General features: G+C 42.2%; 1 protein-coding gene across 2 annotated transcripts; it reads left to right on the top strand.

Moving 5' to 3' along the window:
- Positions 1–14227: 14227 nt before the first annotated feature.
- Positions 14228–36981, top strand: LOC147898959 (alpha/beta-Hydrolases superfamily protein). 2 transcript variants are annotated; one of them, XM_087378229.1, is made up of 3 exons: positions 14228–14663; positions 14847–15185; positions 36265–36981. In XM_087378229.1, the coding sequence occupies exons 1-2, from the start codon at positions 14318–14320 to the stop codon at positions 15167–15169; spliced, it is 669 nt and encodes a 222-aa protein (XP_087234355.1). In that variant the 5' UTR covers positions 14228–14317; the 3' UTR covers positions 15170–15185; positions 36265–36981. The 2 variants fall into 2 exon arrangements, with proteins under 2 accessions (XP_087234355.1, XP_087234354.1); XM_087378228.1 differs by having other exon boundaries at positions 36213–36979.
- The last annotated feature ends 35108 nt before the right edge of the window (positions 36982–72089 follow it).

Below are 72089 nucleotides of genomic sequence, written 5' to 3'. Positions count from 1 at the left end.
AGAGGATTCACGGTCTTCAAATCCAAAGCCCTAGTTGTTGCAAAAGGGAAGTACATAGGTGGAGGAAATGGTTTGCCTTTGCTTGACATAGAGTAGGTTATAGATGTCATACCTCATAGGTTTGCCTTTGAGGGCAAATTTCTTGCCAAATATGGCCCATTCAAGGACCAAAATGCAAGGTATGCAACAAAACTACTAGCGGACTTCACCGACCATCATAATTACCAAAGCATAACCCTACTTATCCCCCATATACATTGGTGGATCAATCCAAAGACATCCTTCTTTTTGAGTCCTTCTACCGTGTGGAAAGTAGGAAATGGTTTGACTTTGCTTGACATAGAGTAGGTTACATATGTCATTCCTCATAGGTTTGCCTTTGAGGGTGTATTTCTTGACAAATATGGCCCATTCAAGGACCAAAATGCAAGATATGCAACAAAACTACTAGCGGACTTCACCGACCTTCATAACTACCAAAGAATAACCTTAAATATCCCCCATATACATTGGTGGATCAATCCAAAGACATCCTTTTTCCTGAGTCCTTCTACCGTGTGGAAAGTGCACTTGCGAGAAAAAGAGTTCCAAGTGAAGGTGGAAGCTCTCTTTTTTTATTGCATGTGGATGCAACTACCCTAATCTTGAAAGCATAACCATTTGGAGGTACTATTCAATTCATCAACCAGCACTCCATAGCAGAATTTGTGCCTAGTGCAATCAGGTTAGTGCTTGTTCACCCAAGGGTTTTCTCAACATTATGTCTTCTATGAGTAGGTGTTGTTCCTTTTTCAATCTATGTAGTTGGAGATGGTATTCTTGCTTAGGCATGAGACAATATGTGAAGTGTTGTGCAAGATTGAATGAAGAGGTCTTGGTGGCAAGCTCTCTTTTCATGTCAAACTCGGCGGGCCTTTTATAAGTTGCAGAACCAGTGGATTTTGTGGTAGAAGAACTAGGTGTAGTGTGCAATTGAGGGAGTGACAAGAAGTGCTTAGTGAACTTGGATTTGGTTTCATCGATGACATGCTAGTTCATTGTGTACAAATCATGCCAGGTGGGAATACTTTCTTGGAGACTGTGCTCATGACTTGCAATAGGCAAGTAAAGCAAACAAAGTTCACGAAAATGGTTCTCGGGGTCTCTTACCTTGCTATAGTTATTGAACCGAATGACTTTGGTGCACCTCCATTTCTTGGTTAGCGGGCCTTGGCTAGAGTATGTGCTTGCATATTTTGTCTTGAGTACTTAGCCATGACATCATCAAAGATGTCATGTGCTAGACAGCTCCATGTTTTCAAGCTATGTGCATCTTTTCAATAAGAGGGTGCATTCCTCGGGCGGGCTAGTGTTGATGTAACAAAATTTTCTTGTGCTACTTGTCAAAGGAAACAACAAACACAAGTACTACTTGTTGTGCACTTATGCGTTGAGTGTTCAATATGGTGTTTCCCACTTTGCACACGCACTCTGTTGGAGCATTTGTTTGCATGCATTGGTCAAAAACTTACTTCATAGCATCCACTATGGCCTTGTCTATTTTATCATGTACAACGTGCATATGCAGCAGCTCTACAAGCATTTAGGACAAATTGAATGTATGTGTTTCCTCCCCATAGTCTAGATAGTGCTGGGTTAAAATTGTTTGTCTAGATGTTCTTTGGATATCTTTCAAGAAAGAGTGTAGGCTGAGTGATGCTATAGCATAGGACAAGTAGGTACTCTTCTTCTATTAGTGCTAGAGTGTTGAGAAATGTGTCAAAATCCTCTAACTTGGTGCAGACATTTTCCAAAGCATGGCAAATTTTGTTGTAAGTACACTTGCTTGTTGCCTAAGGTCTGCCTCATCAATAGGTTCTAATATCTTCAGTCACTACATTGGAGGCCAAGGGAAATGAAAGCGGCAATATTTTTGTTTCGTCTTGCATGTACTTCTATGCTTATGCTATTAAATGTCCTTAGGAGTGCTTGTGAGCAATGAGATATCAATAGTGATGTAAGTGTCCACAAACTGCTCTATTGTTTCATTAGGCACCTCACTGTATTTTGGAGCACTTTCCACCCACAACAAACCATGTCATTCTAGCTACCATGATTTTGAAATTCTGTAACAAAGAAAAAAATCAAGAATTCTACCAAGGATTGATGCATCTCAATTTAGGAGATGTTTCAAGGATTGGAATTTGCATACATAATATCTTGCCATTGTAACTGGGTCAAGGTGCATGAGTTCACACACAGTAGCACTATCAAGTAGCAGTGGTAGAGCACTTGAGTTTGTAGATAGTTTGCATATGCATGAAACAAAAGGTCCCCACATCTTCTCAATGGTTGACAGTGTCAAGAAAAATCAAGGGGGCCCTAGTTGGCACAGCATTGTGAACATGTTTTTTGGTAGCTTGTGTTCATAGTCAACAAATGTTTGCATGCATGAGAAGTCACGATAGCCAATGTGTGATTGCAATGACGCTCTAGGTTTGTGTCATTGGCAACATCTTTGGCAAAGATTGTCTTCCCTTGCAACTTGCCTTTTCTCATGCGAACTCATATAGATGACAAAACTTGACCTTTAATTGTTTTTTAAAAAAAGTTATTGAACATGCAAAACATCGGTCTTTGTTTATAAGTTCCCATCATGCCATGTCGATATGATGTGCATTCAAGCAATGTATACTCTCTTGGGTGGCCATAAAAGATTTCAGGGAGTGTAAGCTCTTCACATTGCATGTCTTTAAAACTGCCAATGGGCATGAAGCCCTCATATGGTACAATAGATATTGTTTTGTCCTCAAAGTCGAGTACTTATTGTGCAGAGTAGATATTGTGCACAAGTGTGTCTATAGCAATAGGTTCTTTATCATTTGGAGTGTCGATGTGATTGTCAGCTGGTTGTTCGTTGCGTTGGGCAATGGCGTTGATATGGTTAGCCCATAAAGGATTGAGTGATACCCCTGACTTAGAATACAGAGGTGTTTGCATCAGTTCTTTCAAGGCTCTCAAAGTTAGAGTGTGTCAAACGAGGCCGCTCTTGTACTTGTGCATATATGAGAGCTTGTGTTTTTATGCCACCATGACCATTGCACTCCAGTGAAGAAAACCTAGGAGTACGCATTGTACTCTATTGGTACCAAGAGTACAACACCGAATGCCTTGTAATCTACACAATGTGCAACTCTTCTTACATGATATCGAAGCATACATTGGGTTTGTATGACTTCACTATTCTTGCAGACATACTAGTTGGAGAGGGTGTGATAAGTTCGAGGAGGCTTTCATGAGCCAAGGTTCTAATCTTGGCTACGGTTATAAGGTATTGTGTTGAAACTCTCTAGCTAGTAAATCCTCATTACTAATGAAATACGCACGTGGACTTATCTGTTGGGGATGAAACTTCACACGGCTCTTAGAATACCCTAGACGTACATCCACGCAAGATTTGGTCTCGAACTGATTTGGTATGCGCCACGTGGAAGGTATAATGTGTACATTTTTTCAATCCCTACTAGCATGACTACGTGTGAAAAATGGCACACGTACTAACGAAATATGCATGTGGACTTATCTGTTAGAGATTAAACTTTGCACGTCTCTTATACTACCCTAGACGTACATCAACTTGATTGATTGCAATGTCCAAGTCTTAGACGTGCTGCAATTCACATATGTCAACAGCCAATCAATGGATTACATGTGCACTATTTGTGGCAGAATGCATGTCAGCCACACCGCTGTGACCCAAGCAATCCATATTACTTTTCTTGCAAATCCCCTCAGCATGTTATCAAAGTCCCCCTCCTAAAAGGACGCATCATACTTCACGAGGGCCCAGACATTGAAATCCACATTCGAGGCTCGTAGGTGGACAAGTTGCTGAAGCTCGAGTCATCTTTCTTTGACTTGTACTCAGACAATGTACATCATGTGCAGTCCATGCTTTCCGTGATGTGACCTACTGGAAGCTTCAGCATTAATAGCTTGTGGGATTAAAGGTCACTGTGCCTTAACCCCAGTTATGTACAATACTCAAACACATATATAAATGAATGAAAAAGAAGATTAGGGTGGTTTTGCACCCACCAAAACTTGTGTGGCTCTCTATCTCTCTCTCTCCTTCTTCCGTTCTTGCTTCCGTTGAGAGCACTCTCAACTGGTATCAGAGCCCGAGTGATCTAGCTGAGCGTGCGTGAATGCTGGAAGCTCAGCAGCTCTGTGGGAGGAAGGAGAAGCTCTGTGGGAAGCTTTGTGGGTGACTTTACTTGCATCTGAGTGTGCAGAGACCTTGGAGGAACCTTTGGAAAAGTCACTTTGGCTTTGCGAAGTGGTTTTGAGAGCCTGTTAAGAGCTTTCAAAGAAAAAGTCGTTTTTTGAGCTTTTCCCTGTTCCGTTCGATGACAGAGACTCCATATTGACTTGTAGAGGCAACTATTGCTTGCTTTTGGTGTCCACTTCACTTCAGGAGCTTGGAAACACCTTCATTCTTGAATCTGGGATCATTTCATTGGATTTCTGACTCACTGTGTCAGTTCCTATGTTTTTTGCCCGAGTGTTGGAACTCAAGTTTGGAGCAACCATTTGCAGATCTGTCAATTCCAGTGGACTCAGGAGGTCCTAAAACTTCTATGTTGCTCATCATTCGCACTCCGGTGGAGTTTACAAACAGCTATGTTTCCAAAAACGTTTTTCAGTCCGTGTGTTGGACCCAGTGATTGAGACCACGGTTTCCAAAACCGTCTGTCCCATTGCGTTCCGGACGCCCAAAAACCCCTACCTGTCAGTTCTTGCGCGATTCGGTGAAGGATTTTCAGAGTTATAAATCTCTGTGTATTCGATTTCGTCTCTCTGTTATGCATTTTTCATACTAAGGTTTTGAAACCTTAGATTTATGCCACATGGCAGTGGATAAGTGTTGACTCCCATTTCTCACTCATCGGTTGGGATTTTGGAGTTCTGGCAGAAGAGAGATATTTGCAGATTTTCTTGTTGAGTCCGATTATGCAATGGCGCCCATGTTTTGAAGCATCTCAGGTTCTATTTTCAGTAGCGCTCATTACCGTGGGACAATGTTTTCTTGAGCATACCTTATGCAGATCACTCTGGTTGCAGTTTGAGCAGTGTGCGCTCATTCCTGGTATGCATTGGGTTGCAATGGATGATTTATAGGCCATTTGGATGTATTGCGGTCCTTGTTGGATGCGCTGATAGGCCCAAATTGCCTTGTGGGATGCTATTTTTTATGGACGCTTTACACATGGATGCTATTTTATGCTGAGGGACAGCTTTGACACATTGCAGGTGATGCACTGATAGTGCTATGCTCTCTTGGATGAGATATAATTGATGCATATGCTAGTGGACGGTGTTTATGCTTGAGTCATTTGGCACTTATTGGCATTTTCTTTCGGGCCAGATTTGCTCATATGGATGCATAGTATATGCACATGAGTCAGATGCTTTGAGCTTTGAGTTTTGGTGATATTTCACTCTATTGTGGCACACACATTTGGGTGCACTTGGTATTTGGTGTGATTCTCTCCCGATTCTCTCTTGCAGGCACTAGCATTTGGGATTTTGTTTCATTTGCATCATGGCATCCTCTTCCATGTCTGAAAAGGAGTTTTTCAACATTAAAAAGTTTGATGGGACAAACTTTTCTTTGTGGAAAGAACAAATAAGGGATGTGCTTATTCAAAAGAAGCAGATTAAACCCTTGGCAGGGATTGAAGCTAAGCCTGCAAATATGTCTGAGGATGATTGGAATGAGTTGGAGTCTACTATTAGACTTCATCTTGCAGAGTCAGTTTATTTCACAGTAGTGAATGAGCAGAATGAGCAGACTACGGAAGATTTGTGGAAGAAACTGTGTGCTACTTATGAGAAGGAAACTGCCTCTAATAAAGTTTACCTCATGAAGAGGTTGTTTGAGCTGCAGATGAAGGAAGGGGTCTCCATTGCTTCTCACTTGAATGAATTCAATATTATTTTCAGCCAGCTTCAGGCTCAGAAAATGAATTTTGATGCGGAGACTAAGGCAATATTTCTCTTATGTTCATTGCCATCCTCATGGGATACCTTCCGTACAGCTGTCAGTAACTCTACACCTGGTGGAGTACTGAAATTTGATGATGTTGTGGGTAGCTTGTTGGCCGAGGAGATTAGACGGAAGTCTATGGATGGCAACAAGCAGGATGCAGCCTTAAATGTGCAAAGGGGTAGATCATAGTTCAGGGGGAAGTCCCAAGAAACAGGGAAGTCTCGTAGCAAATCCAGGGCACGGAACATTGAGTGTTACCATTGTGGTAAGAAGGGCCATATGAAAAAGGATTGCTACAAGCTGAAAAGAGAGCAAAAGGATAAGAAAAAGAATGCAAATTGGGGTGCAAATCAAAAGAAAGAGAGTCCAAGGGAGGACAAAGGAAAAGTGAAGATCGAGGAGATCAATGCAGTCACACATGATAGTGACAATGACGTTCTCTTCATGTCTAGTTTATCTGCAGAGTTGCTTACCACTTCAGATGATGCATATTCCCAGGATTGGATTTTGGATTCTGGTGCTTCATTCCATGTTACTCCCCATAGGGAATGGTTCTCCACTTATGATAGTGGAAAGACAGGTTGTGTGCATCTTGGAAATGACTATGCATGTGACATAGTGGGAGCAGGTGACATAAAGTTTTCTTTTGCAAATGGGTCTGCATTTGTTTTGAAACATGTGAGACATGTGCCTAAGCTGACCAAGAGTCTTATTTCAGTGGGTCAGCTAGATGATGCTGGTTTTCACACCACTATTGGCTTTCAAAGTTGGAAAATTCAAAAGGGCTCTATGCTTTTGGCTAGGGGTGCCAAGTGTGGGACTTTGTATCCCTTACATGTATCAGGGGTATTTGATCATGTTGTTGCAATAACCGAGCAGCCAAGCACTTCTTTGTGGCATTGCAGGTTGGGGCACATGAGCTAGAATGGAATGAAACTCTTATGCCGTTTGGGTTATGTACCGCATTTGAGTTTCTCTGATTTTGAATTTTGTCTCTATGGGAAGAGACTAAATCAGCCCATAAAAGAAGGGGAAAGAAAGAGTTTGAAATGCTTGATTTGGTGCATTCAGACGTATGTGGTCCCATGCCTACACGGTCATTAGGTGGGGCTGAATACTATGTGACATTCATTGATGCTATAGCTCAGAAGAGTGATGTGTTCCAGGTATTTGAGAAATGGCTGGCCTTGGTTGAGAATCAGTCAGGTAGAACGCTTAGATGCCTACGGACTGACAATGGTGAAGAGTATCTCTCTCATGACTTTCAGCATTTCTGTGATACTCGTGGGATTAAGAGGGAGCTTACATCCCCTCGTACTCCAGAGCAAAATCCAGTTGCGGAAAAGATGAACCATACCATTCAAGAAAGGTTGCAATGCATGCTTTTCAATGAAAGTCTTTTTGGTGGTTTTTGGGTTGAGGCAATGAAGACTGCAGTGCATGTGATCAATAGATCACCTAGTAAGAGTTTGGATGGTGGTATTCCTGAAGAGGCATGGAGTGGCAAGAAGCCCTCTTACTCTCATTTAAGTATATTTGGGTGTGAGGCATATGCACATGTGCCAAAAGAGCTCCGAAAGAAGCTAGATCCTAAGTCTAGGAAATGCATCTTTCTGGGTTATGGTGAAAGTGGAGAGATGGGCTATCGTCTCTGGGATCCAGAAGCAAAGAAGATCATACGCAGCCATGATGTGGTCTTCAATGAGAAGAAGATGCATAAGGCACCCATGAGGGATGTGGAAATGAGGAGAATCACTTTCCAGGATGTGAATCCACCTACATATGTTGATAGATAGCAAGCTGTCCATGCACCAAATGTGCAAGAAATGGTACTACCAAGTACTCCCACAGGTATACAATCAAGGGTAGATGATGGATCATCTATTGGTGGAAATGATGAGCCAAATGTGGCTGATATATGCAAGTGGGACAGCAAGCTGAAATGCCCTTGAGAAGATCATCTAGAGTGTCTAGACCGCTTGATAGGTTTGTTCCAGGGGTAGACTATGTGATGCTTACTAATTGCGGGGAGCCTTCTTGCTACAGAGAAGCTATGATGCGTGAGGATCAACGCAAGTGGGAGTATGCTATGCAATCAGAGATGAGTTCACTTATGAAGAATAAGACTTGGGACTTGGTTTCTTTGCCACATGGAAAGAAAGCATTGCCATGTAAATGGGTCTACAAGATGAAGGTCACAGGTGATGATGTGCCTAGGTACAAGGCCCGTTTGGTTGCTAAAGGGTTCAAGCAAGAGAAGGGTGTAGACTTTGATGAGATATTCTCTCCGGTTGTGAAGATGACCACACTTAGATGCATGCTTGGACTAGTGGCAGTAGAGGATATGGAGCTTATGCAAATGGATGTCAAGACAGCTTTCTTGCATGGGGATTTGCATGAGGAAATTTACAAGGTGCAGCCGGAAGGCTTTGAAGAAAAGGGCAAAGAGCATTTAGTTTACAAGCTGAAGAAGAGTCTCTATGGTCTTAAGCAAGCGCCTAGAGAATGGTATCAGAAGTTTGATGCTTTCATTCGGTCCCAGGGTTTTAGAAGGAGTGAAATTGATCACTGCCTCTACACTAAAAGGGCTAAGGATAACAGCCTCATAATCCTGGCACTATATGTGGATGATATTCTATTGGCTAGCAAGAATACTTATGAGCTAGATGCATTAAAGGCCAAGTTGCATGAGGCCTTTGATATGAAGGATTTGGGACTTGCAGGTCATATTCTTGGTATGCGCATCACGCATGATCGGAGTAGGAAACTCCTTTGGCTTTCACAAAAAGAGTATGTTACAAAAGTATTGCAGCGTTTCAATATGGAGGGGGGGAAGGCAGTGAGTACTCCATTGCCTCCATATGTGAAACTGAGTCATACAGATAGTCCCAAATCAGATGAGGAAAGGGCCATGATGGCTAAGGTTCCTTATGCATCAGCAGTTGGGAGTCTTATGTATGCTATGATAGCTACTAGACCAGACATTGCATTTGTAGTGGGAGTTGTTAGCCGGTATATGGCTAATCCAAGAAAGAGGCATTGGGAGGCAGTTAAGTGCATCATGAGGTACATGAAGTGTACCAAGGAGATGTGCATTTGCTTTGGTAAAGGAGACATGCGTGTACTTGGGTACACAGATTCAGACTATGCAGGGCATGTGGATAGTAGGAGATCCACTTCTAGTTATGTGTTTACCTTTGCAGGTGGTGCAGTGTTGTGGATGTCTCGCGCACAGAAGTGCATTGCTTTGTCTACCACAGAGGCTGAGTATGTTTGCAGCCACAGAGGGTTGCAAGGAGGCTATATGGCTTGATCGGCTAGTGGGAGATTTGGGGATTCATACAGGTGTACCGACATTGCATAGTGATTCTATGAGTGCTATTCAGCTAGCACGGAATCCGGTCTTTCATGCAAAGACCAAACACATTGAGGTCAGGTACCATTTCATCAGGGAGATACTTGAGGACAAGTGCATAGAGCTTGTCAAGGTTCATACAGATGATAACCCTGCAGATATGCTAACGAAGAGTCTACCTAGTCAGCGGTTTGAGTATTGTCGTGTATTGATGGGCATTGGATAGTATGCTCACTGGTTGTTCTCCCTTAAAGGCACATTGTCCTTTAAGTGGGAGGTTATGGGGTTAAAGGTCACTGTGCCTTAACCCCAGTTATGTACAATACTCAAACACATATATCAGCATTGACGAGCTTACAAGAGAATGCAGAATCTTAAAGAACCAACTTGCTACCACTAAAGAGGCCAGCACTTCACAAGCACAAGTCTTGGACCAATGGTCCAATACCACTAAAGACATTCCTCAACAAGTGAAGCTCACCTTGCAAATGAAAAAGCTTAATGAGGCATATACATCCATCTACCAGAAATACAAAGAAAAAATGGAGGAAGACAACACCAATGATGCCCCACTACAATGCACAACGGTGGTGTACCAAGAGCTTGTGGCTACTCTACAAGTGAACATCATGTCAATGCATGCATACTTATCCAATGGAAGCAACTCCAAATCAGGATCATATCCGCTCATCCAACAATCAAATGGGAACATTCCATAGGGACCAAAACTCTGCGCATAATTTGCCAAGACTTATCCAAAAATGAGAAAAATATCTTCTGCCTGTCTACACATGTCGGGTTTATAGCACTCAGCACGGATGCTTCATTGCATATGTATGCCTCATGGGTAGTCCTCCTCTCAGGGTTATTGTTGGTTTGTTGCCATTGCTACAAAGACCATCACTATTATTTGTAAGGCATGACATAACCGACATCCCACCCATGCAGCTGATGATCCCATCGCACCAGCAAAAAGAAGTGTCAAAAGATGACAGGGCCTATCTCACATCCAACTTCCCATATCTAACCACTCTCTCTACCAACCTCATAACCTCACTTACCCTTGCTGCTACCACCCTCTTAACCTTCCCCAAGCTCCATCCTCACATATATTCCCTCCATCGTCTCTTTGCTCATGCCTCTCACCATTTTCAACTAACCCAATAGTCACAAACTTACGAACCCCTCACACCTAACTTTTTCCCTTCCCTTGCTAATCCTACCGTTGAGGATTAACAAGCTGCTCAAACCATTTTCCCAGTTCTTCCCCCCCTCCCCTCTACTCCCCCTTCCACAACTACTAATACTCTTCCATATTTCTCCCCCATGTCCCCAGATTCTCTCCCTGCCCCGTCATCACCTCCGACACTACCTGTGCTTCCATCAACAGAAAATGACAAAGTATTTGATCATAAATTGTTGATGTGTCACCCCCTTCAATGGACATTAATTTAATTATCTTCGGATAGTGATATATAGAAATTTCTTGGGATACTTGTTGTTCCTCCCAACCATACTACAAAAAGTGATACCGATATTATTTAGTGCTAATATCGACAAATCATAGATTGATCTACCTAAGTCGGATATTATTTGAGAAAAGGAATCTTTGAGAAATATTTGAATGGATAAGGGTTTTTGAATATCAAGATCCGGATAATCCAATTCATACTCCCATGCCAAGTTCCAATGATGGGTATGATTTTGATGAGATACCACTTTCCAGTAACCCTATCAAGGAATTTCGGAGCAAATATCCTGATATGAAAACTCGAGGTGGATAACTTTCCTACCAACCTTCGTTAGTGTCAAATTAGTGAAGATTGGATAAAGTTGGATCCTCAACCTGATTGGCACCGTCCCAAGCTCTTTGATGTAATCTTCTTGAAAGAGTACCTACGTGCACCTCCATGTCTCAGAACCCATCCCAAGTTCTATGCAGTTCCACGACGTAAAAAATGGGAAGCCAACATACACACTTTGCATGAAGGTCGCACCATTAATTGGCCAATGATCGAGAACCATACTCTGGTATAGAATGGAATATCCAAGGCACAATGATCCAAGCACTTCAGCAGCATGAGCAAATAATGCGCGGCAACATTGATTGCTTCCTTCGCCTAAGTGCTATCTTCTGCAAAACATTGGAATACATTTTGGAGGTCCCATGTTACCTCGATGGCCATTTGCCTCCACTCAGTTTCAATCCCAATGAACGGGTCGATGCTCAGATTACAAGCCAACTCTATCAAAGAGTGATCTTCTTAGAAGCACACCACATATCTCTATTCGAACAAATGGTGGATATAGGCTACCTGGAAACTGAGCAAAAATTGTATGGTGCCAAGGCTTTATAGCAGAATCGACTGGCACGACACAAGTTCCACAACCACTGGACTAAAGGCATGGCAACCCAGCTATGTGCTTGCAATAAGCCATAACTCGAGGATGGGTAATAAAATGGATCCGGGAGTATGTCGTCTCTGTGCTAACATGGACTTAGGTAGTATAGAATGTGTGTGTAGAGTAGCAGCAAAGCTCCACTTGTACTTGCATAAGGCTAGGGATATAATCTCTCTTAGGAATCCTCAACATGCAAGTTCTACTTTTGTGATTCCTACATGAGAGTTCTACATGCAACTCCTACATGCAATTCCTACATGCATGCTCTACTTGCAACTCCTACATACAAGTCCTATATGCAAGTCCTTCATGCAATTCCTACATGCAATTCCTACATGCATGTTCTACATGCGAGTTCTACATGCAACTCCTACATGCAACATGCAACATGCGAGTTCTACATGCAACATGCAACTTTTATATGCAAGTTCTACATATAGAGAGAGAATGCCTTACAATTCCTACATGCAGAGAGAGAAGCTCTCCAACTTGTATAAATACCCCATAATGGAATGAAGCCCACTCTTTGGGGCATTGTGTTGAGTTCTACTTTTGTATTCTAAGCAATTGTCTCAAGTGTCCATGCTTCCTTGCATTCCATGTCCAAAAGCATGTCCTAACCTTGCAACTCCTCCTCCTCTCTCCTCCAACCTTGCAACCCATCCTCTCCCTCTCCTCCTCCCTCCTACTCCTCCCTTCTCCCCCTCTTCCTCCCTCCTCCTCCCTCCTCCTCCTCCTCCCTCCTCCTCCTCCTCCTCCCCCTCTCTCTTCTTTCCCCCATGCTCTTACAACTTCTTCCTCTTCCACTCCTATGCTCCCCCTAAACCCTTAGTTCCTCAACCCTTAACCTCCATGATCTACGAGGAAGACGAGCTCATTGAAACAAATGTTGAAGTCGTCGATGATGTAGACTGGTATCGAAGGAACTACATCATGCATTATTGTCTCAAGTATGTGCACAAGTGTGTTTGTGCAAGTTTGTGGGGACATGTAGACATTCACAATTGCAATTGTGCTAATGTATTGAGTGAGAAAAATTATTAACAAACACTCTGCACCGACTTTGTAGAAAAATTATTAATGTGTAAGGTTAAACTCTTGCTTGCAGTATGTTGCTACTCCAAAGCCTTGGTGGCCACCTGAGTGCTTGAAGCCCACGATAGTTGAGTCCTTATTTTAGTTCTTGGAGGAAAAGGAATGTGGCTTCGAGTATGCTTTGGCAAGCATAAATGTTATGTTTGTGCACATGGAATGATCTTGTGTTTTGGGATTGCAAGGTCAACATGTTTGGGAATGCATCACGAAAATATATTTGTAGTGTTTGACATTTTTGAGTATTTCATTCAGTAGTACTACAACATCCACCTTGATGTGATTGCTTTCCAATGGAGAAACCAAGTAGAGGAATGCAGGTCACGTATTCATGAAAGGGCAGTGTATGTGTGGCCATGTGACTTCATGTTTTTTGGGTCAAAGGCGAGAGAGTGCATGGAAAGACTTTATGCACCATGAATTGTCCTTGTTGCAGCAGCTGGATTTATTGGGAATTGGTGCTTGCAATGTTTAGGTGGTTCTTGCCTATTAGGAATTCACGTGCTATATGGAGGATAGGTGCCCAAGTTGCTAGAATACCTAGTATGACAAGTGCATTTCTTGTTCGACTGCCTATGTTCATATTATTAAATTGCACCCAAATGATTGGAGGTTTGTTGTGCATATCCACTCCCATGAAAATTCCATATGTTCTGTTTACCAACCAGCAGGTATGTTCAAATTGCCTGAGCAAATTTCCACGATGCTGCCTACTTTCAGGTTTAGCTCCGTGTGCAAACCACCAGTTGCTTTTGCATCCGTTGGGATTCGTATTGTTTGGCTACATGTACAGTGGCATGTGTATTTTTCTTACTCTATTGGTATCTGTGAACACGTTGATGACCACACATCGCAAATGGTATTGACCATCAAAAGAGAGTTTGTGAATTTGCACAAACAGAATGCGAATGGAGATGAGGCGTAACTTGATGTTGTTGAGCATGCTTTGTACACGGTGTAACCTGTGCCAAGCGCATGTCTTGCAAGCAAAATCTTGGGAGCGAGTTCTTTCAAATTTGTGTTTCCCATAAAGAACAAATGAGAAATTCTTCACAAGGAAAGTTTGTGGTGCTTGTTGCATGATGGTCCAAAAATTCCTTGGTGCTAGAGGAGACACCTTTGAGCTTGGACATAAAATCTAACGAGCCACAACAAATGCATGGGTGGCAGGGAGTGTCTTCGATGCTCTTCAGGTATTGTGTGGTGGCACAACAAATTCTTTTATTTCTTGTACACTTAATTGCTTTGCCTGGAAGGCAGTGCTAATAATAATAATAATAATAATAATAATATAATGCGATAGTGTCTCCGGCATTTTCGATAAATTTCGTTAGTGTGTCTGGCATTTCGGTTAATGTCTACACAGTAGTTGATTCACCTTTTTCTTTTGTCTACACACAATCTCACAAGGTCTGTTGTAGATCTGCAGCTAAGCAATGGACGCTGCAGCCGTCGAATATGTAACACTAGACCAACATCAGGGCGTTTCTCTATCTTTGCGGCTGTACAAGCCAGTATCTTCGCCAACAAAGGATCTGACTATAATTTTAGTGCATCAATATTCCGTTCTGGGTGGATGCCAAGCGCTTCTCAAAGGGATAGCTACTAAGTTGACCTCTAAAGGCTACTTAGCTGTGACTTTCGACATGCGGGGTGTTAAAAAGTCGACAGGAAAGGCATCATGGACGGGGTCATCGGAGGTGCAAGATGTTGAGGCCGTTTGTCATTGGGCTGTTCAAAATATTCCGACCGACAGGATTCTTTTGGTTGGATCTTCTGCAGGTTTGCCGAAATTTGAATTGTTCTCTCCCGTGATTGTCTGGGAGATATGAAATGCCCGGAAAAAAATTAGAAAAGGATCAGTTTGGAGATGTTCGTATGTCATAGATCCTACATTGTATGCAAAGGATTGTGCTCGAATCGCTTCCATAGCTTCAATTCGCTTGCTTCAACCTGTTTTCTCAGGTGCACCCATTGCGGGCTCGGCAGTTGATCAAACCGAACAAGTTGTGGGGTATGTGGCATTGGGCTACCCCTTTGGACGCCTGGCCTCTATTCTCTTCGGTCGGCACAACAAACCCATCTTGGAATCAAGGAAGCCTAAGCTTTTTGTCATGGGGACAAATGATGGATTTACAAGCGTGAAGCAGCTGGAGAATAAGTTAAAATCTGCTGCAGGACGAGTTGAGACGCACCTTGTGCCTGGAGCAGGCCATTTTCAAATGGAAGGCCCAGAGTATGACGAGGAAATGGCAACTTTGATCACAGAGTTTGCTAGTACATTGTGAGCTTTAGATATGTAAGGTAAGCTAGAGCGAGGCTCTGTTCAGAGTCTGCAGGTTTGTAAGCTTGAAAAAATCATATTGCTTGGTATTTCAGTATATCTTCATGGTTCAAATGTTATCTTTGGATTTTACTTTTCAGCACTTTTTTGTCGATAACAATAAATAGAGGCTGTTGATCGGTTAAATAATAGAACTTTTTTTTTCCTCGTTTTTAGAACTTATCCGCATTCACTGAATATGAACGTTATCGTATGAGGTTCATATAAATCATTATGTTGCATGTACTACATGTAATCGATGTGAATTGTCTAGGCCACACTTAGTGCCTCTTTTTTTACTTTTTGACACTCAACACGTGTTGCCATGGATTGCAAGTCAACCTTTGCAGTCTCTACACCCATTTTGGAGTTAGAGAAATACTTTAGAGAAAAGCTATCAACATAGACCACAAACGTAGAGCCATGGAAATGATGTCTCCACAACAACGTACAGCTGCTTTTCATGCATTGGCCACTTGTACAGTGGCTCGCTAGCTTTTTACTCTCAAAAGCTGCCGGTCCACTATCCTTGAACAAGGTTGCTCCAACAACATAGTCATTTGGCATCCATTTCAACCACAAATGGTTTACTAGGATCGACTATCTGTAGCATAGGAAGCTGTTGTAATAGCATGTTTTAATTGCTTGAAACATGTGTGAAGCTCCTGTGTTCACACAAAGGGTCGATACTTATTGTATTTACCCTTTGTGTTCACACAAAGGGTCGATACTTATTGTATTTACCCTTCTCCACCCTATTACACAAGTTTGACAAGGGTAATGCTATCTTAGCATAATTCTATATGTGGGTTTGAAAGAAGTTCACAAATTCTAGAAAGGATTTGACCTCAGTATTCGTTCTCAAAATGGGCCACTCACATATCTTTATGAGTTTCTCATAGTCAATACGGATACCATTTATTGAAATGACATGTCCAAGGTATGTGAATTCCTATTTCAAGAACTCACAGTTACTGTTCTTAGCATAGAGCTTCTCTTTTCTAAGTACGAATAGCACTATCCGCCAATGGCATCCATGCTCAAAGAGTGTCTTGCTATAGATCAAGATGTCATTGAGAAACAACAAACTTTCCCTGATACTGACGACTTAAATCGTACATCATTGGCTGAAAGGTTGTTGGTGCATTAGTGAGTCCAAATGATAACACCAAGAACTCATAATGAACAAAGCGTGTGCAAAACACGGTCTTAAAGACAACTTCTATAAGAAATCCTAGATTTACTATATTTAGAAATGTGCTAAGGAACAGAAAGGAGGCTGAAATAGCAGAGAACAAGGAATATTTGTATTGCTTGAGTGTCTGTAGTGTTTGTATTGTGTCATCCATACAATTGGGCCTCTCTTATATAGAGAGTGAAGAGTCACACATGAAAAGGTGTGTACTCCAAAGTGTATGTGCATGAAGAGGTGTGTACCCCTTGTGAAGGGTGTGACCCTTGATGAGAGGGTACATTACAATAGGAATGTCAATAGAATGTCTCTTGTGAAGGGTTGTGCCTCATAGGAAGTGTCCCGTCGAAAGGGCAAGGGTTGTGCCTCATAGGAAGTGTCCCGTCGAAAGGGCTAGGAAGTGTCCCGTCGAAAGGGCATACCCTTCCACAAGTGTCCATTCATCAAACCATCCATAAGTCTAGATATAGAGAAAGGAATACATCACAGATCGTGACATCCCCTCCCACTCAAAATAAGACCCTGGTGGAGATAATGAACTGATGTAGAAAATATGAAGGTAAATTCTGAAAATACTGCTGTAAAATGTCAGGGTACTGCTATAAGTCTTCATCAGATTGCCAAGTAGCGCTGGAGTCGTCCAGATCTTGCCAAAGAACAAGGAATTCTGTGATAAGTCGATGTCGAGTCTCTCGTTGTCGATGGTTCAGAATACGCTCAGGAATAAGAGCATAATCGTCTTCGATTTCTGGGACATAATCACCTGCAGGAGGAATTGCTTCATCGCCTGGAATGTATGTCTTTAGCCAAGAAATGTGAAATGTTGGATGGATTTTACCCCATGATGGTGGTAATTCCAATTTGTAACTTAAAGGTGAATTTTTCTTGACGATCCGGAAAGGTCCATAGTATCTCGGTCGCAACTTAGGAAACACAGACTTAACCGTCTTATAGCGATGTGGGGCTACAAATAATAGCACCATGTCACCAGTGTTAAATTCCAGGTGACGTCTATGCTTGTTGGCAGACTGTTGATACCGCTCTTGCGCTTTTCGCATATGATCCCTGACTTGGAGTAGAATGTCTTGCATTTCTCGAACCAGTTGATCAGCTAGGGCCACTCGATGTTGAAGTACAAAATTCGTTGGTACAATCAGAGTGTGTCCATAAGCTGCTTGGAATGGAGTCATGCTAATGGCACTATGGAAAGAGTTATTATAAGCAAACTCAAGGAGTGGTAGATACTTTTCCCAAGCTGCTAGGCATGACTGAATATAATGTCGAAGCATTTATTCCAGAACTTGGTTGACTCTTTCAGTCTGGCCATCTGATTCTGGGTGGTAGGCTGAATTGAACAGTAGAGTTGTACCCAAAGATTCGAACTGTGAAATCCAAAAGTGATTGGTAAACTTAGGATCTCTGTCAGATATGATATTCTTGGGCAATCCATGGTGTCGGAAGATGTGTTGTATGAAGAGTTTGGCGATGTCCGGAGCCTATGCACTGCTTTTGCAAGCAACAAAGTGTGCCATTTTGGACAATCGATCAGCAATTACCATAATCTGAGTGTTACCTCTAGAGGATCGTGGTATTGTTGTAATGAAATCCATGGAAATACTTTCCCACCTTTTAGTTGGAACTGGAAGAGGCTGAAGAAGTCCTGTTGGAAGTCGTCGGCTTGCTTTCATTTGTTGACAAGATAAGCAAGATGTAACCATTTTGATGACGTCGCTTTTCATCTGAGGCCAGTAGTATGTTGCACTGAGTAACCTATAAGTCTTGTTGATGCCTGGATGGGCAGCATAAGGAACTACATGATGCTCTTTTAACAAAAGACGTCGAACATCCTTGTCATGTGGTACACAGACGCGATCTTGATAGTACAGAAGGTTGTCCGTATAAGAATAGGATGAGAAAATCTTCTGTTTGGAAGTCGAAGGTCGATCTTTTGAAAGAACTTGTACTGCTGTGCCGAAGTCTTTATCATTGAAATACTTTCCTTTGAATGAATGAGAGCATCTGCAACTACATTGCGTAGTCCCGGAATGTACTCAATGGTCATGTGAAAGTTGGCCAGAAACTCAACCCAGCGTGCTTGTCGAGCGTTCATGACTGGCTGAGTAAAGATATACTTTAGAGAGTGATGGTCTGTCTTGACTACCGAGTCGGCTCCCATGAGATAATGTTTCCAAGAGCGATAAGCATGTACAACGGCAAGAAACTCCTTATCATAAACCGGGTATCGAGTTTGGATATCAGAATGTTTATGGCTGTCAAAAGCAATAACTGTGCCTTCTTGCATCAAGACTGCTCCTATAGCGATGTCGGAAGCATCGGTCATGACCTCAAATGGAAGGTTTGGGTCAGCAATAGCCATAACTGGTGTGGTAGTGAGTGCTTGCTTGAGTTGTTGGAAACTATACTCTGTTTCAGGAAGCCACTGAAAAACGGCTGTGCTTTTCAATAATTCGGACATAGGAGTTGCGATTTGGGAAAACTGATAGACCTTTGTATGGTAGAAGTTTGCCAATCCGAGAAAAGAGCAGACATCATGAACATTCTTAGCAGTAGGCCAATTTCGGATTACCTCGACCTTCTTGGGATCCACAGAGATGCCTTGAGCTGAAATAACATGTCCCAAATATTCAAGTTGGGTCTTGAAGAACTCACTCTTCTCAATGTTGATGTAGAGAGAATTTGCACGGAGAACTTCAAAAACTTGGCGAAGATGTTGTTTGTGCTCATGTAGGGATCTGCTGAAAACGAGGATGTCATCGAGGTAAACGATGACGAACTTATCGAGGAAAGGCCTGAAGATGTCGTTCATTAGTGTCATGAATGTGGCCGGGGCATTGTTTAACCCAAAGGGCATGACCAAACATTCATAGTGTCCATACTTTGTTCGAAAAGCTGTCTTGTACTCATTGCCTTCTCGTATGCGAATTTGATGATAACTTGAACGAAGATCAATCTTTGAGGATTGTGTTGCGTGTAGAAGTTGATGGAAGAGGTCATCGATGCGAGGCAATGGATACTTGTTTTTGATCGTGAGCTTGTTGAGGGCTCGGTAGTCGATGTAGAGGCGCATTGACTTATTCTTTTTTTCCACAAGTAGTACAGGAGATCCGAAAGGGCTGCAACTGGGCCGAATGTGACCTTTGTTGAGTAGTTCGGTGACCTGTCTTTGGATTTCTTCATTTTGAGTGTAAGAAACCCGATAAGGAGGTTTCGACGGTGGATTACTGCCAGGAATAAGTTCGATTGGGTGATCCACCGGTCGTCCAGGTGGTAACTGCTTTGGCAATTCCTGTGGAAAAATATCCAGGTAGGGCTGGAAAAAAGGTTGGTTGAGGTATTCAGGAGGATCCTTTGTTGGTGTCTCCTCTACTGCCGTAACCAACAGAAGTAAAGTCTTTACTTGGCGTTTACGAACCCACTTCTTTACTTGTAGGGCAGAGGCAACTGGGGTTGAAGGAGAGTCCCTAGAACCAGTTATCTCAATAAGTTTTCCCTGGTGGACAAATTGGATAGTATGGCTGCGAAAGCTGATTGATGGATCATAGTCGTAGAGCCACTGTTGTCCAAGTATGACATTGTACCGAGAAAGAGGCATGATGTCGAAGTTCAACTAGTCCATATAATGTTGGATGCGAAAAGACAAGTTTTTGATCTTGGTGTTGCACAAGAAGATAGTTCCATTTACGAGTTCAATCTGATAGTCCATTAGACTAGGACTGGTGGTCAACCGAAGTTTGTCGACCATAGAACTAGCTAGGAAATTATAAGAGCAGCCACTGTCGATGAGGATAGTGACCGTTGTTCCACGAATCGATCCTTGAACACAAAGTACTTGAGTGGCCAGGGAAGGTTCGGGGTTGCTGGCAAGGCTCAAGTGGATGGTATTTGCCATTCGAACAGCTTTGCCTTTCTTGTCTTGTGCTGGGGTAGCATCTTCTGTTTGGGAAGTGCGAGGTTCCATATTGGAATTTTGCTTTGGTCGCTTGGGACAATCGAACCATCTATGGTCGCCTGTACAGATGGTACAAAGTCCTTTTGTGCTGGAGTTGTTCTTCTTGTCAGTGGCCGCACCTTTATGTTGGGGATGATGGTGATGACTTTGTGAAGAAGAAGAGGCGCGATCCTTGGAGGAGTGCTTCTGTTGGAATCTAGCATACGATTTCTGAGACTTCTGGGGATCTTGAGACTGTCACTGACCTTGATGACCCGAGTTTTTTCAGAACCTGGTGTTATCTTGAGGGCGAGAACCTTTGGCCATAGTAGAGTTCTGTGTGCGATTAGCACTCTGCTTCCCTGTGTTTTGGAAATTTGTAATGCGCTCTGCGTAAGCAATAGCGCCAGCTGTGGTGGTGATGTTTGCTTTAAGGACATCAATGCGTAACGAGGGATTTAGGCCTGAGATGAAAGCATGAAGGTGATCATCCTCAGTTAAACCATCAATCTCCAGCACCAATGTGGTGAACTGAGAGATGTAGGAAGACAGGGAGCCCGTTTGCTCCAACTGTCGGAGTTTTGAATGTGCTTGGAAGTCCGCATTGGTAGGTATGAACTGCTTACGGAGCACGTGTTCAAAACGTTCCCATGTTAACACAATTTTGCCGTCCTTTAAGCATCTTTGCCACCATAGAAAAGCTGTATCCTTGAGGAGGGAGGCTGCCAAGGCGATCTTTTTGCCTTCAGTGAGGTCAACAGTATCAAAATACATGCGCATTTTTGCGAGCCATTGGTCAACTGTTCGGCGATTGCGTTGACCAGTGTAGGCTTCCGGAAGTTTGATGTCAAGTCTTTTAGTTTTGGAAGCTTGAAGTAAATGGTAGAGGGCACGGAGTTCAGTGTTTTCTACCTCAGGTGGGAATGAATCCGCATAGTCATGTGGTTGCGTCACGTTGTCCTCTGTATGTGTGGTACTGCGAGAATCTTGGAGTTGTTGGACTTTCTGGACCAAGTCGGAGATGCTGTCCTGAAGTTGGGAAATTTGAAGTTGCAGTAGTGTTTCGCCTTGTACGTTGACTTCAGGGGTCTTTTTTGGACTTGAGTCTTTGATCTCTGGAGAGGCTTCACGCGAGCGTTGCGACATATGGGAGATCCCTGTGAGAAAAGTACGAACTTACGCTCTAGTTTGTACCATTCCTGGAAGAGGATTCGGGCTGCTCCCTGAGGTTGCTCATGTTGGAGGGGGCAGGCGAGGCAGGATGGAACCACTCGTGGAAATCTGGTAAAGGAGGTCCTGTTTGAGGTAACACTGGTGATGCCGAAAGGGGTGTTACTGCTTGTGAGAGTACAGGAGTAGGTTGCAGAGTCCACGGATCTGAGAAGGGATAAGGAGCTGCTGTCGAAAGTGGAGGATATCCAGGAGGAGTGCCTTCAGAGTGTAAATACTGTCTTGGGGAAGGTACAACCTGTAGAGGAGGATATCTGGGAGCTGAAGGAGGTGGAGAGTATCCTAGAGATGCCGAAGGTGAGGGGTAAAATTCTCTCCAAAGATGGACAGCAAACTCTTGAGGAATATCGGGTTCTGGGTATCTTCGTGTCTTGTGGAACACAACCTGGACTGTGTTGAGGAAGTAATGTAACTGAGGTGCCTCCCGCAGAAGATATAGGATGTGGTCCAAATCACTAGGAGGGCACGTGACACAGAAAACCCACGATGCCAAAGCTCCAAAATGGGCTGGTTGTGCAATCAGAACACGATATTGTGTGGTAGATGATGCCTGAGGTGTCCTTGAAGGGCCGGGTGAATTACCAGGGGTTTCCATGCTTTAAGGAAGCATCTTTCATTTGCTGTAATTTGATTAGAAGTAGAATGGAAAAACTACCTGGCAATAATTTCATCTGCCAAATTGTTGCGTAGAAGAGGCTTGTAGATTTCTGTCCGGAGGTCCATGTTGCAATCGGTGGCGAGGAGCAGATCTGGGCGTGGCATTTAACAGGCTGTCTTCATCACGATAGGAGGCTGAAACTGCTGCTGTAAGTCTTCATTTTAGGCCCTGTTTCATTTTACTGCTGGAGAGGCCATTGATGACTTTAGGTAGGGTTGGCACTAAAAATTTTTACGCTCATTCTCTCCATCTCTTCCATGCACAATGTGCACGGATATCCTTCTAGCGGAAAGAAATGTATCAGATAGGCGCTAGAAGGTGGGGGGCATTTCCTGCAGGCAGGAGCGAAATTTGCTCTGATACCACTGTAAGAAATCCTAGATTTACTATATTTAGAAATGTGCTAAGGAACAGAAAGGAGACTGAAATAGCAGAGAACAAGGAATATTTGTATTGCTTGAGTGTTTGTAGTGTCTGTATTGTGTCATCCATACAATTGGGCCTCTCTTATATAGAGAGTGAAGAGTTACACATGAAAAGGTGTGTACTCCAAAGTGTATGTGCATGAAGAGGTGTGTACCCCTTGTGAAGGGTGTGACCCTTGATGAGAGGGTACATCACAATAGGAATGTCTCTTGTGAAGGGTTGTGCCTCATAGGAAGTGTCCCGTTGAAAGGGCATACCCTTCCACAAGTGTCCATTCATCAAACCATCCATAAGTCTAGATATAGAGAAAGGAATACGTCACAGATCGTGACAACTTCCTCAAATATTTGTATCGGGTGAAAGCCCATTTTCAAATCGATCTCGGTGAAATATTTCTCCACAGAGCCAATTGATGAGATTGTCCATCCGAGGTGACAGATATTTGTTCTTTATCGTCAAGTGATTAAGACTTTTGTAGTCTACGCACAGACGCATAGCAGAGTCTTTCCTCTTTAACAGTAGCACTGGTGCACCTCTTGCTAGGTCTCACTTGACCGAGCTAGAGGTATTCTTGAAGTTGCCACACAATTCATCCTCCTCTTTCAAACTTGCCTTGTATGGCTGCTTGAACACAGGTTGTGCCCTATGCACGAGTTCGATCCAATAGTCAACATTCCTCATAGGAGGTAGCCCCATGGGAAGTTTCCTTGGAAACACGTATGAATATTTAGACATAATGTCACGTATTAATTGAGCCTCGGGTGAATCCTCACTCCAAGAGCTCGGACTAATCATGTTTTCTGTCTCAGTAGCTAAGACATAAGATTCAGTATGCTCCTTTATATTGTACATATACCAAACAGTGGGTAGCCCCTATGCACACTGCTCATCCATCATTCACTCATCAAGGTGGGCGGTCAAGTCCATGGCTGAAGTATTATTATGAGCAAAAAAGTTGGCTGTATTCTTACCCTAATTGCTTCTTTCTGGGACAGCAAAGACATTATTATCATTATCGTAAGAGAGAATTGTTGCATAGATGTGTTTTTCAGAGAAAGAATTCAAATTATTATCAAAATACATGTCGGGCTTTTCTACACACTAAAGAGCATCACATCTCAATATTGCAACAATAGACATGTTTCCAACGCAGAACAAAAATATTGATTAATGGACACATGTAATTTCAAATCAAGTTGAGAGGCCATCTTTACCATAGTTCCACAAAGATGTCCATGCAGAGTAAATAACTTTTCATTTAACTTACATGATTCTTGTAGTCAATATATACAGAATGGCTCTTGGCAAAGAACCATTCCATCCAATCAAAATGTCTACCCTATCTATTCTGATAGCATGGAAAGACAAGCTCTCTAAGTAGTCTTGAACCTCCACTGGAAGTTCCGGAACCATCTCTTCCTAGGATTTTGTTGCTCCATGCGTAAGATTAACCACGTAGCGGTGGCTACTAGGAACAATTGGGATAATTCTTTCTATCTTAAATGGTGCATTGCCCTATCAGCTAGATATAGATGCTTGTTTGGGAGAGACTAAAATGAAATCGTTTAGACTTCACAAGCACTTGTAGAATGAAGAGATTTTGGACTACTTTTTGATTAGCCTTCTCCTTTAGTGCTAGCCTTTGTCATGGCTGAGTCTGCCCTTCACCTCCGGAGTGCCGACAAAAACTCAGTACAAAGATTTTGTATAAATGGATGCTCAAGTATGTGTGGGTGTGTGGATTTGTATGTGTGAGAGCATATTTTTATACTATGGTCTACTGGTCTACCCCCACTGTTGGGCGCTGATGATGTCAGTGGGGATGTCATAGTAGCTAGTCCCTGCTATGCGTGATGGAGTTTATGGTTTTCAATCTTATGAGTGACTATCGTGAGATTGAAACTGCACTACGTTGTGTTTTTAGAGGAGAGTTTGGGAATGTTCCTGGATTCATCTAGGTATATGCACAGCTTTTGTACAAGAGAAGCTTCAGTAAAATTGTGACTTCCCTTATCAAATAGAACTGGAATTGGATGCCCATTGACGTAACTCGCCATACGGATTAAGTTGTGGGATCCAAACACATTAACATTAAAATGACATTTCTCACAACGTATGTCAGAAGAAAAGACATCTAGACTAGCAATGTGACAAGGATTACGTGGCCCACATGATTTGATTAAGGGGAGCCGCGTTTCCTTTTCCCTTATTGTGGTTTAAAGGACAAGTGTCTGACAAGTGACCTGGTTTACCACACTTCAAGCAGAGTCCCTTTGCTCAGGCTTCCTCTTGTGCCGGAGAATTGGTACGAGGCTTCTTAGCAAGAGGACCTGACATCTGCTTGTTGAAATTAGTCATTTCAGGCTTGGAGTTGTCAGCTTGACGGTTCTTACAGTTGTTTGCCTTTTTCGGCTTTTCACTTATCCGGCCGGCGAACCCTTGTGTCCAAAGGTACTATCATAATTCTTTGCAAAGTGGATAGCCTGATCTAGTGTCTCTAGCTTGTTCCTTCAGATTTCATTCTGATAATCCTTTGGCAAACTATTTACAAAGAGCAAGTGTAGCGTTTCTTGATATTTTGTAGTGATGTCCTGTCCCTCTTGGATGTATGATTCGAGAGACCTTGTACCTTTCGTCAAGTTTTGGAGCTTTGAAAGTTGTCGTACTCATGAGGTTCTTCAAGGAATTCACTCGTGAAAGCTTCACAAAATTCAGCCCAAGGCATAGGTGCTGAAGGCTTGCCTTCAGTTCCCGCCACCAAGTAAAGACCTTTCTCGCAAATACATCTCAACAAGGATTGCCAAAATATTGTTGGGATAATAATGATGGCAAAATGTGCCCCCCACTTGTTCAAGTGTTCTCTCCTTTTTTTCCCCTGAATAAAAGGAGGGCATACCATAATGTTTCTTGTGGGCTTCTTGAGTTTGTTGCAAAACTAGGAGTTTTTGCTGTGTAGTTTACATCTGGTAGAACAAGCTCTGAAGAACCTGGGTGCCAATTTGGACTACCTGCACCTGTGGTGGTGCAGGAGGTCTAGGAGTTGTAGCTTGTGGAGTTCCATCGTCAGAAGTTACTTCCATGATGAGAGAGAGTAGATGCAAGAAAGAGGGGGTGAAACTGATCAAGAATCACAATGTTTCTCCCTTCGCAAAGATTGCTTGAAATTGGTGAGCTAAAGCTGTAACAGATTAGCTAGGAGTAGAGAGGGTTGACGGAGCATTCAATTCCAACCAAGAGAGGGCGATTTGGTGGAGAATAAAGTTGTTTATGGGTCTGGAAATGGGCTGGACGAGACGCTGGTTGGTGTGCTAAAAAGGTGTGAAATAGAGGGGAAAAAGTAGGTGCATGCATGGGCTGCATGGCTGGCTAGGTGGCTGTGGGAAAAGGTGTGGCATGCAGGCCACATACTTTACTTTCCTTTTGGAACTTTCCAAAAGGATTGGTCTTCACGAAAAGTACTTTTAGGAATTAAAGTTGGCTTTGCTGAAAGTGAATGGAAGAACTTTAGTTCTAGTGGGGATACTTTTAGCATGCATGCCATGTATGGCACTTTGCACAAAAATCAACTTTAGAACTCGTGTCCCAGAATAGTTTGCATGGCAGTAAACATGCATACACCCATAGTGCTTGCATGAAGCTTACTTGACACACAATCCAAGGCGTAAAGTAGAGGCTTTTAGCAGTCCCAACTGCTAAAGGAACTTTTTAAGGCATGCAGTCTAAAAAAGTAATTGCATCTTACACATGCAACGTTCCTTTACCCTAAAAAGTAGGACTGGCCATGCAAGACCCAAGTTCACCTCATTTCACCTACAGGCAACCTTGGAGACCCAATGAATCAGCCTGGAGTCACCAAAAAGTCTCAACACCTCAATTGGCCCCTATTTCTGCATGAGACAGGCCAAGAACAGATTTGCAACTGTTCTAGGCTGTTAACAAATGGAAGCAAGTAGAAGGCTACCACCAGGATTCCTTCAGCTGCTTCCTATTCCAACTGAAAGAGTGGAAAGCATCTCCATGAATTTCATTACAAGTTTGCCTTGTTCCTCAAAAGTAACGCACAAATTATGGTAATCATGGATTAGTTGTAAAAAAGGACACATTCATCTCTTGGAAGAAGAGTGCTCAAGCTTCGGACAGCACACAGTTATTCATACCACACATTTTTTGACTCCATGGTCTACCAAATCAGACTGAATTCCCAAGTTCAATAGTCAATTTTGGATATCTCTCTTTGAGTCTTTGGACACAACATTCCTATTCAGCTTATAATATATCTAGAATCAAATGGTCAAATTGAAGGTGTCAACCAAGTCTTGAAAAAATGTTAGTCACTACATTTAGTTAATATTATCTATCACTCATACAGTTTGCATGCAAAAACTCTTTTCACATTGATATCAGCATGACTCCTTTTCAAGCAGCCCATGGACACGCTACAGTATTACCCACTAATTTTGTACTTCAACAGCGAGTGGCCTTGGCTGATCAGATTGTTCAAGGAATGCAAGATATCCTACTAGAAGTCAGGAATCAAATGTGCAAAGCGCAAGAGTGATATCAATGTTCTGCCAAAAAACGTGTTGGAAGAATAGGATCACTTTCCCACTTGTGAGCCTCCATAATTGGAGGACATGGGGCAGGATGCCATACAGTGTTAGATGGGTTTGATAGGGTAAAATGAGGGCTACCCTGTGCAACGGACTGCTGCCACATGGGCAGGATGCATACCTCCTTGTATTAGTTGAAGGGCAGCTTCAGAGTCCACCCTGGCCAGCAACAATTGTTGGCAGAGACCCTGCAGAGAAGGATGTGCAGAGGCTGGTGCAGGCCATGGACTGGTGCTGCATCAGCAGGACTGTATGGCAGGACAGCAAGATCATTTTTGCAGGACAGTAGCATGTACGGCAACTGGAGCAGTCTGTGGTTGAGCTGGTCAGAAGTACAAATTCGGCTTACTGTCTGTTGTAGGGCCTGGAGATTGCAGATGGTCCGGGGTAGACCCCAGCAAGAGGCACCTGTAGCAGGGCCTTATATAGACCCAGAACAGGGTTGGCTGATCAGAGTACAGAAATCCCAAGTTCACTAGTCATTTTTTGACTTCTTTTTTGAGTCGTTGGACACAATATTACTCTTCACCTCAGCATATCATCCAGAATCAGATGGTCAGACTGAAACAGTTACTAAGTCTTGGAAGAAATGCTAGGTCACTACATTTAGTTAAGATTATCTTTGTGGGAAGAGTGTTTATCACTCATAGACGCATACAAGAACTCTTTTCACAGTGCTATCAGCACAACTCCTTTTCAAGTATCCCATGGGCACACTCGGATAGTACACTAGACGACAAGAATTAAAGAGCTGATTGCAAGCACGATATGAAAGTTTTGTTGGATATGTAGAGGTCACCTCCCCATCTATGAGCCCCCAAATGAGGGGTGCATTGGGGGAGGGGTGGACCATAGGACAATAGAAATAGATTTGGGGCTGCCACATGGGCAGCAAACAGGCCTGCCATGTGGGCAGCACAAAAGAGGGAATAGCTGGCAGTGGAGAGGCACCATGGAGGGCAGATCTGGCAGAGCTATGTCCAGAGGATGTCCACGATTTGAAAGGGCAGACCTGCGCAGGGTTTACAGGCACAAAGGGCTGCGATAAGTCAGCGATGACATCAACAGGGGTACGGGGAGGTACAGCAGGCCGTACGGACTGTTTTTGGAGCAGATCCGGAAGCTGGAAGGGGCCTAGCAGGAGGCGGAAATACAGCAGCATGGAGGCACACTTTTCGCAGCAATTTTGGGGGACCAGGGGACCCTGAAATAGGCTGGGTTGGGGCTGGACAGGCCTGGGCCAGTGGCTGCCTGCCACATTGCCAGGCTGGGCTATCCAGCCCTCAAACTGTGTGCCCCCACAAGGGGGTTATGCAGATCTGGAAAGCCGGGTGGGGGAGGGCTGTTTGGATCGGCCCAAACTCCCCTACCTGGTTGGTTTGGTTGAGGGGCTTGGAGCCCTATATAAGGGGCCCTTTGGGGCCTTATGTGGCATCATCTGGAGCAGCCACTAGGAGCAGATTTGTGCAGCAGGTCAGCAGCCTTTGGGCCTACTTCCAGGAGGACAAAGGCAGGCTGAGGAGCAGCAGACATATTTCATAGGAAGCTGCCAACCTAGGCTGACTACTTGGGCAGTAACGTGGAGAGATCACGGACGGAGAGTCTACATAAGCTTAGAGAGGAGCACGTGGGCTCAGTGATCTAAAGGCGCTAAGAAGATAGTGGGAGAGTTTTTTGGTATGGTCAGAGGACCACAGTTTGGTGGGACTCTGCATCTCTCTTGTGTGTTGTGTCCTGTTTTGGCCGGAATTATACATTTTGTGCATTCTATATCTCTCTTGTGATTCACAGTCTATTTACTGGCTTGCACACACTCAGGGTGGTGAAGTACACATAAGTAAATAAGTATTTGATTGTGTAGTTGAACACTCCCATGTGCATCCTCGGGACAGTCTATCAGTCTTCTGCTCTGCAGGATACCCTCTGTAGGGATCATTTCTAACATGGTATTCAGAGCCCTGATGGAAGTTCACGAGAAGTGGAGCTTGAAGGCAAGGAAGGACAGCCTTGATTCATTGCTTGGGGGAATCTATTTCGAAGTTTGAAGGATTGTACCCAGGCAGGAGGCTCAGGTTCAGATGTGTGTCTGAAGGATTGTACCTAGGTGGGAGGCTCCGATTCAGGAAGGTGTACGATACACTTTATCCATTTTTTAGTTTATGTCATGGCCAACAGATATTAGATCCCTAACTTTGGAGACACGGGCAAGCCTGATGGGACCATTGTGGAAGATGAAGGTTCAGAGCAACTTAGAATGGGAGAGAGTGTTAGAAGGTCACTGCCCCACCTGTGAGCCCCCGATTTGAGGGGACAAGGGGGCAGGAGACCATAGGGGTATGGGGGAGAGGTATAGCACACATAGACCTGGCTTTCTGGCTGAGGATCTGCACCAGATCTGAGGCAACAGGAAGCAGCACCTTGCGTGGAATACTGTGCCAGCAGAAGAGGGCCTGGATCTGAGTATGCAGGGCAGAGTTTGGGCCTGGCAGCAGCAGCCCACAAGCCCCGCAAAGGGGCCTACTTATAGGCCAGACCAGTTGGATCTGGTCGGCCATCTTCTGCCCTATATAACCGACCAGATCTGGTTGGTTAGGGCTTCCTACCAGTCGGTGCATGCAGCAGGGGACCGACCCCTGGTCGGCCACTTCTTGAGGGCTCCTTGCCCTCCTATAAATATCCCCCCCCCCTTCCCCCCTCATTCCTCATCACCTGCACTAAAGCCTTGCACATAGGCAAGTGCACAGGGACAGGAAGAGACTCAGCATTTTGTGACAGCACTCGGGCTGTTTGTACACGCTCTCTCTTGAGCTTTTGTTGCCCACCATTGTGGGGGAATATATCTGAGTTTTGGTCTGAGTGATTCTATCCTCTATTCCCAACATGGTATCAGAGCTAGGTTCACAGCTCTAGATCGGAGTACCTCTGCTTGAAGGCGACTCCAATCGACACTCAGGTTAGGTGCATGGTCAAGTTCTCCGCTGTATATTCAGTTTACTGTTCTTTACTACAGCAAGGATGGAGGACAAAGATTCTACTGTTGCCTCTTCAGCCCATTCTCTTCCTTCCTCCTCCAAATTCCCCTCATTTACAATCCTGAACTTCGGAGAGTCAGGGAAGCTAGATGGGTCTAAATACTCGATCTGGAAAATGAAGATCCGAAGATCCGTAGCCATCTTGTGGCCCGGAAGTTGTGGAAGCTAACGACAGGAGTGGAGGCAAAACCGGAAGACTTGTTGGATAAGAGGGGAAAGATACTCATTCCAGTGGATCGTGAAGAACTTGAGAATTGTGAAGAGAGATGTGCCCACTCTCTAGCATTAATGATAGGGACCACGGCGGACTCTGTTCTAACTTCTTCCGCACATCCAGGTAGCCGAGACGTCTGTAGAGGCGTGGGCTATCTTGAAGGATTTGTATGAAACGGATAATACATCTCGGATTCTGATGCTTCAACACCAATTGCACAACCTGGACATGAATGAAGGTGACAATGTTCATGACCATTTGATGAAAGTCAAGATGGTGAGGGACCAGCTCGTGGCAGTTGGTCAGAAGGTGGAGTCAAGTCAACCGGCACTGTTGACCTTACACAAGCTACCTAGAAGCTTTAAGAGTTTCGTGACTACGGTCATTGTAGGATAGAGGACCAAGCCTCTCACCTTCGAGGAGCTTGGGCCTTTATTATTGCAGGAAGAGGCTCGGGAAAAGCTATTTTCGCAATCGAATGAGAAGGCTCTCGTGGCGAGGGACAAGCCCGACAAGGGTAAGTTCAAAGACTCAAAAAACAAATACAAGACCGAGGATAGAGAGAAAAAGAGGCAGATGAAGTGCTTCTACTGTGAGAAGCTTGGTCATTCCGTTAAAGAGTGTCGCAAGAAGAAGGTGGACCTCAAGAAGGAGTCCAAGTCCAAGGAGGAGCCAAAGACTAAATCAGCAAATGTCACGACCGGTGCTCTCTTCATCATCACTGGGCACTGCTCCGCGTATGCAGTCAGTGAGGGAGAGGAAGGTTGGTATGTGGACAGTGGAGCTTCAAAGCACATGTCCAACAAGAAGGAATGGTTCAAAACCATGGAAGGAGAGCGGGGAGGTAATCAAAGCCTTCTGCACCGACAGAGGGGGGGAGTTCACTTCGACCGAGTTCAATGGATTCTGCAAGAAGCAAGGGATCAAGCATTTGTGCATGTATACATAGATGAGTGAACAAAGCTGGATCCCCATAGCCGGAGCCGTATCTTTGTGGGATATAGCGAAGAGTCCAAGGCCTACCGCCTATTTGACCCAGACAAGAAGAAGATCCTTATCAGCAAGGATGTGATCTTTCAAGAGACCGAGCCATAGCCTACCGAGGAGGTTCTAGAACTTCCAGCGTTACCCCCACCCAAAGCCACCATCCACGAGGTGGAGCTGATTGAAGATGCGGAGGAGGAGCATTCCATTCCAGAGCTAGCTCCCAAGTCAACTTCATCCAAAATACCTCCATTAGAGAAGAAGCTACCTCAATGGTATTTGAAGACATTAGCAGACTCACGGGTCACGGACATACCCGAGAGCAGTTTTGGAGCGCGATGGTCTCAAAGAAACATGAAGACTCCCTCCGTGAACTTCGCTTTGGTAGCTCAACTTGCTGAGCCCCGTTCCTTCCAGAAAGCGAAGGATATGCGAGAATGGCAGGAAGCCATGAAGGCTGAGATGGAAGCCATTTTGAAAAATGACACCTGGGATTTAGTACCCAAACCAACCAAGTGGAAGATCATCGGGACTAAATGGGTGTAGAAGCTTAAGTTCAAGTCAGATGGGAGCTTGGACAAATACAAAGCAACATTGGTGGTAAAAGGCTATGCACAGTTTGAAGGGCTTGACTTCGACGAGACCTTTGCTCCCATAGCTAGGATGGTGACTATTCGGATAGTCATTGCCTTGGTAGGTGGCCTTTTTTTGAGATGGAAGTCAAGTCTGCATTTTTGAATGGCAACCTGGAGGAGGAGGTATATGTGGCACAGCCACCAGGATTTCAGATTCCAGGATCCCCATCAAAAGTCTGCAAACTGAAGAAGGCCTTATACGGGCTAAAACAGGCCCCCAGAGCTTGGCACCAGCAGATAGATGTGTTCTTCCAGAAGATCAGGCTTTAGCGGAGTCCATTAGAGGCAAATCTCTATCTTGACACAGAGGGGGATTTGAGGCTGGTATTGATTCTATATGTGGATGACCTCATCATTACTGAGGATCATACAAAGAAGATTGCTCAGGTTAAGAGACTTCTTATGGAGGAGTTCGAGATGATTGACTTAGGCATACTTCACTACTTCCTTGGGATTGAGGTGAAACAGGGAAAGAGCAATATCTTTATTTCACAGGAGAAGTATTGCAGGGAACTGCTCAAACGCTTTGAGATGGAAAATTGCAAGCTGCAGTGACTCCTATTGAAACTGGTTTGAAGCTGAGTGTGCGTGGTCCATCTCAGCCAGTTGATTCATCATTGTATCGACGCTTGGTGGGGAGTTTGCTTTACCTCACCAATACTCGACCAGACATCTCCTTCGTAGTTGGATTGCTCTGTCAGTTCTCCGCGATGTAGAGGCAAATGTGCGTGAAGGAAGTGGTTTTGTCAGCGAGGCTCAAATGTGAGTGTAATTTGCACCGAAATGTGCGCGTAATGTGACGAGCGCGTAGAGCACGAAAAACGAGCGACTTTCCTTTTTGGAGCGTCCTCAAATTCTTCCTGGATCAAGAGGTACGGCTTGATCTAGGTGCACCCAAGAAGGCTCATTGGGATGTAGGTATGAGGGTGCTAAGGTGCTTGAAGGGTACCAGCACTTACGGCATCACTTATACCACAGGCATTGAGTTGGGAGGTTTCTGTGATAGTGATTGGGCAGGTGACATTGATACCCGGAGATCGACCTCTGGATATTGTTTCTTACTCTCATCAGAAGCTATGTCATGGCTGAGTAAGAAACAACCTACTGTCACCCTTTCATCTACAGAGACGGAGTACAGGGCTGCCTGTATAGCGGCATGTGAAGCATTGTGGCTCAGGTGGATCTTGGAGGACATGAATGTGGCCCAAGAAGATGCGACTGCAGTTATGTGCGACAACCAGAGTTGCATAGCGATCGCCAACAACCCCGTGTTCCATGCACGGACGAAGCACATCGAGGTCCACTACCACTTTGTACGGGAACTCATCGACTATAAGTCATAGAGTTGATATACTGCCCAACCAACGACATCATCTTAGATGTCTTCATGAAGGCGCTTCCCAGAGAGCAGCTGGAGCACCTCATTCAACGCATGGGGATCGGCCCATAGTTGTGACACTGAGAGGGGGTGTTAGAAGGTCACTCCCCCGCCTGTGAGCCCCCGATTTGAGGGGACAAGGGGGCAGGAGACCATAGGGGTATGGGGGAGAGGTATAGCACACATAGACCTGGCTTTCTGGCTGAGGATCTACACCAGATCTGAGGCAACAGGAAGCAGCACCTTGCGTGAAATATTGCGCCAGCAGAAGAGGGCCTGGATCTGAGTATGCAGGGCAGAGTTTGGGCCTGGCAGCAGCAGCCCACAAGCCCCGCAAAGGGGCCTACTTATAGGCCAGACCACTCAGATCTGGTCGGCCATCTTCTGCCCTAGATAACCGACCAGATCTGGTTGGTTAGGGCTCCCTACCAGTCGGTGCATGCAGCAGGGGACCGACCCCTGGTCGGCCACTTCTTGAGGGCTCCTTGCCCTCCTATAAATATCCCCCCCTTCCCCCCTCATTCCTCATCACCTGCACTAAAGCCTTGCACATAGGCAAGCACACGGGGAGAGGAAGAGACTCAGCATTTTGTGACAGCACTCGGACTGTTTGTACACGCTCTCTCTTGAGCTTTTGTTGCCCACCATTGTGGGGGAATATATCTGAGTTTTGGTCTATCTCTCTTTCAGTTTTTTGAGTGTTGTATGAGCTAGAGAGGAAGTGAGGTGTGAGTGATTCTATCCTCTATTTCCAACAGAGAGTTGATGCCTCAACCCATCGTGACTACTCCGGCCACAATGGCTGCAACAGCGGTGATGACACCAGCAGACCCGGTGTTAGTGAGAGCCTGGCAGTTCCGTGATGCGGAGGCCTTGGCCATCATTGTGGGCACCACGGCAAACGCCGTGTTTCCTCACATACAGACGACAAACACTTCTTTCGAGACGTGGACCACGATGAGGGACATGTATGAGCTCAACAATGAAGCGAGGATCTTGGACCTCGAGACAGAGCTAATGGATGAGGGTGATTCAGTCCACGATCGCATCACCAAGATGAAGGTGGTGTGGGATCAGCTGGCGGTAGTTGGTCAAAGGATGAGCGCGACCAAGATGGCAAGGCTATTGCTGGGAATGCTCCCCCGGAGCTATAGTAGTTTTGTGGCTACAATGATTGCAGGGCAGAGGGTGGCGCCAGTGCCATTCGAGGAGCTGGTACCATTGCTGCTGCAACAAGAAGCTCGGGAAAACAAATCTGATGCAATAGATGACCAAGCCTTAATGGCTCAGGACAGGAGCAAAGGCAAGGGTAAGGGTAAGTCTGGTAAAGGCAAGCCCAAGAAGGACAAATCAGTTTTGATTATGCAATGATGGATCCTATAATAATAGTGGAGTTGCTTCATGCACTCCCATTTTGGGAATTTGATGTATAAGCTACTCATTGGTCCCATAGATCTCTTTGTTCTTCCATGGATGTTAAAAGATCTTTCTTTATTTCATTCTGTGTGTGTGTACACGTATGTGTCTAGCATTCATACTTCCCAACTCAACTAGATAGCATATGCTTCAGATTGAGGAGAATGAACAGCAGTAAGGACAGCCAAAATATGAAGTTTTGTTGACCAAAATAGGTCAATCTTCACACAAATGGTAGCACCAACATCCATAAACTGCTTCAATCAGTTGTCGGAATGAGCTATACATAATCGTGTTGTAAAAATATCTAACCCTGTACATCTAGCTCAAAATCTAACTTCTGATCCCATGTTAGAATACACAGCAGTGGAAAAATGAATTATCCATGAGATTGGGTCTTTGTGCAATTCTGCAGACCACAGCATGAGCCCTTTTATCCAGCCCCCTTGCCCCTCCACATGGCTTGTGTGCAGCATCACAACAGTCCCAATGTGGACTGATCTGCCTCCACAAATAATACCAAGTAGGACAATCATATGCTGTCTATGTGGCAGTCTGTGTGACAGCTTCTCCCTTCCCCCTATTTCTCTACAAGTGTCACTCCCCCATGCTCTCCTTATTTGGGGGCTTAACAAGTGGGGAGTTGACTATCTATTCTGGTAAATTGTAGTCAAGACTCTTTGATGATGTATGAACTTCTGCATTTGCACCAATTTTGAGACTTGCCCGCTTTTCAAGGGGTGACATGTGGCACCTACTGACTGAAAACACTTTTCGAGACAGAAATATGCACAAATGTAGATTATAGGCTCAAGATGCAGTATTCAAAAGCTCAGAGAAAAATGGTAAGAATTCACGTTTCTTGTGATTTTATGGCTCTGATACTGCTTCAAATATTAGCTCTACTACAGAAACAGAATAGCTGCTGGCAGATCACCATTTATGACTCAATTATATATGAGATAGTACCCCAACATTACATGTGCAATGGCACCACAAACTTCAGAACCCCTATATTTCTACTAGGAATAGCAGTGAATTGCCCAAGTAATCTACTATTTCAGACATATACAGCCAAATGAACAGCTGTGGTGATTATTAGAGTGAGCCCCCTGCTACACTGTGTTCCACGTTTCTTGTATTTTCAAAATTCACATGCCAATACAATTAATTTTGTTGTATTGTCCACTATTTTGAGTCCTGAAAGTTACTTTCATGCCTCCTTGCTTTTTTTAGTTTTGTATGTCTCTTACTGTCATGTGCTTCAACATTCATGGACATCAGACGATGGAGATTGCAGAATGGCAACAGTCAAGTCTTTATCTGTGAAAATCAGGGGGATTTACCCATTGAAACAGAGTTTTAAAATTGTGCCTGGCTTGAATATCGTAAGGAAGCAACAAGTCAATCACTCTGTGTATTATAAGAACAGCCGTAATGTTGCTGGAGGACAATTGGCTGCTCTTCTGGGTATGGGCTCTGCTTCACATTTCTTCTGCTGCTGACAAGAATGGGGAAAAAGAAAGCTTGGAGCTTTTGAAGTGACTATTTGTTGCTCAATGATGACACGTCGGATCTCAGAGGAGGTCTCTAGTTGACCTAGAAAGTATCCCTGCTCGGAACCTGGTTGGATGATCTAGACCCAGCAAACTACTTTGGCTGGCTGTTAGCCTTTGATGAGATCCAGTTGATATGGCTTACCAGGTGGGCTGTCCTGTAATTATTCTAGTCAAGAAAAGCTCAGGTTGATAGATTGAACCAGACAAAGATGATACTACATTGATAATAAAGATTGGCGTTTGAGAAGAAATTCACACTAAGGTCTGTGCATAAAAAGGTGCACGGTTGTAGGAAGAAACGTCTTCCTGTAAGGAAAAGGCACACCCCTTAGAAATAAAACGTTTTCTGGATTAAGTGTCGCGTGGGCTGAAACACAAAATTTCAGTGAGTCATGTAACTTGTTGCAAGAAATTTGACAAACCTATATTGACTGCCAAAGTATTGAGTGGGATATGGTTTTCCAATACTGATGTTTGGTGCAGTTGCCGTGTTACATTGGATGGCTGTCACAAAGTCCAACACTTGCTCTGCACTAATAAGATTATGCATCAAAGTGTCCGTCTCAACTCCATCTTCCTCATCTTCTTACATCATGCTTTGCATGTCACTATTTTTAGGCTGAGTTCTTTGTTGTTTCTTTAAATTGTGCAAGCGATTGTACCACTCATTACTTATGGTCACATTATTGCTTTGATAAAGAGGCGTTGGCAAGAGTTTGTTCATTGTAGCCATGAGAACCAATGGCCTGACATTACCAATCATATAGCTTGATTTGTACTCCCTTTTAAAAAAATACCAACCATCTTGCTTGCGTCGTCATCAATGAATCATGGCAAGATGTTCTGGACTTTTGTTGTGTCAACCCTGACATTGATCACACTTTCTTTGACACCATATTGTCCATCAAAAGCTAGTTCCCTTATCTTTGTGAAAGCTATGCGTGGAGCCACTAATATTTCCTCTGTCATTTTATATAGAAACCTCTTGAATGGATTTATTAATTTGTATTTGTGTAGGCCTGAAGTATTTGGAAAATCTACTCTTCTCAATTGTTCTTCTACAATCCTTACATATACAAAATGTTTTTGTATAGTATGCAAGATTGATTTCTTCTCGCCTTCCTATAATCCACTCAAAATGTTATTTGTTCAAAAAACAGGTTTGCTTCTTGAAAAGCAATTGCTCGCATGACGTGAAAAGAATTGACTTTTTGAAGCCCTACTTTTACTCTTTTGCTTCTCTTTTAAAAATCAGACTCACATTTCAGAGGATGATCACTTCACTCCATGGAAGAAGTAGGAGAGACCATACTTTAATGATTGTCTCCCACAATCTTCAAACAAAGGCAAGTGGCGGCTGCATTAGAGCTAAGATTTTGCACAAAAGAATATGGGAGGTCTTATGACATTCATATATTGGAAAGCCGAAGCGCAAATATGACGTGTATAATAAGGAGCTACTTGGCATGATTCATGCCTTGCATGTTTGGAAGCATTGTTTACAAGGCGTTTACATTTTTATTTAGAGGGATCGTTAGAATGTTTTCTATTTTGTTAGTCAACCATTGGTAACCAAAAGTATAAGAGATGGGCAAATTCCCTGTTGCATTTATCTTCCAAGTTCACCATACGTAGTTGTAGATACCCCTATCTTGAAGATCATGGCATTGATAAATATATCAAGCGACAAGGCATTTGCCTTGCATCATATGCCTCAAAATACAATCACTCAAATGGCTGTTCTAAGAAAAGGCGCAATACTAAAATAATAACGTTCATGAAATTCAATAAAGTGAGAGACCCAAACAACTACTATAGAGAAAAAATATTGCTATATGCTCCATTTAAAAGTGATGAGTTCCAACCTTTAAAACAATATGGCACATGGAGAGATGTCAATGTATATGTGTTGCCTCATTAACACAGTAACCATGCAACCTAGTATGACTTCCTCTAGATTCAATTCCCAACTATTGGTGCTTCTAATGTATCTAAATACTCTTTGAATTTCATTCCAATGTCATTATTTTGGCTTGACATAAATTGTGCCAATGTGATTATTTTGGCTTTGACAAGTGCCAATGAACTAATAGCATAACATATATCTAGCCTTGTGATTGTCAAATATCTAAAAGTCCCAATAAGCTATCTATAGTACACTTTCAATCACTGTTGGTTTTCTTGATCTTTTGCCAAGTTCAAATTCTATTCCATTGGAGCTACTGCAATCTTGCAATCCTACATATGGAACTTTTGAATAGATGTCAATATATATGTGTTGCCTCATGAATGTGCTTTTTGCATCCCTCCAAAATATTGCACCTAGACAATAATGCATGGTGCCAACATCTTTCATGTAAAATTTCGCAAGTAGATCTTTCTTTATCTTTATCATGGTTGTCACTTTAAGATAATCTACATATAGAAAGGAAATGCTTATGTCTTCCCCTTGAACTTTGTAGTAGAATGTGTGATCCACATTAGATTTTGTGTACCCAGATTAGCATAATATTTGTCGATTTTGCTATACAAATTTCTAGGTGCTTTCAAGCCATATATACTCTTTTTGAGTTTAGATTTAGTTTTCTCTTCAATATACCATTGTGGTTGATGCATGCATACCTCTTGATCTAGGTATCCATTCAAGAATGTATTTAAGCATCAAGTTGGCAACTGTTTGACTTACTATTTTGGTTGCTTGTGATATCAAAATTTTTATGAAATCCATTTTTGCTACTTGAGAATAAGTTGCTTCATAGACCTCTATATATTGTTGTGCAAACCCTTTTGCAACCAATCTAGCTATGTATCATTCAATGGTTTCATCTATAGATTGTATCCAGTATGGCTTTCTTTCTTTGTGGTAAGTCACATAACTCCCATGTATTGTTTTTTAAGAATGCATCCATTTCTCCATGCATAGCCATTTGCCATTTTGGCTTTTGAATTGCATATTCAAATTACATTTTGGCTCATTTATTTGCATGCTTATTGTGATCATTGCATAATTGGTGCTTCCACTTGAATAGCTCTATCTTTTTGAGTATATGTCAACCTTGTGGGTAGTTTATTTCTTTTGTTGACCTTTTGGGTTCTTGTAGTTCTTCTTCTTGCTCTTCTTGCTTTTCAATATTTGACTCTTAAGTATTTCATACTTGTTTTTCCATTACCAAAAATTCAGACTCAAAAAGGAGATCTACTAAGAATTATAACAATAATAGAGGGCTAGATAAGGGAATATGGAACCTTTTGACAAGATTTTGAAATGTGGACACCTTAGTAACAGAGGCTCCCAAATCTAGGAGAAATTAGGTTTATATACAAAAAACCTTCAAAATTCTCATTGGCCCTTCATAATTAAAAATTTCATTGACAAGCCTGACATGACCTTGACAGTCCTCCTCATTTTCCTCAACCCTAAACCATCCCTAGACTAGAACTATGCTCATGTTTTCCTTTTGGTTGAACCTTTTGGGTGAAGGGGGAGGGGGGGGGGGAGAGTTGAGGGCAGATAGCTATGGAGGGGACCCACCTCGACTCGAAGGTGACAGTCGGGCATGCCCTATGAAGGGTATAGATAGTATTCCATTCACCACCATAGCAAGAGAAGAAAAAGTAATGTCAATGTGTTGTATGTTCCAATCTTTACAAGAACCTGCTCTCCGTGAGTTAGATGGATAAGCATAAGATGTCCGTGTTCTTCAAAAATGGAGAAGTCACCATCAAATACAAGGAAAATGGACAGGTGCTGGCTCAAGGTGTCGAGGAGAATGGCTTATACTGGTTACATGCCTTAGTTGTACATGGGGACCACGGAAACTCAAAGTTGTGGCTTGAGACATTTGGTCATGTCAATTACAACACTCTTACAGAAATGCAAAAGTTAAAGAGGATGGAGGGACTTCCACTGATCATAGGGTTTCCTTAGTAGTAGGTCACCTTGTCATGCAAGATTCAAGTCCAAATAAATATCTCCTCATGATTCTCTCTCTCTCTCTCTCTCTATGTGTGTGTGTGTGTGTGCACATGAGAGTGTACAAAAGGAAGTGATATGGAGGGTTGGAAAATTTCCAATCCTCCATATCACTTTCTTTTGTATGCATGTTCCTTTGTGCTCTCTCTCCCTCCCCCTCTGCTTCACCTCCCTTCCTCCCCCCCCCCCCTCTCTCTCTCTCTTTCTCTTTGTGTGTGTGTGTGTCTCTCTCTCTCATGATCTCTGTGTGAGTGCACGTGTGCGTATGCGCACACGCGTGTGTGTGTGTGTGCACATGAGAGTGTACAAAAGGAAGTGATATGGAGGGTTGGAAAATTTCCAATCCTCCATATCACTTTCTTTTGTATGCATGTTCCTTTGTGCTCTCTCTCCCTCCCCCTCTGCTTCACCTCCCTTCCTCCCCCCCCCCCTCTCTCTCTCTCTCTTTCTCTTTGTGTGTGTGTGTGTCTCTCTCTCTCATGATCTCTGTGTGAGTGCACGTGTGCGTATGCGCACACGCGTGTGTGTGTGTGTGAAAAGAGATTGTATGGATAAATTCTCACACAAAGACGTAGGATTGAGTGCCAAAAACATGGACTTTCCTACATCACAATTTCACGTGTCAAGAAAATCAATAATCTGTACTTGCTAGACCGTGTACTTGCTAGACCCATTACAAAGTGAGACATTAGGGGAGAATTGGGGTCTCAAAAGGGCCTCCAATTAGTGTTTCCTAATTTCAAGGGATTAGAGAGTGATTTGAGGTGTACCAATGAGAGTGCTAGAAGGTGTGGGGCAATGGTATGTTGAGGTGGAGGGTGGGCAGGCTTGCAGAGAGCCCTTATTGGTTGCTCCCCTTACATTAGGGACCACCCAAACCATCCCCCCCTCTTAACCCATGTTTGACCCTCCTACCAGGTGCACCTCCCCCACATGAGCCCAAAACTGCCTTAAATGGCATCGTAGGGCCCTTGTGGCAAATTTTTCTTCCCTCCTCCCTCTTTCTAGGACCTCTGCCCCCCACTGTTTTGGTCCACAGCCTGCCAAATCACTCAGATTTGAATCGAATCCCATGCATTTTCCCTCTCCCCACTCTTTCTCTGCTCCCTCCTGCTCTGGCCTGCTTGTTGCAGCTCCTCTCTCTCTCTCTCTCTCTCTCTCTCTCCCCTCTCTGTCTCTTATGCCTCTGTTGGAGCTGCTCTGTCCCTCTTCTTCTCCCTCTCCCATGCCTCTGTTGTTGTTGCTCTTGCCCTCTTCTTCTCCCTCTCCTGTGCCTCTGTTGTTGCTGCTCTGTCCCTCTCCTTCTCCCTCTCGTGTGCCTCTGTTGCTGCTGCTCTGTCCCTCTCCTTCTCCCTCTTTTGTGCCTCTGTTGGAGCTGCATTGCCTTGTGTAGGAGTCCCATTCTTGCTGTTGCAACCTCTCCAAGCATGGTGAGGAGGCTACAACTCGGCTACAAGACCACGTAATGCTATGACCTCTTATTCTTCCACAACACCAAAAATGCATTGGATGAGTGGATCCCTTGCACCTACAGCTTAAATGACTAGATAGTGATGAAAGGATCAGCCAAAGGTCCACATAAGCTTCCCAAGGGCAAGAGAGGTGACATATTGCATGAGTGGAAGGGGCGCATCTTAAAGTTCAAGTTTGGGAAGAAAGGATGGCTCACAGAAGTGCAACATGTTTACATGGGAAAAGATATGTGGCTTCCTCCATCATCCAATCAATCTAGGATACCATCACACTATGAGCCTTTCTATCTATGTACCTTTTTCACCTGTAAGTGTAATGAGTCCATTTGGAAATTTTGTGTTTGGTTTCTAAGAGCTCTTATTCATGGTGGCAGATGTCTTCCCTTCGGACCTCGAGGAGTGGGAACTAGTTGAATCATTCATAGACAAGTTCACTGCGATTCATGAGGATGTAGGTGAGCAAATGCATGCTGGGGAGAAGTTGGCCTCCTTGCAAATGAAGAATGTGTATTGGTATAATGCAACATACATCACTCCAATGACATCATCATGCTATGGCCATCTGTAAACCATTGCACCACCACAACTTCAAGACATGGATTGCAGCAATGTGGACTCGAGGACATTGCAATCGTACAAGGACAAGATTGCAAAGGATGTGGGCATGGCCATGAAGTTTACATTTGGATCCAAATGGGCAAGGTTATCTTGGTTTATGCCTCTGCATATTTTTGCTTCTTTATTTTCGAATATACATATGCATAGAACAAAAACTATGTGGTCCTGCAAGCATGTAGATGAAAATGCTCTTGAAGATTTACTTGGGATGAATTGGGGAACCAGGTCAGGTGACCAAAAGGGTGATGTGTTTCAATGTCACGCATGTAAAGAAAATGTGGTTATTAGATACCATTTGTCATGCCAAATGTTGTATTTAGCTTTTCAGTACATGCACTGGAAGAAAACAAATGGCCGGTGGCTTCCCCTAGACTCTAATGATGAAGACAATATGGGGTTAAGTTTATCTATTGATGTTGAAGAGGGAGATGTCAAGAATGTGAATGTCACATCGCAATGGACTCTAAAGGATGTGCGAGAACACCTATTGGTCATGGAGGATGGCATATTAGAGTCCTTCTACTTTACCTTAAATGGTGGTAAGATCAGCCGCTGTGTGGAGAAGTGCATGCATAGTGCCAATTTGATTCCTCCTGCAACTTTGAAGATTGCTAACAATGTGTTTGACTAGTGTAGCATTTAATTTTTTGTCTGTCAAATCCTAGTTATTGCTTCAAAAGATGATGGACAATCAAATTAAAATGTATTTCTTTTAATGTTTTTTCCTTTCAGTTCATGGTGGTAAATGTTTTTCAAAAAATTTGGGGATTTTATGATTAATTTTAATTTTTAGGGTTTTGATATATATTAAGGGGTAAGAGCCCTTTTTACATCACATTCTCACTTTCACATTTAGAGAGCCATAAAAACTCCTGTCCTCAGAAGTTACTCCCTGCATCGACTGCTATTTGCTGTGGATTTAGCTAGAACTGCGTTCCATGACTTCATCTCACGAACTGCATTTGCAGATCATGAGGAAGAGATATTTTTAGTGTTTTATAAGACTATTGATGTCCTAGGCACATATATGCAAGCCAAGGATGACTTCTCAGATCTCATCCTTTACATGCAAGATAATTTCTCAAATTTTTCCTATACACTTGACCACACTTCAAAGAGATGGATTCCCATAGATTACATAAAGTATCTGTTCGTAGAGGAACTCAAGTTTGTAAAGTGCTTGGCCCGCTTTTGTGACAACCTTTCATATGAAGGGTTTAGGACAGTCGAAGTTTAAGACATCCTAGACGCAGGGATCATAGGAAATACAGGCACCAAATTCCTTTCATGGGAGATGACATTCATCTTCCTTCTCTAAGAAGGGAATTTAGAGGAAGAAGCCTCATTGTCCAGCACCTCCTCTATTAGAACTTCTGATCTGGTCATCCCTAGACTAGACTTGGACATCTACATGGAAGAGAGCCTTGACGATTCAACAGAGGAGATGGAAGTAGCTCAAGCATTGAGCCTACTTCAAGAGCCCCCAGTAGAGCAAGAATCTGCATTGGAGATCGTTGACCCAAACTCAGAATTATGATCCTTGTCCCTCATCATCGATGGAGAAGAGTACGTATTCCTCCATGACATAGAGATTCTTTTTGAACTACGAGAGGATGAGGCACTCGGAGTCCTATCGGGGTTCGATGTTTTAAATGGATACATGACTACATGTCTTTATTATTTGTTTTAAGTTATCATTGCTCGTCATGAATTCCATTGTATTTTGCTTAAGTCGTTGATGATATATTTTCTCCATCATTTTAATTGTGTTAATTTAATAAATTTCTAGCCAATTTAGTATTATTTTCACCAATTCTGGGTATCAAGCTTTAATTTCTGTCAAATCCTGAAGGAATTTCATCGTCGCGTAGAAGGGAAAAGTGTGGCACATCGCTAGGACCCCAGAAAGCCCAAAACCCTTGCCAAAATGCCCTGGTGGGTTTTGGGCTCTCTGGGGTCCTGGCGACATGCCTGACACTTTTCCCTTCTATGCGATGGTGAAATTCCTTTAGGAGTTGACAGAATTCAAAACTTAACTTAAAATAATCATTTACTACAAGCATTGAAATGGAAAATATACAACAATGCGAGAGTGTAGAGAATGTTGATATATTTTATTTAAAAAAATCGACCCTTGGGCCTTAGATACAAGATAGTGCCTTCAAGGGCAGGGGGAGGTCTAAGTCCTAAGAGTGGGCTGCAAGAGAATCTAGGGCTTCAAACTTGGGTCACTCTATAGCCGCTTTACCAGAGCCATGTCCTTGTCCAGGACCATGACACGCTTTGCATGGATGGCACACAAGTTGGCGTCCTCGAACAGAGTGATGGTCACTTGCTTTGCAGCCTCCTGGAGCGCCCCCATAGCTCCTGTGCTGAAGTGTACATCATCCTTGTATCCTTGTGCGATCTCCTGTACCACATTAAAAGGGAGCATGTGGGATCAAGTTGTCGATGGTCTTTTGCATTTGCCTGATCTCCCTCAGGGCCCACACTCTTGGTTTTGCTCGGTACGGCTTCTTGACTCTTGGTGGGGGCCTTACAGGTACCTGAACACCTTCCCACGGCCTCTTGTTTGCCTTGAACTTCTTTTGTTGCTCTTGTCTACGTTGATCCTCCTCCGAGTCCTCCTCTCTCTAATGTCTGGAGATTTGGCCTTCTTTGGGATGGTCCTTCCTCGGAGTCTGCTTTACCCTCATGGACATAGGGGTCATCTCTGCCATGGGTTGTATCTCTGGGAGAGGGAAGATGATGCTCTTCCTAGAAGTCTATTGACCCTCAGGAAGCCTCTCTATATCCGGGAGGTTATCGAACACATTTTGTTCGATCGGGAGAGGGATCTCATGGGGAGGGGAAGGCTGAGCGGAAGGTTGAGGGGAAGGCTAAGGGTCAGGCTGAGGCTGAGGCTGAGGGGAAGGCTGAGGCAAAGGGGAAGGCTGAGGGAAGGTTGAGGGTCATGGTGAGGCTAAGGCCTGAGGCTAAGGGGAAGGTTGAGGGAAAGGCTGGGGAGAAGGATGAGGGGAAGGCTCATGCTCTTGGAGCTGGGGAGTGGGCTCACAAGACTTCGGAGGAGAAGAAGGCTAAGGAGATTGGGGAGTGGGCTCACAAGACTTGGGGGAGTTGGGCGAGGGCTCACAAGAGTCGAGGAAGGCACCACCAGACCTGGATCGGTTCGTGTGTGCAGATGCCATGGAGGTGGTGGAGCTAGGGGAGGAAGGGTGGAGGCGACGTCTAGTGGGTCAAGCAGTGTTCTTCACTCTTGCCATTGAATAATGAGAGTTAGGGTTTTTTTAAACTTTTTATAAGGGCCCATCATTTTTTGACATCCCTTTTAATTACATTTAGGGTTTCATCATGCCCCTTGTCCCTACCCTAACCCCTCCAACCCCCGCCCACCCTCATCACCCTCCCCCCCTTGCCCTCCCCCTACTTGCCCTGCCCACACCCATTGCCCTCCCCCATACCCCCCTCCCCCCCTCCCCCCACCCTTGCTACCACTCCACCCCTCCCCTTGCCCTGCACCACCCCCCTCCCTTCTCTCCCCCCTCCTTCACCATGTCCCCACTTTCCCCAACGTCATGTGAGTACAAAAATTGTGGTCAAAATAAGCAAGATATTAAAGAGTGAGTACACAAATTGTGCTCAAAATAAGCAATTTATTTCATATTTGTATACAATTACATCATAGCTTCTGTTGGTGGTTGGACTCATCGGTTCCCTTCTCTCACTCTAGCTTGCAACCAACGTGCGACTCCTTGACTCCCTATGGATGCTTTCCAAGCACTATGCCTTCTATTCTTTGATACAATTTGAACTGCTTTTGCAAGTTCAGATGCCTTTGCCTTTTCAGACTTCAAAGTCCTTCCTAGTAAACATCTAAAAAACCAGTTGAACATCTTATGCAATGCACTGCTGCGAATGACACCACCACCATGCCTTGAGTTCTTAAAGTAGGCTGCCTTGGCTCTATAGTGTGACTTCTCCATGCCTTGTGTATTCCAAATTGACAAAGGACCCCAATTTTGTACAAACCATGGTCCGTGTGCATAGAGAATATGCTGCAAACAGGATGAGAATCAAATCAGCAACAAAAATTGTTTATAAAGCAAGTGCTAAATATTATGATGGTGCCAAGATTACCATGTAATGCGTAATGTGCGACTCCCCCCATACTTTCACCATTAATTGCATAAACTCTTTCGTAGCCATCCTAAACCTTTCGTAATACATCTGATCGATTTGAACTTGGTGAAGTAATTTTATCAATGCATCTACCTTTGTCCATACTTTAGCTCTCAAAGTTGCTACTTGAGGATGAGAAGCCTTATTGGTCATGCATTCACACAATGCTTTCCAGTATTCCCAACCCAAACTACTTTGAGAAAATGTATATTTGTCTCTGTCGAGATTGTGGTTTGATAGGAATCTCCTTGCCTTCCCTCCACCCATGGACACTTTTGCAGGAAGATTTTGTGTTGCCCCAGACATTTTCTTATCCTCCTTAAGTTTGACATGTCCTCCATGAAATCCCATCTTTGACAACAACTTCTCAGCTTTTGCAATGCACCGTGCGGATACTTCTTGCGGAATTAAATTCCAAGCATAAACAAGATGCAAATACAACAACTTATCAAGTATGCATCGTTCGCATGTAAAGTACATATGTGTACTCTCTCAAGTGGGGTAAGCAAGATGGGATCCCACTTTGGATCCTTCTTGTTGTGATTCAGAGCTTGCATTTGGCTGCAAGATAGAATGCCATTCTCCCATTGTAAGCCAACCTTTTGCTTACATTGCGAACACATGCAATAAAGGCATGTGTTCATTGCATTTGCCCCTGTACACAACCATGCAAGCACTTGAGGGTTTTCAAATCACCAGCAAGATGCCATTTAACTTGAAAGGTTCCATGGCCATCGACTGTCAATGTTTGCCCTTCCTCTTGTCTTCGGATGGTCGATGGGATTCCTGTTCTATCTAGAACCCACTTCAATGTCTCATGGCACTCTTTCGGAGTCTCAAATGCTGCAAGCCACCATATATCTTTCTCTGATTGCACTAAGAAATCTTGGTCTACTTCTTCATCCCCTTGAACAAAGGCTAAGGCTTTATTCATAATGTAGATGCTGACTCTCTCTAACTTGTGTTCTTTCACCAATTGAGCTTCATCCATTTTAATGACAAATATGAGCTTTCCATTGCAATCTGTACAATAAAAGAGAAAAATCGTTAGGATAAACATGACATAGGAAATGAACTAAGTAAAGTATAATGCTATAATGGGTTTCCTCTTACCATCTTCTCTCATGCCATAGAATTTGACCATTGCTTGTTGCAGTTTCTCAACATCTAAGTAGACATTGTTGAAAGCATTCATCTCAAAGGTTTGCAATCCAGATTTCTTTTTACTCTTCCAAGTCATTGTGCCCTTTACGCAATGGTACCCTCCAAGCATTTCTCTTGCCTATTGGTTTGTTTCTCGCCGTGCACATCTCATAGACCAAGGGCTTACAGAGTGACTCTTCTAATTTATGTCGCTCCAAGTCCAATGCATTTTGCTTTAAGTCCAATGCTTTGGCTTTATCATAAAGATCTTGCCATCTCCCTTTGGCGATCCTACATAGAGTTATGCATTGCAACAATGGTGCTATTTCCTAAATGTGCTAGCATCTCTACTTGGGCTTTGCACATCTTGCTTGCTTGCATAGCCATTGATTGAGCATTGTTTAGTCGATTGCAATAACCAAGCAACCTTGCATGTCCATTTCCAACAAATCAAACTAGCTCATGCATTGTATGGAAAGGAGGGCTCTTTTAGTTGGCAGGATCTAAAGGATACAAGGATCCTTCTACCCAAAGGTCGAGATGCTTCTTTCCTTGCGAATGAAGACTGTGGATTTTGGAAGCTCCCCTCAATCCTAGACTACGTGTGCTTGCATATTTAGCCTCTAACTCTAAGTGAACCTGGTACTTGTTAGAGATGTCCTCAAATGGTGCCATGACTAAAGGAATGTAGAGAAGGAGAAGGTATGGAGATGTAGGCTTGAAGGAGCAGCATTTAAGAAGAGGGAGGGCGAGGAGGAGGAGGGATGGGGGAGGGAGGACCGGTAGTTGAAGAGGAGGAAAGGGGGGCAGACCAGCAAGTGTGGAGGGTGAGGAGGAGTAGGCGTGGAGGAGGAAGGAGGGAGGAGGGAGGAGCAGGAGCAAGGGGCGAGGAGGAACAGCAGTGGAGGAGGGAGGGGAAGGGCAGGAGGAGTAGGCATGGGGGAGGGAGGGAGGGGGAGGGCAGAAGGAGCAAGCGTGGAGGAGGGAGGGAGGGAGGGGGAGGAGGAGGAAGGGGGAGGAGGGAGTGAAGAGGGGGAGGGGAGGAGAGGGAAGGGGGAGGAGGGAGGGAGGGAGGGGGAGGAGGAGAGAGGGGGAGGAGGGAGTGAGGAGGGGGAGTGAGGGAGGGGAGGGAGGAGGGGGAGGGAGGGAGGGAGGAGAGGAGGGAGGGAATTCAAAATTTGAATTTTTGAATTTTTAAAATTTTGGTTCCCACCTAGGAGTAAGAGTTGTGTAAGAGGTGTAAGAGGTGGGGTCACTTGTGGGCTTAACCTACCTAGGTGAGGGGGGTTAGGACTTTTTGGGACCTACCTTGGCCCTTTCATTAGGACTAATCCATTTCTTAATTCTTTCCTTATGAGGCCCTTTTGAGACCCCAATTCTCCCCTAATGAACTTCCATGTTGACAAAGACATGCAAAGTGAAATGAACAAACTAAACACAATACAAAAATGGTGCACACTCAAACAATAATCATTTCACACACAAAGTTCCAACATAATTTTTCAATCTCTTAATACAAGATCTTTCAAAAAATACAAAAAAGATATATTTTAGACAATTTATCTCATATAATAAGATGTATGTTGCTTACAAGAAAGCCAAGCACATGACATTTACTCATTGGTGCCTTTGAGATTTCAAGCAGTATAAACTTACTCATCATGCGGTTCATGCATCTTCTTGAACAAGGGTGTGCTCCTTCATCACTCTTGCGTGTATGGCATGCATGAGATAGAGACAATAGAGGCACATATTTCCAAGCTCGAGATACATTGGCACATTATTATTGCCATCTACAAGCCACCCAGAACAAGAATAGACAATTCCTTCAAACTCTTTGAAGATGTCCTCCAAAATAGCCAAACAAAAAAAGAACAAGAAATCGTTCTCAGAGATTTCAACATTGACGTGTAAAAACAATACAACATCATCAAAACTCTAAATAATTATGGACAAATAAATTACCACATGCATATAATTGACCCGACCATAATTTATAGAAGTCTTCTTGACCACATATGGACAAACATTCCCAAAGAGAAAAATACTTCTAGAAATTCATTTGCATACTAGACTGACCACTTTATCACCTACATTTATGCATAGATGGCATTCAGTGGTGTCTGCATGATTCATTTTGGTTTCTTTTGCAGGGCCTATCTGGCTTTGCCACCTACCGATGGTGTCTTGTTAAGCAAGAGGGGGAGATATAAATGTTAAACAAGAATATAGCTTTGAAAAACTTACATTAGGGGAGAATTGGGGTCTCAAAAGGGCCTCCAATTAGTGTTTCCTAATTTCAAGGGATTAGAGAGTGATTTGAGGTGTACCAATGGGAGTGTAAGAAGGTGTGGGGCAATGGTATGTTGAGGTGGAGGGTGGGTAGGCCTGCAGAGAGCCCCAATTGGTTGCTCCCCTTATGCTACGGACCACCCAAACCATCCCCCCCTCTTAACCCATGTTTGACCCTCCTACCAGGTACACCTCCCCCACATGAGCCCAAAACTGCCTTCAATGGGATGGTAGGGCCCTTCTAGTGAATTTTTCTTCTCCCCTCCCTCTTTCTGAGGCCTTTGCACCCCACTGTTCTGGTCCAGCCTGCCAAATCACTCAGATTTGAACCAAAACCCACACATTTTCCCTCTTCCCCCTCTTTCTCTGCTCCCTCCTACTCTAGCCTGCTTGCTGCAGCTCCTCTCTCTCTCTCTCTCTCTCTCTCCCCCCTCCCTCTCCTGTGCCTGTGTTGGAGTTGCTCTATCCCTCTCCTATTCCCTCTCCTGTGCCTCTGTTGCTATTGCTCTCTCCCTTTACTTCTCCCTCTCCTGTGTCTCTATTGCTACTGCTACTTTGTCCCTCTCCTTCTCCCTCTTTTGTGCCTCTGTTGGAGCTGCTCTGTCCCTCTCCTTCTCCCTCTCCTATGCCTCTATTGCTGGTACTCTGTCCCTCTCCTTCTCCCTCTTTTGTGCCTCTGTTGGAGTTGCATTGCGTTCTGTAGGAGTCCCATTCTTGCTATTGCAACCTCTGCAAGCATGGTAAGGAGCAAGGCTATAAGACCACGCAATGCTGTGACCTCTTGTGTCTTCCACAACACCAAAAATGCATTGGATGAGTGGATCCCTTGCACCTATAGCTTAAATGAATGGATAGTGATGAAAGGATCGACGAAAGGTCCACATAAGCTTCCCAAGAGCAAGAGAGGTGACATCTTGCATGAGTGGAAGGGGTGCATCTTGAAGTTCAAGTTTGGGAAGAAAGGATGGCTCGCAAAAGTGCAACATGTTTACATGGGAAAAGATATGCGGCTTCCTCCATTATTCAATCAATCTAGGATACTATCACACTGTGAGCCTTTCTATCTATGTACCTTTTTCACCTATAAGTGTAATGAGTCAATTTGGAAATTTTGTGTTTGGTTTCTAAGAGCTCTTATTCATGGTGGCAGATGTTTTCCCTTCGGATCTCGAGGAGTGGGAACCACTTGAATCATTCATAGGCAAGTTCACTGCGATTTTGCTACATCAACTCTTTGCTCTCCTACAGGAGCTTCTTCCCTCTTTCTTTTCCTTCTCATATAGGATACAACTGTCTTTCCTCTCGTACAGCTATTGTTTTCCCAATAGGCATGGTCTGGAACACAGTGACACAAGCTGGTAATGCTGTGAGCTCTAGTGTGTTCTAGAGGCATGGTCAGGAAGAAAGTGATGCAAGTTGGCAATATTGTGAGCTCTAGTGTGTTGTAGAGGCATGGTCAGGAATAAAGTGACCAAAGTGGCCAAAGATGGCAATATTGTGAGCTCTAGTGTGTTCTAGAGGCATGGAAGTGATAGAAATTGACAATATTGTAAGCTCTAGTGCGTTTTAGAAGATGAAAAATGCATTGGATGACTTGAACTTATAGATTGAATAACTAGATAGTCATGGAAGGTTTTGCTAAGGGTCCACATAAGCTTTCCAAGAGGAAGGATGTATTTCTTAGACTATGTACCTTTCTTGCCTTTCATATAACTGACAATGGACTGTCTGTAAGTTATGTGCAGAAATACCTTTTAGTCATGGAAAACTAAATGTATAGTCCTTCAACTTTACTTGAAATGGTGAAATAGCAGGCAAGAATCTAGAGAGATGCATGAAAATGTCCATTTTATCCCTCGTGCAACATCAAACAATGTTTGACTAGTACAACCTATCCATAAATTGTAGGTTGGGCATTTTGGAATTTGCATACTTTTCTTCATAACTTGGAGGACATCAAAAGCATTGAAGAATTTTATTTTGATGGTTTTATTGTGTGGTTTCATGTCCAAAGTTTTCAAGTAATATGTATAAAGTTTTCATGTCTAAACTTAGCAGTTTATACCTATTTGCCTTGCTTGCATCATTAAAGGAGACAATGCCGTGATGATAAGCATCCTATGTATTGATTTATAATTTATGGTCTTTTAATGTAATGTGCTTTGTTAGGTTTGCTAATGTAATGGCTATTGAATTGATGTAGGAGGCATTTGAAATCTCTCATTGGTGCACTATATTAGTCAAGCAAGAGGATACGTTGTGGTCTTCCACATCCAATTTTTAGAATGGCCTACTTAACTATTGAAGTGCATCAAAGTATTGACAGCTTGATCATTGTGATCTACATCACATGGCTTCCCCTATTGCATTGTATCCCATTGGCAATGGCATAAAAAACTTTGTGCCCGGCTACCCTGAGAGGAGAGCCTTAATGGTATTAGTATTAGGATCTTACTTGGGGATTTCAAAAGCCTCTTTTTTCTATGTATCAGAGGTAGCAAAGAGGAGGTACAGGCTATGAAGAGTCTGTATTTTAATGGAGAGATTATAATACAAAAATGTACATTTTATCACATTCTCTTCCTTGCAAGATACCATGTCATAAGCAATAATTTTGATTGAGTCATGGTTGGAATTTTGAATGTGTTGTTAATTCAATATAAGGTAATGTCGCTTTGAATTGTAGAGTATTGAATACACCACCTCCAAGTTTGTTGTGTAGAGAGGTGAATCTTTTAGATGTAAACTTGTCCCTTTTCCTTCATTTGTGTCCAAAGTAATTACAAAATTATGACCCCCTCAACTTGTGATTGATTTTTGAAGGTCTTCTACATTGAATTTGAACATTTGGTTTCCAGTCAAATATCATAGAACTACTCATGCTCTCGATTTTGGACTAAAAAAATTTACAATCAGAGTTATAGCTATTTTACTATTCTCTTCATATTCCATGCAATTAAGTTCTATTACTTGTATATATATTTTTGTATATCAATGTGGTGCCATGGTCAAATCCCTTCTACATATGTATTGGAATGGCCAAACTTGGCAAACAACATTTTATTGACTTGTAAGTTACATCAAAATGTGAGATAACTTTTGTGTGCAAGGTTTTTAAACACTCCATCTAATCAATGTGGTGCCATGGTCAAATCCCGTCTACATATGTATTGGAATGGCCAAACTTGGCAAACAACATTTTATTGACTTGTTACATCAAAATGTGATATAACTTTTGTGTGCAAGCTGATATAAAAAAAGATGCAATATTAAAAACAACAGATAATTAAAATAGACATAACAAAAGATTCACCATTTGGCCATAGATACATGAAATTTTTTTGCTTTAGATAGAAGAATATTATTAGAAATAGGTGTTTGTATTTCAAATTGTATTACAAAGAGGCTTCATAGCCTATTTCTCTTCTTCTTCAACTCTAATACACCAATAATAGGGTCTTTGAATCCTCGACTAAGTCCTTAAACAGACTGCTATGCTCAGTTGGAATCTCACATTCAACTCGTAAGTTCTTATAATCTCATGTACATGTAACACATTGGAATGGATCATGTAGGTTGCCTTGGGTGAATACTGTGAATTCTCCATGCCTTCTTGTTCTATGGATAGATTCTCCATTCTTGCTTGCTACTACACATATGAAGAAACATCATTATAGAAATTTAAATTTAAATAGATGTAATGCATCATGTGAATTCTTCTTCTTTAATAAACTTTTGGACTTCAAAACATACATTAGCAGCATCACAAGCTCTAGGCATCTCATTTGCATCACCATTCCCTTCAAGTCTTGCATCACCTCCAAAACAACTTGCTCATGCATGACTTTGTGTCTTTCGTTATGTAGAGTCCATATCATCCATGCGCACCATTCTCATATCATCCTCCATAAAGGTCCTAAAAGAACAACTAAGGGAACCTTAGCAAAAGCAATGCACCACTATGGATAATCCAAAGTAAGAAATTACATTGAAACACCATATCCTCAATTTTCATTTTTCACCTCTACCAATTGTAAGCCCTTGTAGCCCCATTTAAAATCATCTTAAATCCTTTCTCATGCATTCTTTTCTTATCTTATTCTTCATGTTTCTCTATCCTCTCCTGATTTCTTTGAACAAAAGATTATATATATTCTCTATGCATCTATTCTCTTCTCTCCCAAGCTACCGTCTTCATCCTTTGAGACAACTCTCTATTATGGTAGATGCAAGAAAAGTGTGGTTCAATCGTGGTTTACTCTTTTCATTTTTGAAAGAGAACACTCAATCGATATTACAAGGAGGTAAAATCTTCATTAATTCTATAGAATAAGGCATTACATGCATGGAAACTAGAACTAAAATGAGCTTTAGATCTTATTGTGCACTAATCTATGGATTTTGATTTCATTCCTTTATATGTTTGCTAAATATATAATTTTTTGATGAGCAAGGATTTTTTTCTTTTGGGGGGGGGGGGGGAGTTGAGGGTAGGTAGCTATGGAGGGGACCCATCTCGACTCGAAGGTGGTCATGGGGGACAATCAAGCATGCCTTGTGAAGGGTATAGGTAGTATTCCGTTCATCACATAGCAAGAGAAGAAAAGGTAATGTCTAGTGTGTTGTATGTTCCAAATCTTTACAAGAATTTGATCTCAGTTAGATGGATAAGCATAACATGTTAGTACTCTTCAAAAATGGAGAAGTCACCATCAAATCCAAGGAAAATGGATAGGTGGTGGCTCAAGGTGTCGAGGAGAATGGCTTATACTGGTTACATGCCTTAGTCGTACATGGGGACCACGGGAACTCAAAGTTGTGGCATGAGGGGTTGATCCATGTCAATTACGGCACTCTTACAGAAATCTAGAAGTTGAAGAGGATGGAGGGAGTCCCACAGATCATAGGGTTTCCTTAGTAGCAGGTCACCTTGTCATGCAAGATTCAAGTGCAAAGAAATATCTCCTCACGATTTGAACAAACCAAAAAGATGAACGCACAAAATTAATTTTACATCTATGGCTAAAGTAATGGAAATGGAAGAGCGGAAGTTTTGGAATGGAAACAACCAATGGATGAAGACAAATATAATGCTCTTATCAAGAATCAATCATGTACTTTGATATATTTACATGAAGAGTAATTCATTAGATTGTGTAGTATTTGCTCCACAATATGATTAGTAATGTAGCACATGATATGCTAAAATACCTCGCAATACCATTGATTGGCTAATAGGTAACCTTGGCCCAATTAAAAAATATATAATTTTGGCATTTTGAAATGTTTAAATTATATTCTATTATTATTATTTTAAAAAAAAATCCCAAGATGCACGAATTTAAGATTGATTTACACGTCCTAAAATATCTAATGCTACTATTACTATTAGGCTACAGTTGCCCTTTTCCCTTATGGAATACAAAAAGCAAGCAACTCAAAGCCCACTTTAAGTGAAAGAAGGAAGGCTAAGCTTAAAGGTGGACACAAAGTGTACACAAGAAAAGCATTAAATACATGCATTGTAATGCACAAGGCAAATCATTAGGATAACTCTTATACTTAAGGATAACTCTAATACTAAAAAAGAAAGAAAAGGATAACTGGTTGACTCACTTAATAAAGCCATTTGAATAGAGAGGCCACCTTTCTTCTCTTATGAATCTTGTGAGAAACACGAGATTCTTATGAATCTTCTCTCTTATGAATCTTCTCTCTTCTGAAGCTTGTGAGAAATCCAAGATTGCACAATGCACTTGAACCTGCATATAGGATCTTTGTCATCCTCATGGGTAATTCCCTTATAGTGGCCAATATCAAGCTACATCCATATTGTCCATAAGCATGAAAAAGCAATTGATGAACCTATAGAGAGAATGAAAGGAAATGGAATTGATTGCATGCATATGAACTACCTTATCTTGTACTCTATCATCTGGTATTCACGATCCTCCTTTCATCAAAAGGGCATCTCTAGAAATGTTTTTTTGTTTTCTAAGATACCCCCAAGATACCTAGACAAATATGTTGTGAAACTAGAGACCTATGGCATGCATCAAACCATCAATGCAAGCAACAATAACATTGCTAGTGCATGCACTCACATTGATAGTCTCCCTTGATAGTAGGACCAAGAACAATGCATTGTGAAGAATAGTAGATGGAGACTCCTAGCATGACAAAAAACGCCGATAAAAAATAGCAAAAATCATTACATGCGGCTCTAAAAGCAAAGCTTGGAGCACACACAAAGCATCTTAGTTTTGCATGGGTGCAATCTATTCCTGTAGGCCAAGTCTAGACTTTTGCGTGCCTAATGTTACTCTCATCTATGTTCATGAATTGTCAAGCTCTCACTAAATTCCCCATTTTGATGTGCGAAGCTCTTGTACAAACCACTTCTCATAAATATTAGACAGACCAATAGATAGTTTAGATGGATGTTAGCAAACCAAAACATTTCACGAGTGCTAACAATTAGGCTGGAGTTTCTCTCATGTAACAGATCACAAACAATAGAGGGATGATCTTATTGCAACAAAGAGAACATCCAAAGAGAATTCAAGCTGCCTCATCAATGTGTAGGCTCTTTTATTTAGGCATGCCTAATAGTTGTATGCTTGGGCAAAAGCATGTTTACCTTTGGCTTTGCCATGCGTTCTCACGCTGGTTATATTAACAAGCATTACACCCTCTCTGTCCTCCTCTCCTTCCACCTTTTTCTTGGCAACCATGATTCACCAAAATGATGATGTATCAAGAGTAGTATAGTAACACGCTCCTTAGTAAAGATCTCTCTCTTTCTTTTTGTATGTGTGTCTGTGTGTGTGAGTTTTGGCATGAGATTCAAGTGCCTCAGTATCCGAATGTGGAAAGACTAATTGCCGTGACAGCAAGAAGAGGAATCAAGAGCAGTGTTCTAAATTATCGTGAGTAATGTTGTTGAAAGCGTTATGATAGCGCCCTTACGATTCCGCGGAATGGACGACTAGAATGTGCGGTGAGCCAAACAGCGGGGGCGAACTTTAGTGAGCCTTGCGTATTTCTTGAAGCAATTTTATCGAACCAGATATGAAAAGACTGCATGGATGCAGCGCAGTTTGAGGCGGATGGCAAAAAGGAAAGGATTAATTAGGATGATGTAAATTTGTCGAGCGACAAGTCGGAGAACAACGGGGGAAGAGGTTACGGAGAACACGATGAAGCAACCTTGGAAGGGACGTGCAGGAATCCCGAGCCAGCAGAAGATTGGTTGTGCAGTGAAGAGAGGAAGCTCAGCTTGCGCTTGCCTCCCGCCTCATTGACTTTGAGAAACGAGTCCTTTTTCCATATCCTCTGCATTTCAGCGAATCTGCTACCACCCTGCAACATTAGACGTTCGAAAACAAAAACAAGAAGGATTCGCAATGCCATGCATGGTCAGTTGGGTACCTCGCAACGCGATCTATCTTCCCTCCTCGTCGGACATGCCCCGCACAGCCTAAGTTGATTAGCCGGCTACAAGACCGAGCTGAGGGATGCACGGGAATGCTACCGTCAGGGCCAGAAGATCCTGCAGGTTTTCGTACGCCAGGAACAATATTGAAACGAGCTCGGTGAGTAACTTCATCATTGTTGAACTAAATAACCATCTTAGAGCACAGTGAGGTTCTAAGCATTTGCGGAAATAGCAAGCGTAAATCAAAACCTGATCTGCTGCTAGAACCGGCTGAGAGGCGGTGACCCTCTTCCATTCCGTGATCATCCCGGCCGTTTGATGTTTTTAATGTCACGTCGATGCACCTATTTTGGGACGAGTGAATGTGCTCATCCGGGAAGGGCTTTCTGCGTACAGCCGGGGCAAGCGCACTAGAAAGTACAGGCATGGCTTCAGGACGTGCGCTTCGGACCTCTTTTGACCGCCTTGCCAAGCTTAAACTTAATCGTTGGAGCTCGTCCTCGCATCGTTGAACCTTCTCAATCAGTCTTCCACCGCAAGTTTCTCTCGGGCTTTGATCTCTCGACGGTAAAGACGGAGCTGTTTTGTCGGTTTCCAATGAGGATTGTACGCTAATCCAGTAGTGCTCTGTAGAACCTCCCTTAGAAATGTCCTTCCGCTCTGGATCCAGGCGAGGCAGGCCAAGAATTGTCCGCGAAGGTGTTTCTTGAGGAAGAAGTTTTGTAGCGGCCCCAGTTTGCGACTGGTGGCAATGCTCTGGAGCTGATGTTTCACAGACAATGCTTTTGTGTGCAACGTTTCCGAGATAGTATTCCTCTGTAGTAACCGCGTCTTCCTGCGTTCTGGCCAAGGTTAACGAATCCTTCTTGAAACAGTCGTCGTCCGGTGTGGAGTATCCATTTCTGTCGGTCGAAATCGAAGACGCATGCAATTCAGGTTCCTTGATTTTGTTGAGGTCTTGGTGGTCAGACAACGAGGTACCGCCATCGGAAGAAGACTCTTCGTGCTCTGTTGAGGGGGATGATCTACTATCGCCGTCTAAGGAGGTAGCCGCCGGCGCTGGAAGGTGGAGCTGGGACAAAAAGCCTAAGATGACCTGGTCAGGCACATCGTCATGGCCCAAAGCACACAGTTGTGCGCGAAGTTCAGGCAAAGTAAAGAAGAAAGGCATGGCAGCTGCTGTTGCTGCGGGTGGTGGGTGGTGGTCGTCTACCTTGGAAACAAGCTTCCTTGCCATGCTTTCAAGATGATCGATGATGAGTAACAAATTGTATTCCGTGCTTCATCTAACCACTTCTCCAATCTTGAACTCTAAAACTCGATTTCACAACTACTTAGCACCTTTTAATCCATTGTGGAGGATTGATTGACTTGCATAAAGGAGTCCTTTACATCAAACTAAAAATTGTCACCCTCAATTACACGATTCTTCCTCTTGCACATCCCTCCCCTCTTGAAATCACAACACAAAGTGGATTCTTTCTCTTGCACTGAAATTGATTTGAAAGATTTTGTTCAATTTCAAAGAGTTTGTGAAGTGCCTACCAAGGTTAAAAAGGCTTGGAATAAATTTGAACTATATTCAAAGCACAAACAAGGTCCGATTTGCGGCCATGCATTCACAAGGGCATATTCAAGAGCACTTAAAGAAGCATTTTTCAGAGTTGCCATTTTCAATTCATAGTTTAATGAGTGTTTAATACAAAATTTAATGTTAGTTCAAGATGGTAGCTCCCAAAAGGTTCTTAATTATACAACCAATGGCTAGCTTATCACAATAATTGTGAATGTAGTTTTTGATATAGCAACTTCATAATGACAACAATAGCTAAGCGTATTGAAAGCCAATCAAGTCATCAAACTAGGTGAGAGACATCAAAGGAAGGTATAAATGAATGAAAGATGAAAGGCCCATCAAAATGTAATCTCAACATAATGGGAGCAATGGTGGAAAACTAGGCAACATGGAGAACTAACTGTAGAAAGGGATAACAAATGCAAGCAAGGATTTCATAACATTTTCATGTTTCCATTAATGTGTCATTTTAGTTTCCAAATAGCATGAGGATAACATCATGGCATTGGTAAGTACAAAATATAACTGATAAACTGGCTAAATATACTGTCAATAATCTCAACATAACCGACTGTATTAATAGGACAATTGGTCATAATAGGTTATATACCCATGGGCTATCGAAGTGGACCGATAGTAATGGTATAAAGATCACTAGCAGAATGATAATACCAGTGGTAGTATGGCATTTACGGTTTACCGATGGTGATATTTCTTGCTTACAAAAGGCTTGCAAGCCTCCATAAGCATAAGATTGAAGTCCATAGCTCCTGCACCTAGCATGTGTGGGGTAAGTGGACCACCATTGATTCGTGAGAGGCACTACAAGACACGGGTCTCTTCTGATGCTATTTATCGATGCTTCGCGAGCACGGGCACAAAAATCATCGATACAATTGGTGGGTGGGGAAGGTGTCGGTGTAGACGACGAAATGCTAATCGATATAAGTGTCGGTATGTATGTCGGTATAGGAGTCCATATATACCGACGACTGACAATGCCCCCATCGAATGTTGTTTCCAAGGGGACCCAACATAATTTTTGACCACAAGTTTGGTCCTTTGAAAGATAAAAATATAAGAGTATGTACATCAAAATTGAGATCAAAACACTCATATATTGATGGTGAACTTAACATATACATGTAAAAAATGTCACTATAAAAATGAGAGGGCCAAACATAGGAAGCCTGGTCCATGCCAAAACAATCAATCAGTCTCATTTACATCGACCGCTTCGTCTCAAGTCTTGCGCACCAAATAAGTCTATCTCAAGGTTTACATATAATTGATCACTTATATCGTCATCCCTACTGTATGTCTACCTAAAACTTGATCCTCTAATTCCAACCTCTAGTTCTCCCTCTTCTTCCCCAATGTCGTGATCTCCACCTTCCTCCATTACAGTGTCATTACTGTCACCTTCTTCCTGGCCCATATCATTATCGTCATCTTCATCCTCTTCCCTAGATCCATTGGCATCATTATTTGGATCTATTAGTGGCATCTCTGTATCCACATTCCTATCTTAACACTTATTTCATTAATTTTGGACTCATATGTCTACTCTTAGACTAATCCCAAAAATCCTTCTGAATTGAAAAGTTTACTTTATGAAAATATCATTCGAGAATCAAAAGTTCAATTTTTGGCACTATTATTTCCACATGATAAATTTCACAATCTATCTCTATAATGGTGCACTACTAATGCAAAAACTTCGATTAAATCGTACTTTTGTACTTCTTGTTTTTAGCAATCCTTTTCATGTTTTAAAAAAATCATGAGAGTTATTAATTTAAATCCATGAAAAATCACTTTCAAAATAAATACTTATTAATATAATTTAATCCAAAAGAATGCACTAAAATTTAATGTAGAAAACAATAACACTTGAAGTCCCAAAAAAATTAAAGGTTAAAATAAACAAGAGGCATGTAAGACTCTTTAAATGTGCTCCAAAAATAGTAATAGCTATGCTTGCAATTTTACAATGTCATATGTTTACAAGAAATATTACTCTCCATGAGTCTTTGTACAAAGGAGTCTGACACGCAGCCTTTTCAATAACTCAATTCTGCCTTTACAAATGTGTTAAGTACAAATAGGTAACTAGTTTGTTTGAATGTCCAATTCATCGTCACTTGTTGCTTGGATGCTTGAATGGTATTGTCATGGGCATTCTTCATTTGCGCTATCTCCTTCTACTTCCTCCTTAGTGAGCATTTTAAAAAACTATGTAATGTGCGAAATAAAGGATAGTAGTATTCTTATTTTTTCTTCTACATCATATCCCATGTGCTTCCTTGTTTTCTTTGTCCTTGATTTCCACGATACTATGACTATCTCTGTGGAAAGCTCTGAAACTGCTTCATGGTTTGGAACCCATTCTTTTTTCAAACAGCCAATATATAGTGTATTGTTATCGTGGTTCTTCTTCCTACCCCTTGGCTCATACCATAGTGCTATAAATGTTGCAACTTTTCCCTTGTCATCCATGCTCACGTCCACCACTTTTGCAACCCAGAACTTAACATTCTCATGCTCATAGTCTGATGGCCGAAATGCCACAAAATAGTGGATGCCTATGTCTACTTCTGGCATAAAATCTCTCTTCCTTGGACCACAATATGGACGTGGGAGTAGCAAATCAAACTCATTTTTAAAGACATTGGCTTTCCTTACTCCCCTCGCATCGAGGACATGCATCAAAAGAGAGGAACGTTGTAAGAATTCAGATTGAAGACAAGCAATTTTGAATGGATGAGAAATTAAAAATATTTGTAGAATAATATATAATATATAATTATTATAACTACACAGTGTGGGCGGGGATGCGGTGCGCTTCCTTCCCCAAAGAGTTATAATACGAGGGAACGGGCCCTTCCCTATGTGCTGAGAATATAAGCGCCGAGAATATAAACGCCAAGAATATGAGCGCCAAGAATAAGTCTCATGAATGGATAGGATATTGGCATATTACCTGGATGTCGATAGTCATAATCGTACTCGAACGTTGGTAAAATCACCATGAGTGAGTGCTAAAACTTTCTTTGCTCCAATTCTTGCTATAAACAAAATGGAACCATCTAGGTGAGAAACATTAGGAAAAAAGGGAGCTCATTTTGGGGCCCTAAGAGAAATTCACAATTTCTTCATTTTTCTTTCCTCTAAAACACTAAAATACGACATAACTCCACTGACACACGGTGCAAATTTTGGTACTTCTGACATCATGGATGCATTCGAAGCGGGCCAAAATCCCCCTAACGACATTTGAAACATTGAAAACGGGCATCCGGAGGCACGACAAAGGCCAAAAAGGCCCCGCAAAAAAAGTGTACTAAAGAAAGCGATGGGCCAACCTGTCAAATCACTTTCTTTAGTACACTTTTTTTGCGAGGCCTTTTTGGCCTTTTTCGGGCCTCCGGGTGCCTGTTTTCAGTGTTTCAAATGTCGTTCTGAGGGTTTTGGCCTACTCCAGACACAAAAGTGATGTCAAAAGTACCAAATTCTACACCATGCGTCAGATATAATAAAGTAGCTCAAGTATCCTCATTGAGTGCAAACTTGACAATATTTATTTTTTCTTCCTCTTTTGTATTTTTTCAATGTGATGTTGGCCCTCCTTTGATTGGTGAACGGCTATTTTCCTTCCAGGCTAAAAGGCCCCTAAAAGCTTGGAAGGAAAATAGGGCCCCAAGCTCTCTCTCCCAATCTTCACGTCTTCAGAGTACCATAGGAACATGATGAAAGGGCCAAAAATTTCAATTCTTAATATGCATATCCACACCCTAAGTCCATCACAGCAGCGCTTTTCAACAATAGGTTATTTCTTATGGTTGTCATATGATATGTTGATGTTTGAATCTGCATAGCTTTCCCATTGTCACATGACTTGAAATTAAATATTGTGAAGAACAAGGTGAACATTGCAAAGATAATGAGATCAATCTTGTTGGTGAAAAATTGACATCTGCACCAGGCCCAAGTTCAAAACTTTAAAGGTGCATCAGTTTCAGAGGTATATCACCTATCCCTTAAACAACTGCCTCACATTCCTCAAAATGTAGTTCCTTAAAACTTTCAGATTTTGATTCCATAAGAATGTACCTTGTCACTCAGAATTTCCCTTTGAAGGCCAAAGGTATTATAAGAACCAAAGTAACTCTAATTAATGCTAAACCTTTTATTTCTTGGCCACCTGTGAATCCCATTTCGTCTTCGCGTTCTACATGTACTAGTATTTTTTTTGGTTCAATATTGGTGTGGCTATGAGAATTTTACTCCCAAGGGAACCTCCTCATCGTGTGCTTTATTAAGCTTCAGCATGGTGGCTCTAATCTCGCGTGTGCGTTGAAGTCCTTCAGCTTTTGATCACATCTATTATTCTTGCTAAAGGGGATAGCATTAGGAACATGATGCTCTTTCAATTCCTCTTATCTAAAGGGATACTACTATTGTTGTCCTCACGGGTGCAATTCTGTCCTACAGGGCCTAATTTGTTTTCAACTATTGGGAGGAGGGTTGAGATAAATATATGTAGCATAATCATTCAATGGCTAGGAAAGCGGCAGTTGAATCAGGTGCATCCTTGAATTTAGTTGAGCATTTCAAGTGGGACATACTCCTGAGAGATTTCACTACAAAAGGTTCCACTGCATGCACTCTGACCAACACTCCAGTCCAACTCCACCATTCAATCAAAGTGAAAAATTCCAATTAGCTTGTGTTAAGCTTGAACAACACGGGCCCCTTTTTTGTGATCGAGGCAATTGTGACAACTTTGGCAGATGGAATTTTTCAATCAATAGGTCATTGTATGTGTGCACATCGACTATGTGCATGCATATAATGGTGGTTCTTCTGTCAGTGAATCAAAGAGCCTCTTCATTGTTGACAATGATGATGTCAAATGGCATGGAGCACATAATTCCACTTGATGTCTACACACAGGCAGTAGAGCTCTAGGCCAGGTCGCTATCACTAATTTTTTCTTGAATGGGTTGAGCAATGTGCCATTGTTGACATTCACTATTTGCCAGACCACCAGATCGAAAGTTATCCTTGTTAGCATGGACGTCTCATCGATGATAATTGCATCGGCTTCCTTGATAGCATTGTGTCGCTCGTCCGTCTCATGGATGGATAATGGGTATTGATTACTACGGACAAGAATCTTGAATCAGTAGTGCATTGTTGTGGCGATGCTACTTAATCATATTGCTGCTGCTTTGGTTGACGCGGTCAATAGAACCGTCTTGTTTTGTGAGATTAGATGTGAGATGTAGTACTTTATCAGAAAGGTCTTTCCACTTCTTGGAGTTCCAATGATGATGTGCAATCCTGTTTCTGATGCTGCGAGCTTTGTAAAGATCGAATGTTGCTCGACTGTGCGTTAGCGATCATCTTGAACTCGTGCAAGATTTGTAGCATCTTCAGTATTGTCTGACTCTCACAAGGTTGTTGGTCAACAGTTGGTGTCTCTAGCGGATTGTCTCGGATGAACGTGACTTTATGTAAAATCATATTGATGAGTTGGTCTGTATGATCGGTTGCAAGTAGGTTTCGTTGTGTGTACTCTGTGATGTACATTTTGAGGTCCTCATTATTCAACACGAGGCCACGTATTTGGCATTCCACAAAGTACAATTCTATACTGTTGTTTTCCGATATAAGGTCAGCCTCATTTCAGAAGCTCCTTTTTTGCAGAAGCACATTGTAGAAGAACCCTTCCGACTGATGACCAAGGTGGTATTCCGTGAATCTGATGACCTTGTTGTTCTTCACCACATGATTATTGAAAACATCCTTCCCGATTTTATTACAGACGTTTTGATTTGCTCTATGGGTCACGTATGTTCTGTGATACTTGTAGAACGTGATATCCTCCAGGCATGCGGGCCTTCCACAATAGAGGTCCCCCGGATGCATGACGACGTTGTTGTTTCTTGAGATCATTCGTTAATGTAGTGTAGGCAGAGATGAGTTGACATAGTGAATGGATTCACTCCTTGTGATTATTGGGATCTGCAAGCAATTGAGCACAGCCTTTGTCGATGACACTGGTTTTGATAGGAGGGTTGTTGCTATGAGTTTCAATTTCAAAGTGTCAAGATTTTGCAACCCCAATCTTACTGCATGCTCTGGCCAAATGTTTAATTTTCCCATGGGCTCTGCCTTCATTGCATATTTGAGAAGGTAATGTCATATCGCAGAGTTCGTCACACATTGTATGTTCATGTGGGCTCCCCACAGGGGCAACATGACTGGATGGTAAGGAACGGTGTTCCGATGCTCGAACGTAGGATGAAAGTAAAGCCATCTTTGCATGTGGGGATCTAGGACGGACAAATGTACATCAAACGAAAATCCATACTTGCATGAGTGGTGTGCCGGTCCTATGTAGTAGCTTCTTCGACAAATGTGTAGATGTTTTGATTGTACTAGGTTACGCACTGTTGTAGTCTGAGGCCATGCGTCATCTTGTCTGGGAATGTACGCAGCAATCTCATTTGTTATTTGTGCACGATCGTCTTGATGAACCCATAGAATGAGATGTGCATGTAGGGATCCCCTGTTTTGTCTTTCGTATCGAACAACATGTGCTTGATACGGCCCAGAAGACCATTTGATGGTAGTATATATTTGCACATGATGAATAAATGGAATTGCATATGAAAAAGTGTCGCGCATTCAACTAGGCAGTCTTTCCAAGAGAACTGTGTGTTGTACTTTTTCGCGATGCTCTCTATAGTGGTGATCTCTTGCCATTGATTATCTGATACCTCATCTACAGTATATGTCAAGAAGAAGTCTAGAAGACCCCAAGCATCAACCATTGCTATTAGATCCTTCAATTGTCTTCGATGCCATGACTGTACAGGTTTTGGGCATCATTGATGGCATGCTATAACATAACACATGCTTAATCGCGTCTTGATTAGTAGCATCTCGATTGCTCTTCTTGAATTGATCAATGTCACACTGCAAACACATCATGTTGCTACTATTTGCAATCATGATTGCCTTCAATTAGTACATGATTAGCATGTACGGCTTGTACAATGTGTAGATTGAGAACAATGTGCTTATTCTCAATTTGATGCTCATCGAATTGAATGGACCCTTCGTAGTTACCATGTGCAAATGGAAACAGGAAAGGGAACATCGCAACCTCTATTGTCATGTCGAAGCAACCACTGTTGGTTGTAGAAAGGCCATTCACTTGGAACGATGCCACTCTCTCTGATAGCATTTCTATGGCTCGTAGTTATATTGATCCGAACTCGTGCGTGTCCTTGGTTTGAAAAGCTCGACGGTTTGTCGGTTCTACCATGTTCTATAGTAATGATAGTTCCAGCTGTGATTCCGCTATTGACATCAACTCAAATGACATTGACTCTTCGTGTACTTGTAACATGCTTGTAATAGTTTCGGGAGGCAAGATGCACATGCCTATCTTGAGATTTGGGCACTTAGCCATTGTTCTGTGTCTCTGTACAATCGGGTGGAGCTTCGAGGGAGGGAACTCGTTGCCTCCGTGTCACAGAATGTCTGTCCTTGTTCATTGTAACTATATCTAGAAATATAAGCTCGCCATCAGGTTTTTACTATAATGTATGTATATGAACATTGTATTCAGAATTTTTGGACTTGTCTAAAGTCCAATTCTAGAACTGGACTAAATCCAAGTCCAAAATTTTTGAATATCATACCATATATTTCAAAACAAATATTGCAATGTCTTCTTATATATAGTAATTTTCATGACAAGATCTCTCTTTGAGAGACGGTGTACATATACACCTTCTTGCTATTGATATTGATTGGCATTAAAATAGTAACACAAAACAATTAAGCCAAAAATTTACACAACCACTTGCATAGATTAATTTTGATCCTTAGACACATGAGAATTAAGATATTAAACTAAAATAATTAACTTAAAATATTTCCCATTATAATATTGCAATAAAATAATAAAATTTTCTTTTTTCTTTTTTCAAAAAAATTATTAAACTAAAATATCTAAGCTAAAATATTCACCATTGAAATATTAAAATAAAATTACATTGCCACCATTTGGTCACTATGAGAATAAATTATTCAAAAATATATTGAAAAACACCCAAAAGAAAATTTAAACATGGACATCATATTGGTCTTGGTGTTCATTATTAAAGTGTTAAACAAATTATAAAAAATATTCATAAACATCATTAAAACAAATTGTTAAATAAAGATTCATAGACATATTTGAGAAAGCAAAAAAAATTCTTTATTTCAAAATAGGATTCACATATAGGAAAGACACTCTAATTCTCCTCTAATTCACATTCTTTCCTTCTTCACACTTCTCAAGCTCCTCTTTCCTTAGACGTTCAACTTCCTCTTTTGATTCTGTGGCACTATAGCATACATCCAACAAGGCATCATATATTTTGTCAAATTTCACTTCTTGAGATTGTGTAGTAGTGACGTGGGTAGCCATCTCGAGAGGTTCACTACCAAGATCTTTACTAACAGGTTGATCTGGGTATAGGCTCTAGCTGCTCTAGACCATTCTAGGAGCTTTCAAGTATGGGATCATCACTTCTTGGTAGTGCATCATAGCATGGATGAAGCTGCGAGGTGTCAACTGCAATCTCCTCACTACTTGGTAGTACATCCTTAAGTAGTCCACTTCCCTCTCCCTTCAAAATAATCTCTTTTTGAGGTTTCATGCTCTACATTTAGACCTCTATTACTTTCTCTTTCCCTTCCACTGCAACAATTTATTTTTCTTCCTTATTGTTGCTGCCTTGTTTTATGACCAATGGAACCTCAATGCTCCTTTGCAATCTCTCATCCATTCTCTTCTTTGTGTGTAGTTCTAGGTTTGAGTTCTTTGATGTAGAGCTATTAGTTTCAGATTCCCTAGATGTCGAGCTACCATTCTCAGTAGTAGAGTCTACATTTTCTACCACTTTCGCACTTGAGTCATGTTGCACTTTTTTGCTCGATTCCACATCTGAGCTTGCTTCCTCTTTATCATAGAATGTAGGCATGCAACTGAAGTAAGTATCAAAGTACTGAATTCGATGGAGGGCATCAATGACAACCACATCAATTCCTTTCCATAATACAGTCTCTGCAACTAACCCCATTCCATACAATGCCACATTCCAACCTTTCAGCTGATATGCTTCTACCATCTCTTTTATCAAAGAAGGATGCTTTGGATGTCGATAATCAAGAGAAGAGGAGACTATTTTTAATGTTTCTCTCTTTTGGAGCAAGAGCTGAAGAGTCTTTTGGGGAACTTCAAATGATGGACCATCACCCCTATGCATAAATGCAACCATCATGGGTTGCAAGCTTTGGATGCTAGTGTCACCATGATAACTATGTTCATGCCGCAAAACTATACCATGCAACACCTTTCCAATGACACCCCTGAATGCATATTTCAAACTAGCAAGCAATGCATCCCTCTGTGCATTTGTGATAAACATGAAAAATGTCGCTCTTGGTTGTCTTGCCATAGGGCCTTGTATCATAGTTCGTATAAGGTGAACAATCCCCGACACTGACAGATCTTGTAGTTCATCAAAGAAAAATGCATATGGGTTATCCCAAGGCTCATTGCCCATTGTAGCCACTTTTTGTATTGACTCCCTTGACAATAACATAATTTGAATTACCCTTTGACAAACCAATGTCATAGAAGAATGTGAAAGACTCAATAAGGACTTGAAGCTGCATCTTGTTTTTCATGGCATTTGACTTTATATGTGCATACATAAGCTCCACACAAATAGGCATCTTTGCTCAAAGCTCCTTTGTTGGTGCTGCATCTTTATTGCATGATTTTATCCATTGCGAGGCCCAGTTCTTGTCAACCATTTTTGTTAGCGCATGTGCTTTTTGCTTGTCCACATCATACTATTGATCCACCAACTCTTCATCTGAATGAAGCAAAAACTTTAATGCTCCATATGCAGCTTTAGCCTTTACTTCCTGGTTAACTATTTCTTCAAGGCTTCCTTGCTTGCTCTTCTTACCAAAAAAGCATTCTCCATTCAGTAACTTTTGGCAAACAACCTTTACTATTTTGTTAGTACTATATCTCAATGGCCTCCACCAAATAATTGACATAACCTTTATTACTTTTTGCTTCTTGTTTACCTCGTGCTCAGGTGACTCAAAGGATATTGTACCAGATTCGAATGCAATGCATACATCGACAATACATTAAAAGATTGTTTTAGGACGAAATACAATGCACGTATAATCCTTGTATTTATTGACGGCTCTTGTAACTTCTAAAAGACTTGGCTGAACATCATTTACAACAATTGTCAAGCACCTATAAAATCGCACATGCTTGCCTAAGTAATTCGCAGTGGGTCTCTTACCCTTTGAGAGTAGTGGCTTCCCACACCCAATCCATAACTCTCTTGCTTTAAGAAGAACCTCTGAAAGAGTTGACTTCTTCTTCTTTTGAAAAGGTTCATTATTGAGCCTGAGGGATTCCAATATATACTTCGAGTCATCTTCGGACGAACAAATATAAGTGATGACTCTTGCAAACTTTTGCATATACTCCTCAGATGGTAAATTTCCTCTTCTACTCTCCTCAAATGCAATTAAATTCTACATGCCTTACAGAAGTGTGGGCTCAAACCTACACCTTTCAAGGAATCTGTTTCTAGATAGCATATACTTCTTTTCATCATCATCCTTGTATCTGCTCTCATAAAGTGCCGCTTTACAAACAATGTCAATCTATCTGAATTCTTGAAATGTTGTAAAGAAGTCTGCACGCATATGGAAAGACACATCATACAACACTGAATCATCACTTGCAAGCTTCTTGAATGATATTGATATAGCGTGATATTACTAGGAGTTGGTGTTTTGGCCTGCCTTGCATCCTCATAACTTTCTTGCAAACTTCTCATCCAGCTTTCTTTGATTCGTAAACAAAGTAGCTCGATTGATGTGTGTTGTCTGCACTGAATATTGTGAGAATCCCCATATATATCCTTCATTACTATCAGAGTGTAGATCAGCATTTATAAAAGTATCTACAAGTAGTGATTCTGTAAGCTTGGTTTCTTCACCTTCTTCATCCTCGCTGTCACTGTCATCATCATCCAACCTCTCACCACATTGTAATTGGGTTACTTTTGGGTCAACTCTTTTAAGTCGAGGCCTTTTTTCTCCTCTTCGAAGAACAGTTGTAGCTTCCATACGAGTGTCAAACTTTGACGATGTCTTTTTCTCTTTCTTGCTCATTGTAGTCTGCACCTCGGCGGTTGGATAGTTGGGACCGAAGGTAAAGGTTGTACAAGACCCTGAGAAGATCCAAGTGTACCACCATCTTGACCATCATGAATATCTAGTAATGTATCCCATATAGCCTTAAGAGAACTCAAGGCATCACCTATATATGGATACTTTGCAGAGTTTGGCACTTCTTGTAAGTACTTCTTAGAGTTTGTCCTCAACTTTAGTACACGCTGGCCCTTCATGTTGTCATCACATATGGCTATCATGAAGTCCCCATGTGGAAATACATCCAACTTCAAGACAGCTCCGGCACTTCCAATTGCTTGGCTAGAAAATTTGGGACTTGGTACTTTCGCTGAAGTAATAACAAGGTGGCAGCTCTTTGGCTTCTCCATCCTAAATCAAGCATGATCTATGCATTTCTTGTGAACAGGCATGGCCATTGCAAATTTCTTGAAATTGTAAAACATATTACATAAGACACCCTCCTTAACCAAAGAATGAAAACAATAAAAATCCATTACTAAGAATCTGCAGCATGGTAAGAATCTAGATGAGTTTCGGTGATGAACGGTGTCCATCAACAAGGCTAGCAGATTGGATTGTAGTTTGTCTAAGACATTTGAACCACCACAAGCATTGCCTAGTGCAATGACCCCTACCCCGTGGTGGTGGGAACCCAAAAGTACCCCTACCCCGTGGTGGTGGAAACCCAGAAGTACTGGGAAAGTCTTTATCCCAAGGGTTGGGATTCCTTGTTGATAAAAGAGTATCAACAAGGCACTCTCTATCCCAAGAGTTGGGATGAGTTTCATGAAGCATGGTAAGAATCTCGATGAGTTTCTGTAATGGATTGTGTCCATCAACAAGGCAAGAAGATTGGATTGGAGTTTATCTAAAACATTTGAACCACCACGGGCACTGCCTAGTGCAATGATCCCAAGAGTTGGGATGAGTCTCGCTGATCAACAAGGCAAGAATGATTCCATCATAATTGTGTAAAATAATTAAACCACCATGGGCAATTAAGATTTCACATGAGAAACTAGAATATAAGTATTTTAATCAGATGAGAAACCCAAAATAAATATACTATGTAGATGTATTTAGATATATTTTCATCCTAATGTAGATACTAATACTAATCCTAATGTATTGTAATATTCAAATTAAAGATACTTATAATTTTATCTATCCTAACTAATCTAATATTAATCTAACTAGTTAAATCAAATCAATCAACCTTATACTAGTTCATTATATATTTAATTGACCTATATATCTTAAATAAATTTAATTCAACATATACCATATATTCTAAATTACAACACAGTGATTAATCAATTAATTTAAAAAGATTAATTAATTTTAAGTGATTAACTAATCTTAAATTAAATAGATTAAAAATACTAATTAATTAATCTATAAATTGATTAGCTAAATTAATTTAAATAGAGTAACTTAATATAAATTGATTAACTTAAAATAAATAAATAAACTTAACTAATTTAAATCGATTAACTTAAATTAAATAGATTAGCTTAAATAAATTTAAAATGATTTAAATTTATTTAAATAGATTAACTCAAATTAAATATATTGATTTAATTAATTTAAATAGATTAGCTTAAATT

Source organism: Dipteris shenzhenensis, chromosome 8 (genome assembly GCF_047967505.1).
Source record: "Dipteris shenzhenensis isolate YYH24624 ecotype China chromosome 8, Dip_SZ_1.0, whole genome shotgun sequence".
Lineage (NCBI taxonomy): Eukaryota > Viridiplantae > Streptophyta > Polypodiopsida > Gleicheniales > Dipteridaceae > Dipteris > Dipteris shenzhenensis.
The sequence above is the reverse complement of the archived record's forward strand: the minus strand, read 5'-3'. Positions and strand labels throughout refer to the sequence as shown.

Coding starts and splice junctions, on each gene's coding strand:
- LOC147898959 (XM_087378229.1), top strand. CDS start 14,318: ATGGACGCTGCAGCCGTCGAATATGTAACACTAGACCAACATCAGGGC. Junction 14,664..14,846: donor TTTGGTTGGATCTTCTGCAG/GTTTGCCGAAAT, acceptor CTGTTTTCTCAG/GTGCACCCATTGCGGGCTCG.